Below are 72089 nucleotides of genomic sequence, written 5' to 3'. Positions count from 1 at the left end.
ACACCGACTTGAAACGTTATTGTTTAATTAAAAAAAGCTTTGTGGTCAACAGACGTTTTGTCTCGCTCCGAGATTCGTAGCAAACTGTAATCGCGGTCGGTACACAATTTTCGGTTTTATGATAAGGATAGTAAGTTTAAATCGAGATTATCTAACAAACTCATATGCGTGGCAACTATTTTTTGACTGTACAGTTCCTACCGTACACGAGCATAGAGGCCTGGATCTTAATTGTGCGTTAGTTTAAATGAATTGAACGTCATGAATACAAAATGCCGGGTAGTTTTGTGTACGATAAGCGACAATTTTCATCAGAAACGGCAGTTAAACGTCGGGGGAAAGTGGAAACACGGATTTCGTATAAAGTTAATTTTGTGAAACTCGTGGCAGCTTTGCTACCCTTCCGCCTGCCCCGGCCCTAATGAATCGCACACGTACGGTGGCGCTACGGCCGTAGGGAGAACGTTATGAACGTTTAGCAGTAGTCGGCGGGGGAGACAACAGTTATCGTCATTAATATAGCTATTATTAAATAAGTTAAGTAGAATAATAGTCAACCTAAACTTTGTACCAGAAACGTGCGTATATGCGTTCAGACCGTACGGCCACTACAGCTGGTTTTACTCGAAAAGCACCTCTTCTAATGGTACCGAATGCGATCCACCAGCTCGCCAGACTGGAATAGAACGTTTCCGAATCGCACCTGTTACACGACAATGAAATGAGGTGCATCCGAAAAACAGCGCGACACACAACGTTAATAATTTCAAGCGCGACACGGGCGGCTCTTCAACTTCTTTGGGCTATAAAAAGTTTACTCTTCTCACGTTTTCCGAATAACATTTACCAACCGTTATTCATCGTTATCGCTTTCTGTGTATATACGTGAGTCTTAAAGCGATGAGAACAACAAGCGTTGACTTTCCATTACTTTTGTAATGAATTCGAAACACAGGAAGGGACTTGAAAATGTATACAGTTTACGTATAGTTAAATAAGTTTTCCCAAAGTTAACCACTAATAATATAAATAAATTACACGCCAAAGAATATATAAAATTACTTTTATTCTGGCAGCGTTTTCATTCGGACGTTGTTAATTCTTCATCGTTGTATAAATCAAGTAAGGGGGCCACCGAACGGGGTAAGCGTTTTATTCCGCGTTTTATACCATTTGCATTCCTTTGGAAAAAACTATTAATTAATATTTTAATAAAACATCCGCAGGAAAGTTGTTATTATGAACTGATTGTTTAGATGAGACCTTTTGGCGATGTAGTATAAAACCCAGTTTTAAATTAAGTATAACTTCTACTACAGCGGATAAAAAACCTTTTTACTACAAAATAGTAGCATTTAAATTAATTTAAAAAGATTTCTATTTCAATTGAAAAATACTTCAATTTTAATTAACAAATTGCACTAAAATCTTTAGTTGTAGATAAATAGTATAATCAGAAAATCTGTATGCAACAATATATTAGATTCAGTAAATTTTTCCCATAAAAAACTCATGTCACGCTAGAATATTTTTCTACTTAAAAGCTATCTAAAGTACACAGCGGAAGATAAAAAAAAACTTAGGGAGGGTCCGACTACTTTTTAAAATTTTGAGTTTTAGATCTTGCTTAAGTTTCTTAAACACTAAAGTAAAATGGTCAAGCGATTTCGATGATATTAACTAATTACACTATCAGATAAACTGAATGTCTACACGATTGTTTTTTCTACATTTTCATTTTTTTAACAAACAATATACACATACTAGTAATGAGTCACTTTTTAATTAATTCATTTTTATCGTGTAATATCGCACTTTAATAAGAAACATGATTGAGATTATTCAAATTTGTTTTTCAAAATATGAATAATTTCTTAATACTTAAATATACAAATTAATATTTTTGTAGGTTTCCGTATAATTTATTGAATTTCAAATCATGTTATCAGAGTTTCCATCGAGGTAATATAAACTTTATTACATACAAATAACCGGTCGACTCATTTAGAAATGAATACACTTTTTTTTTTTTGGTAGAGTTTTTGCCGAATAAATCAACAAAAATTATTTTTGTTGTTTATAATGATTGACTTGAAAAACGAGGGATTTTTCGTCGTCGCGGTTTCTCCTATATTTTATATTATAATTTCATAAATACAATCATAACAACAATAATAACACTAAAATTTTACAAGAGAAAAAAAAGGAACTAAAGGAAACTTTCTTGAATAATACTACACTGTAAAAAGTAAAGATATTTGTCTCTTAACACAAAGTTATACCAATCCCGCGAGAGAAACAAAACAAGCGAATATATTTCCAGAGTTCATATTATCCATTTTAACTGTCTGCGAGTCACATTTGTATTATAAGATATTGCTTCTATGAAACAGATTAGCTTTACTACTGACACATTATAGAGCACGTCGTGGCCATAACATTTTTAACGTACTCGTTTGATCATTGATACATGAAACTTTATTAGTGTCGAGAATAAAAAACTTCTAAGTTACGATTTTGTTTTTCTATTCACAAAGATCACACNGTTTGATCATTGATACATGAAACTTTATTAGTGTCGAGAATAAAAAACTTCTAAGTTACGATTTTGTTTTTCTATTCACAAATATCACACACACACACACATACAAGCGCACAATATTGTAACATAAAACAATCGTGTTCTATATTTGCATGCATCTGAGCAGCAGGGAAAATAGGTCGGAAATTATAACGTGGGGCGCAATGTTTTAGTAGGGAAAAACACGATGCTTTAAGTTGCTTTACACGGCGGTCGGGGGATTGTTCTCTGTGTTATAAACTAAATAAACAAAATTGTAAGGCACAGCGGGTAACTGAACCGGAGGATGGCAACTACTAGATTACAATAAAAGAACATTATGCAGCCTTTAAACGGAATTTTTATGGGTTTTAAACATTCTCTCTTGGTTCTATTCGATTTATGATAATGTGAAAATGATTTACGGCCAAAATACCCGACATCATCACTAACAATTTAAAATCACTTTTACCCAATGTCGAATGTTTCATTAAAATTCCATCGTTCAAATCTTACGCGCCCTGTTACAGTTTGTCTAGAGGTGAGTGAAACAGCTGTGCGATTATCGTAATAGGATTTTAAAAAGTATCGCGTTCTCAATGGCCTGAAATATTATTTTAACATACAATTTAGCCATTGATGTACTTTTAATTATTAAACGGGGTCTGATGTAAAAATTACAAATAAATACACCAATAATGCTTTTTTTTTTTTTTAACTGAAAATTGAGGGTTTTAAAAAAATAAACAATGTCCTATTGTTCCAAAATTTTTAACAAGTTTAATAAATTTGAATTTATAAATTAATCCACTTTATTATTTATTCGGCTAAGAGCAAAAACCAGGTGCATAATACATTTATTTTGAAAGTCAAATGTAGATTTAGACGTCAACTGACACTTGTAGCAGTACTTTAATCTTTTGCATTTTCAACGTGCTTTCTGTGTAGGGCATAATAAACATGTCAACAAATATCCCTAATCAAATAAGTGTCATTATAAAGTTTGATTTAAAACATTATAAATAAAATTCATGAGTTAAACGTATACAATTCATGCAACCTAGATATTATTTGATTTTTTTGGTTACTCTAAAATATGAACAAAACCTAAGTATTTCATACCGACTTTTGTTCAGAGGTGATAATATGAATATAATATATGCTGATTAGGACACTCGTTATTTATATATAAAGGTTCTTTTTTCAAAATTTAGAAAGTGCCTCTCGGGAATTTTTTTCCGATGGGTTTAAAAAAAGTTTCTACAAAATTTGAGCTTTATATGAAATAGTTGGCACGTTTAAGCCGAGAGTCAAAAAAAAATGTAAAAATTTTGTAGTATATTTGATATTTTCTTAATTTTAATGAAAAAGGTTAGCTTAACACAATGTTATATATTTACACATTTTTTAGAGATGATAAATTGCAATAATTTTAGTAATTTACAATTGTATTTATATTTAATGTGTAAAAAAAGTTTATTACCAAAAACAATCAATTTCAACAAAATTAAACTTTTATCGGTTTGTTATATATTTTTACACAAAATTTTTCAGTGTACAAAAATATATTAATATAAGAATACCTTTGTTAGTAAATTTCTACAAATTATTTCCTGGTAACTTTTTTTGAAAAATCGTTATTTACCAAAATAACTACAAAATGTTCATTTTATCTAAACTTTAAGCTTAAAGTACGCTTCGTTAATCATGCTATGTAAGTCTTAAATTTTATAGATATCATTTTTAAAACCATAGAAAATTCCCGGGCGACACTTCTCAAATTTTGAGACTTCAAAAATAACGACATACTAATGCATATTATATAAGCTATGAGTATGGATTAGACTAATAATTTATTTGCATATTATAATTTGAATTCTCATATATATGGAAATAACAAGTAGAATACCTTTTTGACTCGATAGTGTCCAATGATAAGTGACACATTATTACATCAAAAAATTGATACGGATACAAATTTGGTCCATTTCAAAACTTACACCTAGTTATTTGTCAGTAGTGTGTTCATATTTTTTATAACCAATTTCTTATTGACAGTATACTTGATAAGAATAATAATAATATATACAATGTATAATTCTGTCAAACAAAAGAAATTTAAATTTTGTTTCGAAACTCGTATACTTTTTTTTTTTTTACAACCAACCACGCAGAAAAATACAAAAAGTAAAAAAAGCAATATACTGATATTGACACAAGTCTTTGTGTTTTTTCTTTCTTAGAATACCTTTTGCATCACATAGCTTTTTACACTTTTTAGAGTATTCCAGTCACGTTTTTCATGGAACGTCACTTAAGCTTCTGCTGCGCATAGGTTTTTTAGAATATTGTTCTAAGTACAGTATTCGAATAAATCTATAACTATAAAATGTGTAATTGTAATATAGTATCATATTTTACAAAAAAAATTATTAACTGAATTATTCGTGGCTTACTTATCAAATACCTATAAATGCACGACACCACTTTTATGTAAGAGGGAGGTGATATCCATTTCATTTTTAATATTCAGTTCTATCAATATAATTTTACTATAATGCATTAATTTAACTTGAATTTTGAATATATATATATTTTAAAACTAAATATAATATTAGAAGGCTTAAAACTAAAAATTTTAAAAGTAGAATTTAATAAAACAAAGAAATTTTATAAACATTTTAAGAAAGTTATTTTTGTCAACTAAATTTTCTATAGATAAAAAAGTGTTTTTGATTCTAATTCTTGTTCAACTGTAACTATTATTTTTTTATGAATTATATAATAAAAATGTGGAATTAGCTCAATTCTAAATGTTAAAAGTCTTTCATTTGATTTAATTATATAAAAGATGATAGCTTGTAAAAATTATTTTAATTGTAATAACTTTAGTCTTATAAATCATATTCTAACACTTTAGAATTCTTTTAAAAACATATTTTAACATAAAAATAATATAATTTTCAATAATACTTTGGTTTTGAAAATAAAAAAAATGTTTTTCATTATATTAAGTTAAATAAAGATTGTATGGGACAACACTATAGTAGAATCTATTATCGAAAGTACGAGGGATGTCCATAAAGTAATATTACAAGGGTTGAATAGAGCGTAAGGAGTTTCTATCTTCAAAGTTAGTATCAGTAAAATGTAGAAAAAGTTATAAAGATTAAAATGAACCATTAATCGTCAAAGTCGGTTAAAAAATGTCGTCACAACAATCAAACGCGTCAAACAATTTTTTTCCCGTTCGCTCCAAGTATCATAATTGTGAAGTTCATTCAGTCATTCTGTTCCTCACTTTGCGTAACGAAAATACAATCAGTATCCATAGCAAACTTATGGAAACCTACTGATCTGATGTAATTTCATGTCAACATGTTACTAAATGGGTTAAGATGTTTAAAGAAAACCGTACATACACTCGTGATAAAGAAGTAAGTGGGAGAATGGCTGTCATTAGGGAACTTTTGCAGTTGGTGGATACAAAAGTTCGCAATGATCGTTGTGTAACTCTTGACATCCGAAAAAATAATTTTCATACATTTTCCGAAAAATCCTAGTAAAATTTGTTTCAGAAAGACTTGGTTATAATAAATTGTGTACAAGATGGGTGCCGAAAATACTGACTTCGGATCATCAACAAAAACGTGTCTGTCAGCACCCGAATTCCTTAAGCATTATGTAAGGGAGGATGAAACCTTGTTCGACTCTTGTATGAGATATTGTTACTCACCAAACATATACTTCAGATTTAGCCCCTCTGAATATTATCTTTTTACTAAACTGAAGTCATTTTTGGGAGAATAGCCCTTTTCAAACGACGAAGAGGTTATGAAAGCAGTAGAAAAATGGCTTAAGGAGGTGGATCAAGAAGTGTACAATGAGGGTATGCTTAATTTGATAACAAAACTTCAAAAATTCATCGAACTCAATGGAAATTATGTGGAAAAATAATGACATATTAATAAATATGGTCTTAGATTTCATAATAATACATACATTTTTCAATAAATTACACGTTTCGTAATATTACTTTCTGGACGTCCATCGTATATCAAATAAAATAAATTTTTAGAAGAAATTGTATACATAATAAAACTTTACGTATCTTTTTGATTTCATGTGTATGTCTACTAGTTTAAGTTTCAAATAACATAATAAATAATAATTATTTTTAGAATTTTATATATTGATTTTTAGTAAAAATTTGAATAAAAAAAAAACAAAGTGCATAGTTTTCCCACTTTTAATTGTTCATCAATCGTACAAATTTATCCAAAATATTTATACATATTATTTATTTAAAATATAATTTTTAATATGCAACAATTTTTAGGTAACTTAGAATTATTTTATCTCTTTTAATATATAGAGTAATAGATTAAGGATAAGACACACATTTTGTTAAATGTTAACCAACTATTAAACATTTTAAACTTTCTTAAAGGAAATAATTGTTTTATTAAAAAAACCTAGAATACTATGTAGTTAAAAAATTTATTTTTCATCCCGTAAGAGTTTGAAACCTAAAATTTATTTATTTTTTTTAAATAGAAACCATTATTTTTGGTTTAAATATATGATTGAAAAAAATTTTGTTCTATTTTAGTTTTATCCAATAAATCTTTCTTCTGTTATTGCTCGTTAAAGTTTAGTAATTTTTGACCTAATATCATTTAATAATTAGCTGTTTAACATACAGTGATTATCATTTTTTCATGATGTCTTAAAACAGTTTATATAGAAAATTATTGATATCACATTTATCACTTACGATACTAAGAATAAATACTAGTAATGAATTATGGCTTCTCGAAACAAATAATTGTTGCCTTCGATATTATGAAAACCAACTTAATGATGGATTTCTATTTTAAATCCATCAGTTTACCGGATAAAAAAAATTATAAATACAATTTTTTTTTCTATTATATAATTGAACTAAAAATAAGCGTTCCCATTTAAGAAAATTGAAGTTTAAGTTTTCACTTCTAAAGGGAAGAAAAATAATTTTTTATTATATATTATATAATATTTTGAATCAAATCCTTTTTACTTTATAAAAATTGAAAACTTTTAATAGTTACTAAGAATATGTGAGTTTATTATACTTAATCGATAACCCGGAATAAAACCTAGTTGGTGTCTCAAATGTTTATTTAAAAATAACCTAGTAACTTTATACATTTTATGTGATGAGATTTATATTTTAACAATATGTAACTTCAATTTTTAGAAAAGTTCGTAAATATTAATCAAATTATTAAATATTTGTAGTTAACAAATTTAGTACAAAAAATAATTTAACTGAAAGAAAGCCGTTATATAGTTTGGCAATTTATTGGTAATTTCAGAGATATAATCTAAAAAATTAAAAAATCATTTACTAATTTGATGTGTAACTTGTTCAAAGTTAATATCTACTTAATAATCTATTTTTGACCAATTTTTTTTAAGGGTTTTCAAACAATTAGAAATTAAATAAACTCATGAAAACTTTAATACGCGAATAAAATATTAAACATCAACTTGGGCTACATTTTTTATTGAGTTTCTTACTGACTTTTATTACTGTATTCTATACGTATCTATTGTTAAATCCAATCCGTCAACATCAAAATATTCAATGTAAATTACTTTTGAAATTTCAGTGATATGATTTGTTTAAAATAAAACGAGACAATGAAATTATGATAAACGGGTAACACATTGAAGTCTTTTATTAAATACATTTACATTCGAATAGCTACAGCATACAAGCTATCTAAAGGTTTATACAAAAGCATTCATTTCCTACATGCGGTTTTTCATGTCAATGTTTATTACAGAATTTTGTTTGTAGATTAAGTTGTTTTAGAAAATACGACTTGGTAGCGTTCTTACTTAAGGATTGTATATCTTCGATAAAATCTCTAAGAAACAGGAACGCTGTTCTTTGACTGTTTACTGGTAACAGAACAAGTGTAGTTAAAATAATATAGTTTAAGAGAGTAAATATTTATTTCTGTTTTTGTGCCTAAGAAGTGAAGCGTTTGACAACGTAAATATATTAATGACAATTGAAAATCTGAGAATTTAATAATTGTCTATGTTTAAATAAAATACTGCTTACTGGAAACAAACGATTATATTAAATCTTTCAGGCTTAACATTACATAAAGTTTGAAAACATTGAATGTATTTAGAAGCAATAATCATCACCTTGAAATCACAATGGTTTCGTATTTCACGAGAACAACAATAGCTGCGCTACAATATTATCCTTAAGCCGTTGTATTAACAATCTACTCACGTTTGGTCCACTTCATAACCTAAAATGATGTTTGTACAACAGAATTTAGTATTACGACTGTAAATGAAAATATTCATTAAGTATAGTGATTTTTATTTTAACATGCTCAAATGTTAAAAGTAACTTGTGTTTTGAATATTTGAGAATTAATATGTATGCATATTGATAGTTGAGGAGAATCAAAATTATCATGATTTACAATTCATTACAACAAATAACATTTTTTTTTCAAATGAAATACTTTAAGTAGTTTAAAATGAAAAGTAGAGTAATGCGATACTTAATATTCATTAATAATTTAATTAAACGCATTTCAATAACATAATAATTTATAAGCAAATTAAAAAATCGTTTTTATAAAATATTGATTTATCTTCACTAAAAAAATAATTATTTACATATTCTACCTACAACTATTTGTTACACATTGTACCACACTTTGATAAAAAAACATTAATAAACGAAGTAAAAAATAATTGTCATTATCAAAAATAGCGCATTATTCTAACTGTTTAAAATAAAAAATTGCACTCTAACAATTACAATTTAATAATTTTCAACAATGATTAGTGTTCAATGTTTCTTTAACATTTCTATTATAGTAAAATAATCGGTTTAATTTTTAAAGATTTAAATTAAATACATGACTTACAGAATAAAAATTACTTTTATTTCAAGTAAGGACAATTCCATAGTAATAACAAAAAATGATAATTATTTCAATTCTTCTTCTTTTTGGGTATTAACGGCCACTAGGACCATCCCATCAAACAACCAATCCTCCAAGTCTCTCTGTCGGCTGCTTTTATTTTCCAATCTGAGCCTCCATTTAATGATTCTACGTCTCTATTTTCCACGTCTTCCCATCTTAAACGGGGTCGTCCAAGTGGCCTTTTCTCCTCTGGGTTCTCTGTCAATACCAGGTGCAGTAGTGGGTTCTGACTTAGCCAAGCATGACCAGCCCACTGAAACCTCCTGCTCTGGATTATATTTAATATGTCTGGATGATGAAAGAGCTCCTCTAATTCTTTGTTTTTTCTTATTCGCGAAAACTTATAAGTAACACTTAAAAGGACAATTCCGCGATAATTTTTGAATTCTTGATTATCTCCTTTTTTACAAACTGGACATAGTAATGCTATTTAATCTTCCGGTAACTTTTCGGTTGTTCATATTTGGTTAATCAATTTCCACAACCTGAGCGTCATTTCTTCTCCTCCTTTTTTGAGGAGTTCTGTATGAATTTGATTTTCTCCAGGTGATTTATGATTTTTTAAAGGTATTTATTTCATTTATATATCTCCTTCAATGATGGTTCTAGACATTCTTGTTCTCCTCCAGTTTCTAAATTAAGGCTAAACACTTCACTAGGTTGTTCACAGTTAAGCAGATTACAAAAATAATTTCCCCAATTTTAGGATAATTCTTCATTCGTGGTTATCAATGAACCATCGTCATCTTTTAGGAACCTTTCCCTCTTCTTGTGCTCACTTTTAAAATCGTTTATACGTTCGTACATATCTCTAGTCCTATGTGCTCTGTAGTCTATTTCCACGTTATTCATTATATTTCGTGTATATTTCCGCCTTTCACTTCTTAGAATATTGCTTGTTTCTCTTAAGCGAGTTTTGTACCTTGCGAATAGCTCTTCGTTACTCGTATCATTTAACCACTTTTGTCTTGCCAACTTTCTTCTCTGCAACGCTTCATCGCAAATTCTCTAGAACCAAGGCTTAGAATTTAGATTTTTTGTTCCTAAAGTTTTGTTAGCTGCGTTGCATATAACATCTTTAATTTGTTCTCAACCCTCATCAACATTTCCACCGACCATTACTTGCTTACTTTGTAGAGCGTCCTTGATACTGTTTTCAAATTCTTTGCCTATACCCTGTTTATCTAACTTGTCTATGTCAAGCCTCCTTGAGTTTACTGAATTGTATTTACTAAGTTTTTTAAGTTTCACTCTTATCCATATACCTATTTGTAAGTGATCAGAGCCTATGTCTGCTCCGTGCAATGTTCTTACATTCAATATGCTGTTTCTGAATCTAGAGTTCACTAGTACTATGATCTATTTTTGGTGTTTATACTTTCCGTTTGGAGATACCCATGTATATTTGTGTATATCCATCTTAGGCGACATAGTACTCTTTATCACCAAACCTTGTCCTACTGCAAACTTAATTAGTTTGCATCTTTGTCATTTGTATTTAAATGTAAGCTATGGTTTCCAATAACATTTCTATAAATTCTAGTTTAGCGTAAAAATCGCCTAGCACTATCTTCATTGTTCTAACTGAAGAAGCATTAGCAACAACATCTGCCAGTTTTGCATAGAACAATTCTTTTTCGTCTTCATCTTTCTGCTCTATTAGCGCATGTGAATTAATCAAAACTTCATCACATTTTTCGGTTGTTATTGCTATGGTCGAAATTTTTGGACTTGTATCTCTAAATTCTTTAAAATGTGTGGATTATTGACTCGTGTATTGCAAATCCGGTCTCTAATTTGTGAGGATGTGCACATTTACCATTAAATATGGTTGTTTGGGATACTTTAGTTGTTCCAGTATCTTCCCACCTAATTTCTTGTAAGACTACACATTTCATTTTATACTTCTCTTACTAATTCCAAAGTCGCTCCTCGTTTGTACAAAGATCTTACGGTCTATGTACCACATAATAATTAAAATTTTCTGTAAATTTTCTTTCTTTTTTCCGTAAAACCTATCCCGAGACTTATTGTTCTAGTCCTGAACATAACTTTTTTTATATGGCTGGGTTGTTGACCCAACGCTTAACCCCCAACCAGGAGGACCAGACTACTCCAATCAATTAAGATCAGGGTAGACCAACTGCAATGCACCTTAGTGCATTGGGCCATGGGAGTGTTACCTTCCCTCCGCGAATGACTGGGATCCGCGGTCTTGTCACACCCGTTACCACTTAGGTATACCATGCGGGATGTTATTTCAATAGAGTTTCAAATTCGATAAGGGAGGCAACAAACGCTATCACAAGTTCAAAATTGATAATTGAAAGGATGCTCAGGTTATCAATTAAAATTTCAAACTCCTAAATATTAAATAATTAAATATAGTTAATAAAAATATATAAGTCGGGAAACAATATGAAAACTGTCAATTGATCTTGTCAAATATAAATTCCATCATTTAGATTTTTCATCTATTCAAAAGTTTGATAGATTTTTAAATAAAAATAATATTGACTTTAAAAATATGTTAGTATGTAATTTAAAATAATAATTGAATTATTTCTTTCGACGTTGTAAGTATACTTCTGAGTACTCCCACAAAATATAACAATTATAACTAATAAATAAACTAATATTAAAGACAGGCTAAAAAAAAACATAACGGATTAAAATTAATGAGTTGATAATTTAACAAAGTTATGTTTTTCAATTTTAAAACAAATTTCACTAGCAAATTAAGGTTACATCAATGAAATATCTGTTATTATCATTTCTAGCAGAAGTTTTCATGAGTAGGATCTAGGAAAATTTAAAAAACATTCGGTTGTTTTTAGTTTAGTAAGATGGTGGTTTTCAAAAACTGTAAAATTCATTATTAAAACTTAAGTCTTGATGTCACTAGTGATATATATAAAAAAGTAATTTTCGGTCGTGGTATCCATATGTGTTTAGCGCTGATGATAGTAATAGTAATCTGGAAATAATTATAGTCAGGAATTTTAGTATTTTTGTGACTTATTGAGTCAAGAATTTTGTTTATGTTTTTTAGTTTACATTTATAACATTTTAAATATATATATATATATATATACAATTAACATTTTTTTCAAATTTTTATGCCTTCTTAAATTATATTAAAATCATATTTTTCATTATTTATAGTAAAAAGTAAAAATTTTTATTATAATAAAAAGTAAAATTGATTTTTTATAAAATTCTAAAATATAATCTATTTAACATTTTTCTTATAAACAATTTTGATGAGTCAATAATAATTTTAGAACAAGTACTCATTGAGTGACAAACAAAAAATTTACTGGTATGATAATAGAGACATTTTTAAATTTAGCTTTTGGTATCTGAAGAGAAAGTATAACAACGAACCTTCCTTAAAAATTGGGGCTATATATTTTATTTTGAATTAATGGAATTGTCTTTCGTAAAATATTCATTTAAATGTTTCATTGAGAATTTGCTAAATAAGATTATCTGAAAAACAGTATTCTTGATATGAACGGTTAGCTCTTCATCAAGTGTGATTATAACCTCATTCAACCAAAGTTTAATATTTGTATAACTAGATTATTTTTAAAAAAAAAAAAAAAACACATACAAAAATATTAATTTGAATATTTTTTTCAGGAGACAAAGTTTTTAGATTCAAAAAATATCACTTATTAATAATTAGTAATTGTAAATAAATAATAATCGTTGTGATTAGGTTATATTAGACATTAACTAAAATGTTAGAATTATATAAATGCGACATTTTATTGTTTCAAATAATTATTCTTGTTTTTGTTCTTCCTAAAAACTTTTATTTTCATTACGATTATCTACTTAACATAAAATTAACTATAAAATAAATTAGTTTTATTACTATTTTATTTTATATCTTTAAATATTTAACTTTCTTTTATAAATACCTATTTTAAAATTTCCGTAAACCTTCTTCTTAGTGAATTCAAATAATTTCAGTTCATAACGTATAAATGAAGCTAATAGTAATTTTGGTGATGAATTTTAACAGCTATCAATACATACATAGCAAACACAAAGAAAGAGAACAATTTCGTTTAACATCACAAAATTTCTGTGGTGCATTAGCGGAGGAAACAGTGTTTTTTACGTACAAAGCGAAAATTAAATTCACTCGAATGAATAACAATGAATAAATAGTCACGCTCACTTTTTTGTAGTGTAACATTAGTCATATATAACTCGTTATACAGTTTCCACGACATTTGCCACTTAGCCTATCGAACCTTTTTTGACAACATAAAGAGGGTTGATTAAACAGATAGGTTAGATTTAAATTGCCTTAGTTCCATTGAAGTTGGTTATTTAATTAAGTTACCTAAAATAATCATATCCAATAGTAATAAATAGGATTTAAAATTTAATGCACAAGATAATTTTTTAACTATAACTCACGCAATACGTATAAAAATATAAAATATTTTTATTTTTTGGAAATTTCTACATTTTAGAATTTAAAAAAAAAAGTTCCTTTTCGCCCTATATTCCTTTTAAATTTTATTAAGCTTAGTTTTTTAAATAGTAAAATATATATTTAAACAATTTACAAACTTAAAAATGAACTACCTAGGAAAATATATGAATAATATTATTATTCAAATTAATGAGTTAATACGAGACTGAAATAGGGACGCCGAAACGATTTTTTACATAGGGTGGCAAAACTTTGTTATTACTAAAACTCTGTTATTACTAAGCTAAAAAGCTAGTTGAGCTATTTTTGTTGGATTTTAGTGATCATATAAAAAAAAAATCTGGTAATTTATAAGTTTTACTCTTATTAATACTTATTATTAGCTTCGATGCAAAGCTGAGAAGATATTAATTTTACCATGATGTGTTTATTAATTTTTTTATTTTTGTGTCTATAACCACTTTTTCTCAGCTCTCCGACTCTAACTGCCCACAAGCGAGAATTCAAAATAGTAATTTTTGGCAAAATTCAACTTTTTCAATTTAATTTTGAAAATGTTTTGGAAGTACTGCGTCCTTTAAACATATGTTAAATACGTTATGATATACTATAAGATAAAAAAAAAATTTTCCGACAACCTATCTTTATGCAAATGGTTACCGTAGTTAAAAAACATTTTTGTGTTCAAATTTTATTTAATTTTTTGTTTATTTTAAAATACCTAATATGGGTTTGTCATAGTAATGAGTCCACCAATAAATATAAAATTATACTTATTTTGATTATTTTGCCTCGTCAAATTTAAGAAAAGTGTTTTTAATATTTTAAAAACTTGAAAATTTGTATAAAAAGTAGAGTATTTTCAACTGAACTTTTGAAAATGTTCCGAGAATACTACGTCTTTTAAATATATGTTAAAATAAAGCTTATTTTATGTAATAGAAGTTCAAAAAAAAAAAATTGCACCGATAACCTATTTTCCATGTGGAAATGGCAGTAGAATTAAAAAAAAAAACCCAGCACAGGGGGGTCGCGGCACAGTGGTGACGTGGTATAGATGGATTAAGTATAATGATATCTGACAGTGATTAAAATCACTATCAAAAAAAAACGCTTCGATGCAAATCTTTAGATAGTGTTTAATTTTAAAAAATTGGTGGACTATTCCAAAAGCTACATGATCTGCTAGTTCATTATTAATATCCTAATTAAGATAAAGTATGTAGAATGAAAAAGGGATTATTAAAAAATATTATTTCTCATAAAAAAATAATGTTGATCCATACACTTTTCAATATGTCATAGCATTATAAAGTTAAAAATGTAAAAAATAAAATCGAGAATTTTCACACAATAATAGCATTCGGTAGCCATTTTCACCGTGAAGATAAAATAAAGTCCGAAATTTTTTTTTCGCATAATAAAGTAAATTACATTAGCTTTAATTTAAGATATATATAAAAGTGTCAGACTTTCCGGAACACTTTCAAAATTTAAGTTGAAAAAGTTAATTTTTTGTGAAAAAGTTGTCATTTTGAATCCCCCCCTGTAGGCAGGTAAAAAGTCAGATTTATAAAAAAAATATACCAAATGATAGGTAAAGACATCATGCATCTACAAAAAAAAGAATTATATTGATCCATACATCTTTCGAGAAGTTATAGCATTATAAAGTTAAAAATATAAAAAAGAATTTTTTTACAAAAATCGTATTTTTTTTATTAAGTTTAATGTCTGTTTTCACCATGAAGATAAAATAAAGTCCGAAATTTTTTTTTACCATTATAAAGTATATTACATTAGCTTTAATTTAAGATATATATAAAAGTGTCAGACCTTCCGGAACATTTTCAAAATTTAAGTTAAAAAAATTAATTTTTTGTGAAAAAGTTGTCATTTTAAATCCCCCCTTGTGGGCAGGTTAAGGGTTAAATTTATGAAAAAAATATACCAAATGAAAGGTAATGATATTATGCATCTATATAAAAAAGAATTATATTGATATGTTTATTTTTGAAAAAGTTATGGCACTTTTAAGTAAAAAAAATTGAAAAAATTTCGAAAATTAGCGATTTTTAAATTTGTAATTTTTTTGGAGGTTTCCCCCTTTTACGGGGAACGAGGGAATTTTTTTCAATTTTTAAGGGTAATGTCTTCGACTAGATACGATTTGTGATCTTTTGACGTATCATTGAAAGAAATCGGTTCGGTGAGAGCTGAGAAAAAGTGGTAACAGACACAAAAAAAAAAAAAAAAAAAAAAAAAAAAAAAACACATCTTAGTAAAACCAATACCTTCTCAGCTTCGCATCGAAGCTAAAATAGGAAATAATTTTGCTTATGAAATAATCCACCAATTTCTTAATTTTAAACACTATCTACAGATTTGCATCAAAGCATTTCTTATGATAGTAATTTAAATCACTGTCAAATATCATCTGTACTTGTTCCAATTATGCCACGACTGTGCTACTGTTCTTTAAAATTCAACTGGAGTTAGATAAATTCATTTTAACACTTTTTAATTTTAAAATCTGAATAGCTAAATAATTATGTATTATAGTGTTATATGAATTTCCATATTTATTAAAAATTTTTTTGTTAGATTTTATTGGGGAGGGAGGCATAATGATACTTTTGCACCCCTCGTATTTTGAGCAAGTGTAAAAGTGTCCCCTCCCCGGTTCCGGCGCCACTGGACTGAAAGTGAAACGCTATTTATCTCTAGGCGTTTATGAACCGCACTATTGCTACCGCCTTATTATAAAAATGTTAATGTGTATTAAAAATTGTTAATGACAAATAATTTTCTTAGATAGATTCATTTCTGGTTTGTAATATATAACCATTTCAAATATTTATAATAAAAATTGATCACTATATAAAAATATTATTAATTTAAAAACTAAAAAATATTAAACTCAATAACCACAAAAAATTACTGAAAAGTCGCGGATACGTATTTCGGAAACAATGTTACCATTATCAACGCTAAACACATACTGACACCATGACTAGAAAAAACTCCCTTATATACCCCTAGTGATCTTATTACCTAGTGACCTTATCACCTAAAAAACCTTATCACCTAAAGACCTTATCACCTAATAACCTTATTACCTAGTGACGTCATCACTAAGTAATATTATATTAATAAAATTCATTAATATTCAAGTTAGTCCATTTGAGATGCTCAGATAATATAAAATTGGTGATCTAATTATTCTTTGTTCTCCACGTTAATGAGTGTACGGCTGTCCTCCTTTCTTTTTTCCACTTTTGTGTTCGGACTAATTTTGAAATTATGTTTTCGATATACCCATTAAATCTAGTTATTTCTTTTACTACCCCTAGTTCAAACTACCAGTTCAAAATCTATTTTGTTCATCGTAATATTAATTAATCTGTAAACCATACTATTAAAAGCTGCCAATTTGTATTCCCAGGTGTGGTTCGATGTATCAGAACGTGTGCGTGTTTTTCCGATAATTTTCAAAATTTAGTTCCCCTCTGTTCTTTTAACTAATAAATCCAAAAAAGTCAATTTTTCCTCTACTTCTTTTTCATATGTGAATTTAATCGATGGATAAAAAGAATTTAAATATTGTATGAAAATCTTCATATTAAAATCTTTACTTATAATTGCAAAAATATCATCTACATACCTAACCCAAATTTTTGGAGAATCACCATGAGTGTGTTTTAAATTTGTTTCAAACCTACTCATGAATAGACTACTTTTCATGATGGTAACATTGTTTCCGAAATTTGTATCCGCGACTTTTCAGTAATTTTTTGTGGCTTTTGAGTTTAATATTTTTAATATTTTTTTTAGTTTTTAAATTAATAATATTTTTAATATAGTGTTAATTTAACTCAAATATTTAAGTTGATAAAATTTTAATGTGAAAGGGGCATTGAGCGAAATTGTTTTCTTGAAGTGTAAACTTTGAAATTATAATACGCAAGATACTATTAACTTTCTGAAAAGAAGAAATCGTGTTATTATTTTTTTTAAGATATTTTGTGAGTCATAGTCAAACAAATACTCTATATATTCATGACGATTATCTCTAAGCACAAAATGTTGATTTATAGAAAAGAAAATTCAAATACAATTTTTAGTTTGACTTATGCGTTTTTTTTTTCTATTATTCTAGTATTTTTATCATTGCATAATTTTCAAAAGCATTTTTATGTAAAAGAACTTTTAAACAGAAAGATTTATTATACTTTGGATAAAAAATAGTGTCTCGCAAATATTAAAGATTATAATGGTCAACGTGTTTAATAGTATACTTGATTATTATTTAAAGTGTATGGCGAACTATACGAATCTAAATATCTTACAGTGTTGAGGCCTACTATTACCATTAGTTATATACTACTTATACCGCTCATTATTCAGTAGTCTATAAATTATTGTCTATTAGTCATCAAAATTAATATATATTATTCATGTCAATCTTTGAAACTATTCTGAGAAAAATGTATTGGAAATAATCTAATTTAATAACTATTAGAAATTCTTTGGTTATGACAACAAAACATCTGTATTAAGTAAAATAATATGTAATAACTAACACATTCTAATAATAAACAGTAATAGTAAAAGGTACTTGTTGCGCATACAGATGAATTAAATTTAATATAGAAGGTCACAAAAATTGTCACTCGGACTCATTACTCTTTGACTTTATGATTTTTCAACAATTGTTGTATTCGATAAATACATAGTAACTCAATTATTGTCATAGAATACCACCAACCAATGACTAATTTTATTTATCATTTTGAGATACCATATTAGTTGTAATCAATACGAGTATGCCACTCGTATTATCGATCTTTAGTTTTTTTGAAAATGATTGTAATAACATTATAATACATAGGTATTATAAAGCGAATGCCAATAATTTCAATAAAAATTTAACTTTAAGCTCACATTTTGAAGTATTTGCTAAATTGTTTAGGATATAATATTGGATGGAATACGATATAATATTATGGCTGCTCGTAAAGTGCTCATGGTGTACGAGTCGGTAGAGTAGAGGATAAAAGATTTTTCAATATGTATTTGAGTAGGTAGTACACACATTGTGACTTTCTTGGTATTGAGCAGTGCGAGGGTAGTTTTCAGCGTTAAATCGACGCATTAGGGGAACGGATTTATATTCGACGTTACAGTAACACACACACACACACACACACACACATATATAAGAATGGAATATGTATATATTATATCGACCAATAGTGGTAGAACACTGTATGGAAAGATTTAAGGAACAGCCGCCGGCACATCATCTAGACAGTAACGTCCCTCATGCACAGTTGTATATCTACTTCTGAACAATGCCAACAACTACCTACAGCGGCGTGTCTTCATCATTATCGTGACGAAGGCGAGGTGGTTTAACGTGTGTAAGCGGTCGTGCTGGACCAAAAATGAGATATAACTTAACTCTTCTCCGCACTAGCATTATCGTTAATACTGCACAAAACACCAGTGAAGCTTCTTCTCCCCGAGCACAATTTACCAAACGTCATGCCAACTGAAAGTTATTGTACGGAGTTCATTAACGGTCCGCCGCGACTTTCCCCGCCAATCGTTGCGCGGCGGGTGCAATAATAATATATAATATAATATAGTATTACCGCAGTAATACAGACGCCACGGGGTTCGTTAGCCGTTCACTGCCGTCACCGTTATTATAATATTAATATAAACGCGTTGTCCGCCGCCCTCAGTTTTAATGACTAGTCTCGTGGGACGACAACGGCGTTGCGGCGCGTTTCGTGTTGCGATTTTTTTTTCGTTAACGACCGTAGGAACGCCGGAGAAGTTGATTATTGGCGAGCGGCTTACCGTGAGACGTTTATTGTGTCACCTTATTACTATATAATATCAACTGACACGGAACGTAATCGCCCGGAGCTTCACCGACGATTACCTATATAGCTCTTTTGTTTGAATATTTCATGATCTCTCTTATTTATCATCAAAAGTCGCATCGGAACGTTACACACGGTGTACTTATTTTTTTTATGGGTTTATTTATCTGACAAGATATATTGTCAGTTTTTTTTCCTATCCGTTCCCTTTATGTACTCTGACAAAAGTATACATGTGCATTGTCGCTAAATGAAGTATCCTGGCGGTATCTGCCCATATTCCTATTACCAATAAATTTCACTTCGTTGTTTTGCATTAAAACCACTTTACTCTTATAAGCTTATTAAAAAACAAGCACATACACTGTCGCCGTAAAGTGTTATGGACAATGAGCGCATTTATGCCGGTGTCGAGTATTCTAAAATATTTTAAATATTTCAAAAATCGTGAAGACTATTTAGACGTGAAATGCAAAAATAAAATAATGCGACTAGCTTATAAAACAAAATTATTACTTAATAAAGGAGAAAAAATGGCAATAGCAGATTGTGCTAGTTTGTTGTAAAATAAGCAGTACACCAATTGTAATTGGAATCGATTTCGCTTCAACAATAGTGTGTTAATTATACTCTCTTCGAAATACATACAATTAGTATGCTCAACAAGATATTGTACATATACGTGAATGTGGAATCCAAACTTGTTCAAACTTATATCTGTTTGTTACATAACTTTTTATTATATATTTATAATTATTATAAATGATGCTTAAATAAAAATTATACATATTATAAGTTGTGGGGTATTTTTTAATTAGTAAGATATGAGATTCCATATATTTCCTCTGGTATTTTCGAATAAACTTTATAAAAAACTAAAAAATTTTGCGTTTATGTAATATAATACACATACATATTATTTACAAAGTATTAATAGTATTAAATATTAGGATAAAGGCTTTTAAAGAGTTAAAGGAAATGAGAATATTTCCTCTTTAGGCATTTTCTCTTATAACATTTTTTATTCATTTTTTTCCCCGTTGCAGTAGATATTACATAAAATATAGAACAAAACTTTATTTCCTTTATAAAAATTTAAATTGAAATATGTTATTAATAGTTGAACACCCGAAAAAGAACACTGTTCTGCGAGGCAAACAGTTATTTAATTATGAAAATTTTATTCTAAATTAATTTCATTGAGTCATTGGCATTCATTGATTAAATTATCATTATTAATAAAAATATTTTTCCAAATACTCAAACTTAAATGTATAGTGATATTAACTGATCACTAAATATAATTCCATAGATAAATCTCTCCCTTCAAATGTAAATACTGATTATTTTTTTACAATAATAAATATTTTATTTAGTACCGAGAGTTTGATTTAATGATTTTTTTTTCTTTTAATAATAATTGTTAAGAAAATAACTAACACATTTTAATTAGTAAAAATTTTTTCAATAAAAAAATTGCAAGTATTACGTTTAACCAAAACAATAATATTTTTGATTATTTTCGATTTTTGTGATGCAAAATTATAAAAAAAAATAACTATAATTATATACTGCGTCATTAATTGAAATACTACAGTTGAAAATTAAATTAAATTCCAACTCGATATTCAACACATTGTCCGAATAGACAATACTTGGTGATGGATACCCTACGCGTTAGTGTGACATCCGAAGGGTCCTTTCCGCCCGTACGCTATTATTCAACAATAATATCGAGTAAAAAAAGTCATTTTGTTTTTCATACAACGTATGTGTATATATTTATGAGTATTTTTTTTTTAACGCTAAATTTATGGACACTGTCTTTTTTTTACAAGCAAATGCACTTTTCAAACGTCCAATAAATTTAAATATTATAGTATTATAAAATACAATTTTCAAACTCCTAGTACACTATTTGTGGCCGTAAAAATTCATAGCTCATATGACTTGATAATACGTATACTTGCTGTATTTAATCGCCAAGCAAATTTATTTATAAAATAATTTAATCTTATCTTTTTATTTAGAGTAAAAATATTTTCTTTCTTTTTTAAAACCTTTTATTATTACAAACTATTGGTTTTATAAAAACCAATAGTTTCTAATATTGTACTAAATATTAGATTGTAAATACATATAATTCAATTAAATTTACAACAAGGCAAGTACGTCCATTCGATTTTCTTTCTCTTCATAATTGCAAAGTATATATATTTTCATACCACAGCTGATTATTAATAATAGCAAAGGTAAGTAAATGACCGACTACCAATCCTTGACAAAAAAGATAAGTTTACAAAACGATAATAATTTAATTTTTTCTTCTATCACGAGTCATTACCAAATGTGATTTTCAATTACTAAAATTTTTATCTCGCTCACTATTGTATGTTGAAATTATAGTAGCTGGTTACCATAATTTCAACATACCTAGAAGTTTTTATATTAAATAACAAAACTCTCCAAGCGAACGTTAACCTAAGATATTACTTGTTTATTCAATCCATTTGGGTTAGTGTAAAATGTAATACAATGAATACATCAATGTAATATTCGAAATTCCTTTAAATCATTAAGCTATTTGAAATACCGTTGGGCGCCTGTGTGAAATTTCAACTTGAAAGGGTTTCACTTAAATTTTATGAAAATTAACAAACGTTCATTTTACACAATGTGCTAAAGTTTTAACGTTAAACAAAAATAAATATTTTGATAAGTTTTATGTAAATAACAAATATTATGTATAATTTTTTAAACATTAAAATGAAAAATTGTTAAATACTCAAATACTAATTAAATTTGTAGTTCTTTTCTTTTTCTCGTAAAAATATAACGTTAACCAAAAGTCCTAAAGAATTATGCGATATAAAAAATTGGTATGTTAACTTTCCGGAAATCAAATTAATCATTCGACAAACGAAAAATAAAACTGTTTTAGTATGAACTCTAAACATAAAAAGTTATCTAATATTTCCCTTTGTGTTTCGCGATACCTCATTATTTTTCAATAAGAACGTGTGTTATTTACTATACACTAACAATTACTTTTAAGTGAGAACTATATTTGTTTTTATAGAAATATCACATAACGTTATTACGGCAACACCATCAAACTTCTATCTGATAATGTTACATTTTGATTTACTAATCTTACCTAGAAGTTTACAGATATTATTTTAGCTGTAGAGTTTCTCTTAGAGATTACTGATAAATTAAGCTTTATGAAAATAATTTGAATTAATATTCCAGTCAGTTTTATATATCTTGTGTGACTTATTAAGGTTGAACTTATGCAAGAATTATACTGTCTGATCCATTTGTTATTTTAATCGAAACAGAATACAAAATGTAAAATATCTAAAAATATACTGTCATAATACAAATACTATATAGATAAATTATTAATAATTGAAGTATTCAGTTTATTTTTCTGATCGATTATATTTTTGTAACGCTATTTATTTTTACCATAATATGAATCATAATATTAATCACAAAGCTAAAGTTTAATAAATTCTATTTTAGCTTCGATGCGAAGGTATTAATTTTACTGTGATGTGTTTTTTTTAAATTTTTTTTTTGTGTCTGATATCATTTTTTATCAGCTCTAGCCCAACCGATTTCTTTCAATGACTCGCCAAAAGATCACAAATCGTATCTAATCGAAGATATTATTCTCAAATATTGAAAAAATTTCACTCGTTCCCCGTAAATGGGGATAATTTCTAAAAACATTACAATTATAAAAATCGCTTATTTTCGACATTTTTAAAATTCTTTTTTGCTTAAAACTACTATAACTTTTTCAAAAATGACCAACTCAATATAATTAATTTTTATAAATACATTATATCTTTATCAATTATTTGATATATATTTTTATAAATCTGACCCTTTACCTGCCCAATGAGGGAATTCAAAATGACAATTTTTCACAAAAAATTAACTTTTTCAACTTAATTTTTGAAAGTTTTTCGGAAACTCTGACACTTTTATATATATCTTAAATTAATTCTTGTATAACATACTTTATTATGGAAAAAAAAAATTTCGAACTTTATTTTGTCTTCATTGTGAAAACGTACATTAAACTTAAAAAAAAAAATACGATATTCGTAGAAAAATTCTTTTTTATATTTTAACTTTATAAAGCTATAACTTTTTAACAAATATATGGTTCATTATATTTTTTTTAAGATAAGTACTATTTATATTTTTATAGTATTAGTATATATATATATATATTTATTTATTCATATATTACACTTGTAAAACATAAAACTTGTAATCAGAATATAAATAAGGCAATGGAAATAGGATATCATGTAGCTTTTAGAATAATCCATTAATTTTTAAAATTAAACATTATTTACAGATTTGCATCGAAGCGTTTTTTATGATAGTGATTTTAATCACTGTCAGATATCATCTATACTGGACCCAACTATGTCACGTCCCCATTGCGCTGGGGTTTTTTTTTATTCAATCACTATTAAATGCACTTTTTTTCGTATAAATAAATATGTATCAACGGAAAAATATTTCTTTTTGATAAAAACAATTGATAATAACAATAACATTTGAAAGTGAAAACATAAAGAAAAATAAGTCAATTATGATCAGATTATAACATAAATTCTTGTAAATATAAGTCATCTTATAGATATGTATTTAATAAAAAGTTAATTTATAATACTGTGATAAGTTAGCGTAGTAATGTATATAGTAAATGTGTAGTTTTTCTAACTTTTTTGATTACTTCTAAGAAGTTTATTTAAAGTAAAAATCGTTTAAAATAGTATAGTATAAAGGTCCCTCACGTAAACTTAAGTTATTGAGTTCCGTTGTACGGAAACTAAAAGGTTTTTCGAGTAAATTTTTGTCATACTTACAAATCTTAAATTAATTATTAATTTATTCGACAAATAATGAAAAAAGATTATAACTTAGTAATTTGAATATTAAGGAAATAATATAAGAAATTGATCTAATAGTGTTAGGAAGTAAAGTTTAAAATTAAGTGTTTATAACTTTACTTCCTGAGCCAACAAAACTTGTTATTTTAGCACAAACATATTGAAACTGTAAAACGAAAGCTTAATTTTTAATGAAAATTATTTAAAGAATTGTTTATAGTTATATTTCAAGCTTGGAAAACTTTTGTCATTAAAACTTTAAATATATTAAATGTTTTACTCTTTTAAATTACTTTTTTTTTAATCAGAAAATTAAAAAAATATTTGAATTTATTCATAGAACCATGCAACGCTCAGCTCAGTTTTTGTTCATTTTCATCCAGTTAATTTTTGTCGTATCACTGTGTACATTACATTATAACTTGTTTCTACGGTCGGATTGAACTAAAGGAAACCTGCCGGTGATGACGCGTCTACTTTTCAAAAGGTCGTTTGTAATAGCGTCCTCCATAAAACCGACTAACTACAAAAGCAAAACAAAAGGACATCAATCATATTACAAAATTTCGTTGAAGGCGACTACTAGTGTGTGGGTGCATCTGAGTGTGGAACAAGAGACACGGACACGGTCCGGTTATGTCTAGAATATTGATGAGAAAGACCTCTGCCAGACGTGGTAGAAGACATAAATTTGACGATACTCGTTTATCACCCTTGTATGATGGATTCAGTTTAGTACTACCTATCAAACCGTTTCCTACATATATATGAATGTTTATGTTGTTTTCTCATACCCAACACATATAAAATTATTTTAATGTAACCGTACAATCCATCACAATTATATCAATAATAATCATAAAAAATGAAATATCCTATCGATATGTCCGAAAAAATCCAAAATGGGTAAAATGTTAACAGAAATCAATGACAATATGCTAAAACGATTTTTTTTGGATTCTGGACAAAATTAAAAATAAAACAAATAGCTGAGTAATAAGACTAATAAATTGTTAAAAATTATTAAATAATCAAATTCATCAATAAGTTAGAAATGCCACCAGCTAACAATAATATTTGTACATCCGTGTAGTCACTTTGCCTATATAATGCACCGTCTCACTTTTTGCATATTTAAATCATATATTCAGAATGTAACTTACAATGATTGTAGAATATGACCAAACATTATTACTAATAATCAATAAATTTTCTTTGGATATTTTATGCACATTATAATTAAAGTCATTTAGTCCATGTATATGTAGAGGATATTTGAGTATTAACATTGCTAAAATATCATTGATATGTGTTTTATTCATTTTCAAAAATAAAAACATTATATTATACCACAATTTTATCGGTAAGTCTTTGAAATAATTCAGTGTACAAGTCAAAAAATCTGAAAACTGAATTACCGTAATTTTTAATCATCATTTTATTATGATTATTTCCTATGGTTAGGAGTTAGCTATAATAATTAACCATCAGGACCGATTAAAGAGGCGATACATGATAGACATAGTGTTATATGATAAGTGGGCTTTATATATAATTTCGTCACGTATGCTGTAGGTATATCAGAGAACACATAATAAACGACACAAATCCTACCACCAGACCCGGAAGATGTTTTGACGGGTGACAACGTTGAATGTCAAGCCTTTGTACGAAAACTGTGATAGACTCTTATCTCTTAACTTGTGTCTTACCCAACCAGACATCAACGACTCCCAAAGGCGTAATATTATTTCAATACGATCCACGTTTTTCGATCTGGTTTTATAGTAGAGCCCATTTTACGATATCCGCCAAACGTCCCCCGCGCAAATCGACTTGTGATGAGTTGTGTACAACAGTCGAAAGTTACCATTTAGATTCAAACACGTTCTACTTATGCACTTTCCTGTATTGTTTTTAATAAGCTGCGTACATATAACCATCTAGGGTGAACGAATATAATGAGAGCTTGTCGAAAAGCGGTTTAACTTAATTCCCTGCCGATTTAAATCGCTTGGTTTCATTAAATTCGAAATTACTTTTTATTGTCTTGTGTGGCCTTTTTGTAATTTTCGTAGTAGCCATGGAAATTTTACCAGCAACAATTGCAGCCTACAAAATTAATTATTTATACAGTATAAATGCTACTGTCGAGTTTTAATTTATAATATTATTAAACTTTTAGACTGCCGCATTGGTCGGCGTTGTCGTCACTCTCTGTAGTGTGTTGCTTACAAATAAACACAGCCGCGACCGTGACATTTTAAAACTTTACTTCAATTTACTATCTAAGTTGTCTGTTAGTTGACTGTCAGATAAAACTAGCAATAGTGGTATAATTTCAGGAACTTTATAAACTTTGAACTTGATATTAGTCGATGCCAGCCAACAATGTCAAGAACTAATATTAATTTAATAAAAAAATAGTTATTGGAAAACGCTTTTAAAGTAATCGTCAAGACTTATGAGGGAAATCCGATATAATTATAATAACTGTTGTAAAAGGATATTTTGTAAACCAAGTTGAGTTTGACACAGTCATTCTATTTCTTTAATTTTTTAATAATTGAACAACAATCATCACACTTCTCTCTAATTTGTTGTATATATTTTAATACGTTTATCAATAATTTGTATAACTTGAAATCGCAATCATTTTAAAGATAACTCATAACTTCAAACGAAATAATATAATAATTTTCTCAATAATATACTCATAAAACTCAAATTTAAATCAGTTTTTTTTTACTAAATTATGAGAATTTAAATAATTTTCACTGAAAATAATAATAATATATTAATCCATTGTTTAGAATCAACATGTTTAAACAGTAATTTAAACTAGAGATAATCGATAACATGTTAGGGAAAAACAATTGTTCAAAATAGGTAGTTAGTAAATCCTATTACATTAATTAATAAGTCGAACATCATATATAATTCGAGAGTGATAGTGAACTAATTTAAAAGTAGATTTCCTTAGTAGGTGTAAAAGAACCATTGATTGTTGTGCTACTAAATTACCAATTTCGTTTATTACGAACTTAGATCTATTAATAGAAAATACGGATGGTATAAAACTCCATTAGTCTATTTCTGCCTGAAGGCTTTTAGAAACGAGGTTTTTTTACACTATATTAAAGTGATAGTTTTTACAGTAAAAAATATTTTATATTATTGTTCATGTTGAACTTGCCAATCCTAACTTTGAAAAAGTATTGTTGTCAAACAATTTTTGAGACTGAGACTCTTATTATTTTAAGTACTATAACTTTTAAAGAAATTAATAAAAACTAGTTAAATATTGGCCTTCACCTTGTAGAAAATGTCAATCGAAATTAAAAAATGTCCAAGTAATAAAACATTCTATTCTCTTTGTCGTTAAAATGTCAGTTAATGTTAAATAATTTGTTATTTTCTTTTATTTAGAAACTTTTCAATTTGACGTAAGACACTTTTTGAGGAAACTTCTCAAATTAAAATGATTAATATACCAAGTGAACAGATCTAACTGACAACTCGCATAACATTTAATTCAATTAACATTTCGCTTTAATTTTTCAAAAATAATTTATGCATTTTTAGACTGCGTTAAAGTTTTGTATTTCATTATTTGTTTTAAATCATAAAAAAAATATAAAGTTACGAGAATTTTAGTACTTAGATTAGGTAAGTACTGTGGATAGACTATGCATCATAAGTATACACTAGTATGAGTTGTACCCACCTCCGCTACATACTAAAATTCGTGTAACTCAATAAGTATTGGTCCAAAATTTTTCATAAAAAAAAGCTCAAATCTCGGTTAATAACCAACAGATTTCAAAGAAATGTTCATGGTATCTTTGGAATGTCTATAGGCAGGCCTGGTAAAAATTCCAAGTTTTTAATAGGAAAACACTAACGGCAATGAGTTATTTTAAACGTTCACGGAGTGATAAAAACTTTTTCTTCATTTTCGCGAATAATTTTCCCAAAACAACGTATTTGTATCATTTAAAAAATTGTACATCGTTAAGTAATTTTTCAGCATTAGCTAATTTTCCAATGTTTTACTATGTAATATAATAGTTCATTATTTATAACTATATATTAGAAAATATAGATTATTCAGAATTATTTCTTTTTTGAGTGTCTCAAGTAACAATTTTTTGTACTATGAAAATATCGAAAAACGTCTTTTAAAGCATTTTTTTTTTATATATATAGTGTAGTATTTAACATTTCTAACAATAATTGTTGTAAAGTATGTTAAGGTTAACTTTGGATTAAAAAAATACTAAAATATAAATCTAGTTTTCATAACTATTTGTGAAATCACATTTTATTGAATAGGTTTATTGACGAAATAGTCCTAAGAAACATTATTTTAAATCAACGTAGATATTTTTTCACATTTTCAAGTAATGTTATTTTTTCTACTTATATCGAATGAAGTCTTATTTTTAAGACAAATGTAATATTTATATGTTTAAATGTGACCCTAGAGATATCTATTCCGTACTCTTTGGGATGGAAAACAATTTATCGTTGCATAAAACGGTATTCAATCACCGTAAAACACATCACGCCCATTTTGTTATAAACGCAAGAATGAGCTCTATCGGCGGCAATTTGTTTACAATGACACGTGTTTTGACTCTTAATAAGGGCTATGACTGTTATTTATTTTCATATATTTTTTTATAACTGTAAACAATGCAATACTTATGTGCTAGGCACATGGGAATAACATTAGTAGTAGCCGATGGGGTTTCAGGTGCCGAACCCGCATCGTTACATTGGAACGAAAGGTGGATCGTTTGTCTACTCAAACACATATTCGTCAAGCAAGATAAATACAGTTGTGTCTCGCATTTATACGTATACGTATATAAATTCACCACAAAGGATAATCTCACACACGAAAGGATTTCCCTTTCGGTTTGTTTTGTTGGGCTACTGTAATTGCAGCAGACGACAGACATGATTATGTGAAAGATGTGAGCTTTCTCCGCCCATCCCTGTCGTGTAAGAACATTGCACACTGAATGTATATTATGCATAATATACAAGATGAGTTCATAAACAGTGATTGTCATGGTGATGTTCGTTCTTTTGAGAGAACGAATCAGAGAAGATTTCATTAAAACCAACTGCGAAAGGAGGATGGCTGGTTTCGATGTTGTCGATTCGATCATCATCATTGTGCGGTTTTGTAATCACTCTTGGGATTCACTAAGTTCAAAAGTTTTCACATGTGCCGGTGATACAATGAAGTGCACACGTAAGTGGATGAGAACCAAAGTTACCTGTAAAGTTTTTAGTCGAGTTGTAAACAAAATATTTTTTGTGTTTTCCTAGAAGCTCACGTCCTGTTAAATGATAAACGTTTTTTTTGAACACAAAAAAGTGTCCAATGTTTGAAAAAAGAAAAGAAAACATTGATTTTTCAGATTTAAATTTATGCGTAGTTTTAGTGTGTTTAGAAATTATATTTCCTGATTATTATTAAGCATTGTCAAGTTGAAATGTAATCTCGCTGAAAAAATAACTTTAAAACCAACCTCTGTTATTAATACAAACTAAGACTAAAAAATGATAATGAAAATTTTAATTAACTACAATAAACTATTATAATAATTATACAGAAAAATTCCAACCTATCAAAAATATTAACAATGATTTATAAAGATTCACTTGTTTACTGTGTTTTATACATTTTACATGTTTATAAATGTATTATAAATATAAGAAGTTCTATTGTTATCGTATGTTTTCAAAGTGGTCACGTGTAACGAGTCTACCGCACTTTCTCAAATCATTTATTTATAACCCCATAATGATTTAAATTATATCATTAAATCCTCTTAAGCCTACATTCTATCATACTATTTATGATGGGTAAACTCGGTTGTCATGTCATTAAATAATAACCAATACACTAATATAATGGTGAAATATCAGAAAAAACTATATTTAATGTATAATATAAAGACCATATTAATGAAATGAATTTTGTGTTGTATTGTTTCTTTGCCACTTGTTTTTATATTTAGTTGAATCTGAACAAAATATTAACATTATTGGAATGTTGTTTGCCACCAGAAAGATAGTATATTTCAATAAAGAAACAAATGATGGTTTTTTTTTACTTTTGTATTTTATTTATACAAAAAAAAGTTATAAAAGAGCGATTTTATGACCATAAAATTTGGATGGAGGGAAAACCGGTGTGCTGTGCCAAGAGAAGTCGCGTGTCGTGCTTAGTTTACTGACGACTAAGCGTTTATATAGTTTTCCGATACTCGTTTACGATAAGAGCAGAAGAATCGAACAAATATCTAAAAGACTTAATGGTTTACTTGGCAATGATAGTTTTGTCCCGCCAAAAAAAAATTACAAAATGACTTTGTATCATGTTTCTATGTGTTTGTACTTTGTTGTTTGGGTTTTTCCAGTTTCATTGTATAACTTTAAAACAAAGCCATTAAAAGTTGTAGATGTAACTTCATTATACACAAACTAAGATATTTGTTTAAAGCATTCCATAAGTTAGTTTTCCTGGACACCTTATTATTTTTATATTCAACAGTCATTTAATAATAGTTCCCACTTATTAAGTTTACGGCTCTTATTTTTCACTTTACAGAGTAACTTTTAGTAAGATGAGAAAATAAAGTATTTATGATGAATATAATTTTATTAAAATGGAAGTTTTTAGAACAAAATATCAATCGGTTTCTATCAAACAAAATCAATTTTGCGACTATCATTTAAAATTATTACTCATTACGATTTCTTTTAAAAATTGCACACACTTTTTGTGATAGCAATACTTTTTCTCAGTGGATTAGAGTTTAATCAGAAAATATTATTATTGTTGAACACTAGACGATTGTACTGCGTTAAGGGTTATTCTTTCGATTGGTTATCTTGGAGTTGGTTTTATGAGCAATTATAATGATAAAGAAAATCTCACGAGTACGTTTTATTACTATTTTGATACTAACACGCTAAATAAAATTTGTTGAATCTTGAAAACATTTTCCTTTGTAGATAAATAGATATTTTATTAAAAAGTTTTCGCATTTTCTTTTTATTTATGGCTTCTGGTTGATTGTATGATATTTATTTCATTAGATGATAGTTTAATAAAATAAAAAATACAAATAAATAATTTCTACGTCTACCTGAAAATTTCATGAATCTTAAATTCATTACCAAGTTATTTAAAAATTGATACATTTTTTTCATATGTTATAAATACCTATGTTTCATTTTTAAATATAGACAGGGTAAGAAACTTTGTTTATGCTAAATTTTCCATTCCATTTCTCAACTTCTGCCGACATTTTATTTTATATTTCGTGCTTTACCCCGTGTTCATTAAAATATATGCCCAAGTGAACGGTATTTTGCAAATTATAGATTTTCCACTTACAACTTTCACAATATCTTCCTATGATGTATACTTGAGTTAAAGACACAATAAGTCTGTCCTGCGCCACTTAGGATGAGGAACTTGTTACAGGACTCGCACTTCCTCGAATCATTTCTATTTATATAAAACATTCAACCATTTTTAATTTAAGATAATTCTGCTTATAATTAATTTATTTAAAATTAAGTTTACTAAAACAAAACTTATTAACTTAAAAAATGTATATAATAATTAGATTTTTCTCCAAAATTACATGGTTATTTGTGTATTCAAAAAGAGAATTCTCTTTTGGTGAACTTATACATTCATACAATGTGATATACATAATCAAGTGGATAACATAATATTACATAAGGTTTAAAAGTTGTATAATGAATTTTTTAATTCATTTATCGAAAAAAATATCAATTGTATTCTTCTTTATAAGGTGACCTAGTATCTATATATATAGATATATATGACTTATTAAAAGTAATGAGACCGGCAGCACTTCTGGATTTATAATAATAAAAACTTAAATTGGAAGCTAAAAGTGCCGTTTAATGTCAAAAGACTGAGAATTTAAGTAAAAGTTTAAATGAAAGTGTTACATACGTATAGTATGTTTGAAAAATATTAATGGATTTATTTTTCACTTAAATATAACATCTCGTATTTGTCGATATATTTAGCTAATAAATATTACGCTTATAAGTTTGACTCGCGTATGTTTCGTACAAGTGAAGTTTTCTCCCAACGCCAAAGAGAAATTCTTACTTTGGGTTATATTTTCATACTACTATAGTCATTATAATAGTAATGATATAAACTAATTTTTTTCTATACATAATATATATACATAAATTAAATTAAATCTTAATAGAAATAGAAATTTCATATCGAAAAAATTTTTTTTTTAATTTGATTTAAAAAATGCATATTAATTTTTAAGTCGTTTATTGAAAAACACTAAAAAAAAACTGTAATCATTTCTTATATTTATAATAGAAGATTTTAATGTATACAATACAAAAGAAAATGTTCATAAATAATAATAATAACAATTGTATATTTGTGTACGAATTTTCAATAATTTATGTTAAAATTACACTACTTAAGTGTAAATTAATGTGTATATTAAAAATATCATACTGTCTATGATAATTTTGGATTATTTCTTACAGTGATATTAAAATAATAATATATTGAAAAGAAAAAAAATCATTTCTCTCGGTAATAAATGAACCGTCAAATTTGGTTTCAATTTAAAAAAAACTTTATCCGACGACTTTTGTTTTCATTATTAAGAAAATCAGTGTTTGATACATAATAATCCTTTTAATTAGACCAATTTCTTGATTACAAACTGAAATTCAACCATTTTCTCTAAAAAAATTAAGTATTTAGTGGGGTGAAGTATTTAAATTTTATGATTAACATATGCTTGAATAATGGATGTAAATATGGAGACGTTTTGATTAGATAATGCTACCAAACATATTCCTATAATTTTGCTATATTAATTACTGAAAAATTATGTAAGATTTTAAATTATTGTTCGTCATACTGTCTGAAATGAAATTATTTCAGGCACTTAACACATAGCGCAGCAAGGAAATTAGATTTTGTATTTAGAACTTAAACAACTCCAAGTTTGAAACAATATTTGCAATTATGGTTTGAAAAATTATGCAGTTTCAATTTTCACTATTCAAATTATGAAAATTAGATTAAAATGATAAAGAAAACCCTATTAGTCAATTTATTTAATTTTATTTCTACTAAATTAACATATTTAATTTAAATTTTATGTTTAGTTAGAGAGAATTATATAGTTAATCATTCTTCAAGCCCACTTATTACATTGTAAAATAAAGGTCAATGTATTTTTATAGAAAACTTATTTTTCTATTCAACTTATAAAAAATGTTTACATAAATCCAATTTTTATAACTTTCAGCTATTGGATTTAAGCTAAATATCATTACTCGCCAACCTTATATTTCCTTAAGAATACAAAAATGTCAACTATACCTACTAAAAATTGTATTCTGATATTTGATTGAAACACTTTTAAAATATATCTAAAATATTGTTTTGTTTATAAATACATTCAATTAATTAAGGTTTAACACTTGTTTGAAAAACTAATATAATTAAACTATATAGAAACGGCATATTTTAATCATCTCTTAACTTTTCATATTTAGTTGCATGACACAAAATAAATTTTTTGTAATAGATAACTAAATGATAGACTAAACAAATTATTTTTAAATATATCTATTTTTTAACTATAATCTTTAAATTTTGTATTTTTGAATTTTGAAAAAAATATTTACATTACTGTCGTTGCTTACATCATTTTGCAACTTTTGTTCTTGGAATCGCTGTTCTTACTTTTAATTTATAATCGTAAAAATACACGATTATAAAAATTTTTAAATAAAAAAAAAATGTATGGGTAGACAATAGTGTACTAAAGGTCTACAAAAATTAATTTATATTACAAAAAATTCTATAAAATTCTAATTGTTAAAATAATGAGATATTCAAAAGATAATTAAAGCACTTAATTTTTTTTTAATGTCCTTCGTGGTAATGAATGATAGTTCTAAGTTTCCTATCAATTATTAATAAATTTTATCATAGTTTACAAAAAACAAAAATGATATTCTGACTTTTAAGTTATTATCCAACTTTTTGATTTAAAATAATACAAAATCTTTACATTATAACGGTCCAAGTAAAATTTTACACTCAAAAGTAAGAAAACAATGTACCTCCTCGACTCTAATTTCTGCTACAGTATATATATACAGGGTAGCGCACCACTCACTGACAACTTAAATAACTTTTGATCCAGTTAATATTTTTAGTTGATTTTTTTTTTAAATAATAGTTATACGTTAGGTCTATAGCTATATCTCAATAATTAATTTTTTTACATTTTATTAAAAATATTAATTATTTTAAAATTTTAAATAAAATGTAAAAAAAAAATCTAAGATAGCTATTTTGTAGAGTAGAATTTAAGAAAAATTTTAGTAAAAAAATATCTTATTAATATTCAGTAGTAAATATTCTGTAGCGTTTTGAAGTTTGTAAAAATTTGAATTTTCATGTACTATTTTACGGTTATAAACATTGAAATACGTATTGAGAAAAGGACAGAAGAAAACGCTATCTTTTCATGATTACTGTGTATACATATGATGATAGTGTGTATACATTACAAACTTGGCATAAATACCATGATAAGAAATTAGATAAGGCAATTATTACTTATCACTCTCATTCAAAAGTATATTGAAAAGATAGCGTTTTCTTCTGTCCTTTTCTCAATACGTATTTCAATGTTTATAACCGTAAAATAGTACATGAAAATTCAAATTTTTACAAACTTCAAAACGCTACAGAATATTTACTACTGAATATTAATAAGATATTTTTTTACTAAAATTTTTCTTAAATTCTACTCTACAAAATAGCTATCTTAGATTTTTTTTTTACATTTTATTTAAAATTTTAAAATAATTAATATTTTTAATAAAATGTAAAAAAATTAATTATTGAGATATAGCTATAGACCTAACGTATAACTATTATTTAAAAAAAAAATCAACTAAAAATATTAACTGGATCAAAAGTTATTTAAGTTGTCAGTGAGTGGTGCGCTATCCTGTATATATATACTGTAGCAGAAATTAGAGTCGAGGAGGTACATTGTTTTCTTACTTTTGAGTGTAAAATTCCTAAATTCCTTGTTATAAAAGGATGAACACTTTGCAGTTTTTATTTGAATAATATAAAACCTCACACGAAATGAGAGAACTTTGAAGGCAATTTTTTCACATTAATGATAGGAAAATAACGTCCATAAAAATTCAAAAGATTTTAACGTCGAAAACCTGAGACTTCAGCGTTAATGATTGTATCTTGAATCCTAGTCGCGTGATGCGACTTATAATAAGATTTCGACAGTTTTTATGTATTCAACAATCATCTAAAGTGCTGATAGAATATTTTAGATGAATTTTCAAGCATTAATTATCGTTTTTCACTTAAATTATAAGACTACATACTACACATAGTATATTCTTGCAAAATCATCAAACAAATCTTAAAATTATATACTAATTAACCAAAAAAGTTAATCTTAAGATTTTATACAAATTTTTATTTTCACTTAGTTAAGAATATTTAAAATGATGTCAGAAAAACAGGAAATGAAAAATAATTATTTTCTATATTCTCAAAATTATAACACAAAAAAATATTAAATAATGTAATATTCCGTGATATTATTCTTGCGTGTTAGTTTATGTCAAAAAAAAAGGGAAGTATAACATCAAACATTTTCCGTAATAGTAATAATTAAATATGGGCGTAACTATAACTAAATTTTTAGGCTATTAATTTATCATTAATTTTTTCGCATCTTGAAAATATTTTTATATATTAATGTATATATTTCTAAATTTCTGGGAAGCTAATTTTTCAACTGGAAGATCTAAGCCGACTGACTACACCTAGTTAAGCCTATATTCACAATCAACATGGTGTTATTTAATTTGTGCAATATGCTTCTTCTAAACTACATTTTAAAAATATCAAAGTTACAAAATTATTATTGTTAGAAATAATTTAACTTCCACAAACAGGGATTCAAACCGGTATTAACCGGTTCTTGGAAATTTAGGTTAATAAAGGTTTTAAATAACTTTTTATTTAAAAAAATAATAATCTTATTGTCATATAAAAAAAATCTGCAGTAATGAGATATCAAAAAAAAAATTTATTGTTAATTTAAGACTTAAAGTAACATATAAAATGTTCAGTAAATAAGGAAGCGGGTTTCTATTGTTTTTATTCTTTGTAATAATTAACCTGTTTACTTACTGACTGAACACTCTGTATAGTTTGTAGTAGTAATAGTTATTACATGGCTACCGTTGAAACCACATTAGTTTTTTTGTTAATCAAAGATGTTTATTAATTAGCGTTTTTTTTTATGTTATTAAAAAGTTATTGATTCAAGACTGAAACATTTTTTATCAAAGTAAACATATTTTTAGAAGTGGGATTACTAAATCTCATGCTCTCAAAGAAAGAAAGTGCGTTCCGTGTTATGCTGAATTTAACACAGACTATAAGTATATTTGATGGCGAAGGCGACTGTGATAAATTAGCATCTGATTGATTGACTAATATTAATGGAACCAGGATTCTTCATAGTTAGCCAAAATAATTTAAGTTACAACTTGCCAGACAATAATTAGTTGGGCTTGCTAAGAACTGGTATTTGGATAATTTGACACCAATTACTACTTGAGCTGAGTTTAAAAGGCCTTTCAAGAATACTTTTGTGTGCTGCAGTTAGCCTAACACAGAGGTTTGTTTTTATACAGCAATGTGTACAATCTAAAATGGAAATTATGACTGCATATTTCCATAGAAAAGTAAAATTGTAATGCTATTGGATTAAAGTTTGAAGATACCCGTGAAAAATTTTTAATGAGACTAGTATCAGATGAATGATACTACTCAAACAAAATGAACTGTTTGGTATAAGTCATAGTAATAAAATGTTATCAAATTATCAAAAAACAAAGGTGAGATGTACTTAAACATTCTAGGAAAAATAATTGGATCAAAAACATAAGAACTTCCTAGTAAAGAAAATTATCGCCTTAAATGTATAACTAATTTTGAAATTTGAAAGAATGAGAAATCATAAAATCAAAATTTTGGACATTAGGTGACTAAATTTTGCCAAGATAGTACATATTAACACACATAAGTACTGAAATACCTAAATACCAGTTAAAAACTCCAAATTATGTTAGAAAACATAGTAATATTGCCTACTACTTAGAAAACAGCAAAAGGGTATGTTCAGAGTATGTAAAACTATGTCTGAAGCTACACTATTAATAAGCGATAAAAATATCATAAATTGTATTTTTAAAGTGAATTGTCAAGGATATTTGCCACCATCTCAACAAGGTAAACATTCTAATCATGATCACATTATTGAAGATATGAAATTAGATGTATTGAAACATATTGACTCATTTCCAAGAATTCTCTCACACTGTCTTCAAAATCAAACTAAGAGAGAGTATATTGATGGGTTCTTAAACATTTCTGATTTACAGGATGTATGTCATTAAATAAAATGAAGAAAACAAACTTACTGCCAGTAAACAAATCTATTCTAAATTTCGGAATTAAAAAGAAATATAGGGTTTTTTTGAACCCAAGAAAGATCAATGTACATTATGTGAGACTTGAAAATTTATTAGTAATTAATCACAAAGAATTAATGAAAATTGAGTGTGAAATCTATATTAAGAATAATCCTTTGAGTAGGAAGGAAAAGATAAAGATGTTGCAATGGTTTGAATAAATCAAGTATGTTGCTATGAATTCGAGGCAGTTTTACAGACACTATGTGGTGATGTGAATATGTTTTACTATAAAAGAATATTAGGAGTTTATAATTTCAAAATTTATGAAATAGCATCAAAAAATGGATATTGTTATACATGAAACAAAGAAAAAGCAAAAAGAGGAGCCAATGAAATTGCTTCATGCATATTAGCTTATTAAAATAAAATTACTAAATAAACTGTTAAACTTAAATAAACTATTAAATACGTCGTCTATTACACTTAATTCTGAGAACTGCGCTAGGTAGAACAAAAACAAATGTATTTCTTGTTTCTATTTATTTATTTGTTTGTATGAAATTAAAAAAAATATATATAAAAAAAAACATAAAAATTTTTAATTTGTGGCCATACTCAAAATGATGTTGCATTATCAAATCATTATGTGACTCGATTGGACATAATTTTACTATAAATACCAACAATCAAAAAGTAATTTGATTATTGGTATTATAAGAGTGTTCAAAGTAAGAGAAAATGACCCCTTTAAAAATCTTTATAAATATACAATGGATGAGATGGATTTTTATTCAATACATGTACATGTCTAAAGGTAGAAAATTAAAACCTAATATTGAAGATATTTCACCAACTACAGCATATTATAGTCTTCCTAGAGTGTCAATTTTGAGAAAAAAAAATCTAGTCTTTGTAAATCCAATTTTATACCAAATAGTAGTTTTACTAAGACCTAAAAACTAATAGTAAGTTGAAGATTAACTTAAAAATCTAATGAAATAATTTATCGACTTATAACTTTAGGATTTACTTTTTAACAAAATTATTAATTTTAAATATATTATTTTATTTTATTATGATATTATACTTGTAATTTTTTTTTTTTTAATTCCATAAATTCAGTTACATTGTAATAAAAAGTTGTAAATTACATTATTCCATACACAATATTTGTTAACTTTTTATATTATAATTATATATTAGCTATACTTATAGAATTATTCAAGTACAATTTTCTTAGTTGCAACAATAAAATATTGTTTTTATTTATGATAAATTAAAGTATTGTGATTGCCCATAATATATATATATATTGAAGTATTGGAATAACTAGAGTATCCATTAGAATAAAAAATAAGTAATTCAGTTCTGTTGTAGTCTCTGTTCACAAATTAAATTTATTTTATTTTAAAAAATTCGTCTCATATTTTCTACCTTTTTACGCAGTTAAGGTAAGTTTTTATAAAATCTTATTTTAAAAATCCTGATTTTTCTCATTTTTGTAAATTTGTTTCAATGTTTTTGAAGTAAAGTTTTAAGAATTAAATTATTAGGATTTTAAGCTTTACTTCGCAGAGACATTGAAAAACTTTGAGTTTATAAAAAGTGTATAATGTTCTAAATATTAGAGTAGTATATATATGTGAAGTTATTATCGATGTCAAAATTATTTGTAACTAAGTCATAAAATCTTAGGTTACAGTAAATCAATGATCACAGGTGCGCAATCAAGGTTTAACTTTTCATTCCTGAAAACTTACTTTTTATTTTTAAAAATTGTAATAGTTCTATACCTATAGTTTTAAGATTTCATGTAACTGGATAAGTTTTTTTTTATATACAATTGCCCAACTAATAATCGAAAGTATATAAGTGTAATAATGCCTCAACCACTCTGCAACACACTCTTTATTTTAGTTTTCGATTCGATAAAGGTACTTACATTTTACTGTAATAATATTATTTGTCACTTTTATTGTAGCGGTAAATGACAATACACCGTTTATAACATAAAGACAATAATAGTTTTGATATAGTTAGGTTTCGTTTCTATAATAATAAAAATATATTGTACGTAAAAACTTTATACTTCCAAATCATCAAAATTTATATTGAATTCTTGTAAATTAAAAACTGTTCACTAAAAATTTTACACTTGATTTCCAGATCACATTTAAGCACCTCAGTTTTCATATCAGAAAAGTTTATGTTGATTTTACGGTTAAACTTTCCAATAAGCTTATCGATGCACTTACTTATAGCGTTTGATGTACTGATAGTTTATTACATACTTAGTGTTTTACACAATATTTGAGCACAAAAGCGTTATGATTAAATAGTTTCAGAATACCTCAGAATTATCAGTAAAAAATATAGCTGACTTTATGAGAATAAGTGGCCATTTGTCTATCAATCAGAAAGGCATACAACCGAAAATTCAATAGTATTTTTAAGTAAACATGCCTCAGGCTAAATAACGTTTTGCCAATAAAAATGAGATCAACACCTTTATGAAGTTTTCGATCTACTCGTAGGAATTGACAATTCAATCCTGGCTAAGTAAATAAAAGGTTTTGTTAAAAAAGGAGATATAAAGTAAATAAAAATAGCAACAGAAAACAAACGACATTAAAATCTGTGAGAAAAGGAAAAGAAGAGCAGTGTCATTGTGCGCGTTTCGTTTATCATCGTTTATGTGATAGCTAATGTTCTCTTTTATTTTCTCACTATACCCTTTGGACTCGCTTCCCATCCCTTTACTACCGTTAGTCTTTCAATGTGGTTAGAAAAGTCAATATTTTATATTTCATCGAAGAAAAGAGACTTTCAAGCTACCAGAACGGGAAATACAACTTTATATACCCACATGTACTGCCTTATTCATATTTACGCACTTACTCGCAGGTTTTATCCTGCACATAGTCAAAAATAGAAATTACAATGGTATATAACGCGATCTCCATATCACAAATATAAATTACAGATACATTTGAATGTACTGGTAGATATGTGTATTCTAATAGTTGAAACTTATAACCCTTTGCTTTGTAACATCACCTTTTCATAGGAATATTTCATGTATGAAGCAAAACTCTTGTGATAAATTGTTAAATCTACCGAAGTGATCAAATAAAAGTAGATACACCTAGATAGATAAATATACACCTAGTTGGTGAATTTTTCATAAAAAAATTTATGTTAGTTAATATAACTTATTAATAACTTAGGTTATTAATATAATAACCTAAGTTATAAGTATACTCTAGCTAAAGAAACGAAATTAATTATAGGATAATTTTTTAACTAGTAACGATTAATAGCATCAATTTTGAAGTTGGTATTCACAAGATAATAATCCAACTGTGTTATAGATCTATAATAGACAATGAATAAGTTTAAAATTTACTGAACAAATAAGGTATTGGATAATTAATAATATTAGTTATAAAATTATTTTTACTTAAAAATTAACGCAACAATAGAATAACAATTTAAATTTATTTTTATTTTTCTATAATTTACAATATACATTATTTTTTAATTAATTAACTTTATTCGACAAGTATTCTATATTAATTATAAAAACAAAATAACTTACTAACAATAACGAATTTATTTTAAAAAAAAACTATTCTTAAGTTATCAATATATTTACAATGCCATTTATACATGACAAAATATAAAACTTTCTGGATGCACAAAACTTTGTCAAGAATATATTTTACATGTTTAATGATTCGATAAAGTTTTATTCATTCAGGTTTTACTTAGATCACAAATTTAATCTGGTAACTATTTATTATAAATAAAATTAGTATAGACTAAATTTATTGACGAATAAACAAAAATTTTATTTTTTAAACAATGAAATTTCTATTGATAAAATGTAAAAATAATATTGAGCAATTTCAATCATTAAAAATATACGTTTTTTAAAACATAGAATGTTACAGCTAAAACATTATATATTTACTGTTATCAATTTTTATATAATAATAAAATGTATTATATACTTTGATATTAGTAAATAATTTAAATTACAAGATTAAATAATGTCAGTCTTTATGTACTTTTTCAATGTCGCACTACCCATGGGTCTTTTTTTATTTTACAAATAATACATATGACCATGATCATAAATGTTGACCAACAAAAAATTGATAAGAATCCGTTATAAACAGGTTTGGCATCAATACTCCATCCTTTGCCAGTAATTGCAAGTAAAGCTCTAACTGGCGCAGTTACTGGAAAAATTGGACCGTAAGTTTTGAGGAAATAGTGGGCACCTTCAAGCGGCCAAACCATTCCTAATAATCAATTAAAAATAATTTTTTAAACAGAACTATTTTACCGAGTATAATAATTTATTGATATTATACATTCAGATAATATTTTAAGTAGCGTACGCTATTTTATTGTATATTGAAAAAATAACTTAATAATTAAATTTCACATAATGCATTCTTACCACAAGTGAAAACTAAAGCGAGATTAGTACCCGTTCCTACATACGCTGCAAGTATGAAATCTTTACTAATCGCACCAATCAAAAATCCTAAAAAAAAATTTTTAATCAATTTAATTTACAACGATTACTATTGAAAATAATTAAAAACAAAATTAGTGGGTAAATATTTACCGTATATCATGCCTTCCATTCCAATAAGTAATAGTAGTGAAATCGTTACAAAATGACCGCCAAGATATGGATTATCAAAATAAATGTACATGACATACATTGCAATTAATGTTTGAATTGTGTGAATAATCATTTGCATAATTGCTGTTGATACTAATATTTCAGAAAATTGTATACCTTTAAAGTAATAATTACCATTAAATATTAATTAAACAGTCATAACCTTTAATGAACTACTTGCTTAATCATTCAATAATTATTTTTATTTAAAATATTAATTATAGGTTAATAAAAAAAAATATTAGTCCCTACTGTAGTCACTATTTACTTTTATTTAATGACTTCTTACAATTATTATAATAATTGTGTAACAAACAGTACACTAAAATTGAAATACTTACCAGACACCATCATTCTTTCCATCATGCCTTCTTTCTTTTCCGTTAAGAGCAGACCAGCAGTCAATAATGTTGGCAAAAAAAAACAACATCTAAAATTTATTTAGAGTAATATTATTTTATTAGACTTTAGGCATTAAAATAAAAAATAACCAATAATTAATAAATATACTTACAAACATAAAACAGCAGCTGAAGAATAATGAATAAAAGAACTATCCATTGACCCATACACAGGTTTGTTAAACTAAAAAAATATTCTTTTTAAAAATGTATTCTAACTTAACAAAAATACTTATTAAACTTATAAGTATTAAGTCGAAAAGTAAAAATACATTCATATGGATAACTTAATATTAACTAGCTTATTTATATATTAAAAAACTAGGGGATAAATCATACATTTAACGTTATATTATAAATATTTTAAATAATAATATAAAGTAACAAAGTGAGTAACCACGTGAAATATTAAATTCACATACTTAAATATATAAAATTAAACTAATAAAATATACTTTACGATAAATATTCAACATTTTTGTTGTTGTTTTCTAAGTTAAAAAAACTGCCTCAACTTTCCCAGAACAAAAAAATGTATACACAATTTTTTTTTTTTTTAAGATGTTAAACATATTTTAAGAAAATGGTTTTGAATAAATTATTATTATTCACAAATTATTTTATAAATATAGTACTTAAATTTCAATCTAGTAAGAAAATTTATAAATAATCATTGTACTACAGTTATACTGTCTTACCCTTAAAGGTATACTTCCAACTTTTTCGTTAACATTGCACCGACGCAACAAATCATGCATGAAATCTTGAGTACCCAGTAATACGTTTGCTCTCATCAGGTTTCCAATTATTAAATCTATTGAATAAATTATATTACAAATTTTTTAAAATAGTTCCTAAGCTATATTGTTCAGTTTTTATGAGAAATTCATTTATTATGTATGGTCATTGATTTAACTGTCAACAGGGCTGATTTTGTCAAAATTCTTTGAACATTAGAAGGAAAGAAAGGTAATAGAGTAACAATGAAAATATATTCAACGTATGAATATTTCGTCTAAGTAAATATAAGTATTCTAAAACATTGACTCTTATTAATTTTTAGTTGATTTTGGTAACATCAATTAATAACCTAGTACGTTTCAAAATAAATATTTAAAAAATAAGTACCAGCTAGATCTACCCAAACATCTATTGTACTTTGTTCTACGTCGATCGTTAATGTTCTAGTGCCATTAATGACTCTTCTTGATAAAGCTTGTGTATAATCAGAAGGAAAATTTAGAAGAGTCCATATTTTGTTACTTTTTACGGCCTCTGTTCCAATATCAACCTCATGATAGTACTCCTAGAAAAAAAAACTTCAATATTTCATAATAGTTAATGTAATAATTTAATGACTATATTAACACATTATAGAACTAATACTTGAAGAAATCAATATTTTATTGGTAATTATAATTTATTATATTACAGCGTATTAAACATTTAAATACATAAAAACGAGTCAAATATCTAAATTTTTTTTTTTATTTATATCAAGAAGTTTCATTATTTTTCATAATAAGTTACAATTAAAATGATACGAGCAATATTTAAAATTCCATGTAGGTATTTTTTCAAAAATATTAAGTGTGAATTTTTATACAAAAATATATAAATTATATTTTTTTATCTTAATTATATTTATTAGGAAATAAACAGACAGAAAACTATAGGCTATATATAATATATACATTTGATTAACTAAAATCAATTTAAAAATATATCAAGGAAGAAAATAAATTTAAAAGTAATTAAAATTAATGTTTAAAAAGTTATAATTTCCCAATTTAAAAGAATTACCATCATATAAAAACTTACATATTACACTACGAAGAGTTATACTTACAATTTGTAAAGATCTCTTTTTCAGGTGCTCTTCAAATGCACAACTTACTGTTAAGTTATCAGGATTATTGAGAAAACAGCCATTAAACAATTCAGGACTACATTTTGAAAAACCTTTGAGTGCTAATTCATTGTTTATAATTCCAATTTTTAATCCTTTAGGATCGTGTCCAATACAAAGATTGAAAAAGTATGTCTGTATCAATGGAAGTAAAATAATAAAACCCAAAAATCTGTAAAAATAATGAAATCATAAAAAAATTATTTTTAGTTGAATATTTTCAATAATGTTAAGTAATAATCTGGTCATTGATCCATCAAATTATCATGTGAAGTAATAAATTGAAAACTAATTTTAATGAATAAAAAAAAATAGTTTTTAAAGAAAATTATAGAATAAGTAATTCTTGTACTATCTTATACAAGTATATCATTTATCACATAAAAATTTAATATGCGCATTGTTCGGAAATAGTTGATTGATCAGCTTGTATATTTTATACTCGACATAGAATTGTATTATTCTTATTAATTTTATGAACGTATTTTAGTTTATTCATATTAGTATTAACAACACATAAATATTAAATATTGTTTTATTGATCTGAACACTAATGAAATTTAAATATCATGAATTATGCATTTTAGCATTAAAATAAGGGAACACAGGGTAATAAGATACACTTCAATATATTGTAAACTAGTGGTTTTTAGGCTTAGTTTATAAGAAAAAATATATATCATTTGACATAGTTATTACGTACACAAAAATTACAGTATAAATGTTTTATTATTAACAAGCAAAATAGTAAAAACAGGAGCAAGCAGTAAAATATTTAAAGTTTCTCAAAAAATTCAATGTCAAAATCTAAAAGTCATGATTTTTACATATATTTATTAATTAATATTGTTATCTTTAATTTAAATATATATTTGACTAATATAAAAGTTATAGAAATGAACGTTGAAAGAAGAAGAAGTAAAGGAAGATAAAAAAAGAGATGGAGGGATGTTATTAAAGACGATATGAGGACGGCTGTTATGAGCTTAGATGATATGAGAGATCGTGTCAAGTGAAAGTTTAAAATAAGGGTGGTCGACCTGAAGTAATTGGGATTAAGGTAAGGAAAAAGAAGATTTGATTAGTATAATATACTCAAAAATTTATAGCAGAATATATTTTCCAAAAAAGCCATTTGGGGTAATACTACGACGTTTAATACATATCTATAAGATAATTTATATTTTCAAATATGTGTTATCATCTGTTCATAATTGACTTATTTTTCTTTATGTTTACACTTTCAAATGTTATTGTTATTATCAATTGTTTTTATGAAAAAGAAATATTTTTCCGTTGATACATATTTATTTATACTTTTAATATATTTTTTATACGAAAAAAAGTTAATTTAAAAGTGATTGAATAAAAAAAAAACCCCAGCACAATGGGGACGTGGCATAGTTGGGTCCAGTATAGATGATGTCTGACAATGATTAAAATCACTATCATTAAAAACGCTTCGATGCAAATCTGTAAATAATGTTTAATTAAAAAAAATTAATGGATTAATCTAAAAGCTATATGCTCTCCTATTTCCATTTCCTTATTTATTATCCGATTACAAGTTTTATGATTTACAAGTGTAATATATGAATAAATAAATTAATATATATATATATATATTAATAATATAAAAATATATAATGACCCATACATTTTTAAAAAATTATAGCATTATAAAGTTAAAATATAAAAAAGAATTTTTCTACAAATATCGTAATTTTTGTATTAAGTTTAATGTTCGTTTTCACCATAAAGACAAAATAAAGTCCGAAATTTTTTTTTTCATAATAAAGTATATTACATAAGATTTAATTTAAGATATATATAAAAGTGTCAGAGTTTCCGAAACACTTTCAAAAGTTAAATGAAAAAGTTGTCATTTTGAATCCTCTCCTGTGGGCAGGCAAAGGGTCAGATTTATAAAAAAAATATATCAAATGATTGATAAAGATATCATGTATTTATAAAAATTAATTATATTGATTTGGTCATTTTTGAAAAAGTTATAGTAGTTTTATTTTAAAAAAATTTTAAAAATTTCGAAAATAAGCGATTTTTAAAATTGTAATGTTTTTAGAAATTATCCCCATTTACGGGGAACGAGTGAAATTTTTTCAATATTTGAGGATAATGTCTTCGAATAGATACGATTTGTGATCTTTTGGCGAGTCATTGAAAGAAATCGGTTCGGCGAGAACTGATAAAAAATGATACCAGACACAAAAAAAAAATTACAAAAATTAAAATAAAAACACATTACAGTAAAATTAATACCTTCGCATCGAAGCTAAAATAGAATTTATGAAACTTTAGCTTTATGATTAAAATTATGATTCATATTATGGTAAAAATAATTGGCATTACGAAAATATAATCGATCAGAAAAAATATCTGAATACATAATAGTAAAATGAATATCTTCTCAGCTTCGCATTGAAGCTAAAAATTGATGGACATCATTACTGAATACGTAATAATACATACATTCTTTCACCGAAAAAACATTTCAACTAACTATTTGTAAATTTTACAGAGGATTACCAAAAAGTAAGTAATTACATAAATTTAGGCTTGGAAACTGTATGAATAAATATCAGCTTACAATATTAGTTTTCCTTAAGAGCATGCCATCCTCTGCGTTCCCCTTATGTACCATAAAAATGTCTTTAACTAGATATTCATTTGAACTACTTACGTTTTTTGTTGCCACAAAAGACTTAAATTTTTGTACATAAGGCATAACATTCGATTATTACGATAAAATCCATCATTTAAATTTGGTTGAACAGCTATTTTTTTTTCGTTAACATATTTTTTGTTCTTATCTTCAACCTGCATTACACAATTGTTTTTAATTACATCAAGAATAATTCATAGTCATGTTTTTTTTAATTATTTACCAAAATATTCGTAGACATTTCTTGTTTACGACTTAAGATCAAAAATGCTTCTTCCAATGTGTTAGCGTTGCAACGTGCCATTAGCACATCAGGCGAATCTTCTGCTAATATTACTCCTTCTCTCATCAAACCTATCTATTATCAATAATAAAAAATTAATTAGTATTTTGAACTATTTTCAATATACTAACTGTATGTGCTTGTTTCGCTTCTTCTATGTAATGCGTAGTTATAATAATGGTCTTTCCATTTTGTGCAAAAGATATTAAATGCTGCCAAATACTGAAAAATACATTTAAAATACATGTTTCAATCAGAAATAATTTATGTTTCTAACTGTGTAATTTAAATAATTCAAACCTGGCACTTAATACTGGATCTAATCCTACGGTAGGCTCATCTAATATCAAAATTTTTGGATTGTGTAAAAGAGCAACACCTAACGACACTCTTCTTTGTTGTCCTCCACTAAAACAAAAATACATATATTTGCATTAACTGGAAAGTGTATGTTATATTTTTAATGAAGGTCAAGTAAAAAGTTTAATATGTATAACCAGCATAAGAATAATTCATGAAGTTGATTAAATATTTTAAAAAATAACATGATAATTATTATAATTAGTTCTAAGATAAAAAATAATTTCCTTATAAAATTAAAAATATAAAATAATAGTCACCTTAATGAATCAACTAATCTATCATTAGGAGGTAGTTCTAGTAATATTGAAAGTTCTTTGGCTCTTTCTATAATTTTATCATCAGTCATGTTCAACATTTTGCCATAAAATTTAAAAGTTTGAAGTATGGATAGGAATTGATGTAGATTTAAATCCTGAAAATAAATTATAATATTTATGAAAACATTTTTTATTGTTCTTAATTAATTGAGAGGGTATTCTTAAGAAAATATTCACTACCTTTGAACATCTAAACAAATTATATCTTTACTAAGTATTTATTTTTATCCTGAGGATGTTATCCTTAAATGTAGTTACATCAGTAGTAATAAAACAATTATTAAATACGACATATTACTTGTGGCATGTATCCAACATCTTCCCTTTTTGATGCTTTCATGTGAATTTCGCCAGAATCAATTTGACATCTACCGACTATACTGTTTAGAAGTGTTGTTTTTCCACAGCCACTTGGTCCAAGTAGTCCATAACTAAAAATATAGTTTTATATTTTTTATATTATTCTAATTATAAATGTTTAGATCTCATACGATGTGAAATTTATATTTAATAAAAAATAATTACTTTTAAATGTACAATGTGTTATCAACTATTTACAAAACAATAATATTTTAGTTGAAAATAATACAAAATTATTAAATTTTACACTACAAAAATTTCAAAAAATCTTACTCCCTTATATATAGTAAAACTAACTTAATTCATTCTATTATATATAATATAGATAATTAAATAATAAACTGACACTTACATTTCACCTTTTCTTACAGTCATATTTAATTCTCTTAAAATAATGTTTGGTGGGTACAATTTTACTGCATTCTTGACTTCAATTGCAATTTCCTTTTCACCCTGAACTTGATTTGGAGATATTACTTCATTGGTACCCGAATCTAAAACTATGTCTTCCATACTTTCTGTAATCAAACATAAAAATATCTGAATTTACTGTAAATCATAATTATATGTAACATGACTGTTATTAAACATTAAAAAGTGTAAAAACGCAATAATAAAATACTAATTTTATAGTCGCATAACACGCGCTATAGAATAAACAAGTTCGTCTAAGAGTGGGAAGAAGAACAAGATCAAGTCAATATATACAGACACTTTAACGTGACAGACAATAACAAGGTATAATGTAATTTTAGAGGTCATCCGGTAAAATTTTATTTCCTATAGGACAAAATTGTTTTACTTAAATCTATAAAACATTTTTTTATGTTAATTAAAAGTTAATTTTATATTAAGTGTTTTAAATTTAATTAAAAATAAATTAACACACCACAGTAAATTATGTTCTATTATCAATACATGTTTGACGAAAACCAGTGATCGTATTTATAAAAATAATTACACATAATAGACAAACATTTTACTAGAATTTAAAACATTGAACATTTATTTAGTCTATTTTCATTTAGTTTCAATTACCGTGTATCGTCAATGAATTATACCCAATCAGTTTTTAATTAAAATAAAATTAATCCGTTTTTTTGTAAACATTGTTTTACATAATGTTAGGTACTGAAGAACTAAAGGCGTATCGGATATTTCACAATTTATGGGAAAGATCTTGAGGCTTTCATGGTATCGCGGCCACTAAGGTATATTATGAAATGTTTTATTATATAACTAAAAAAATGTTATGAAACGATACATTAATATTTAGAATTATTAACAGAAAGATACAGTAAAATTAGTTTATTATTAAAGCTTTGATAACCACATTAAATTATAGACCTTTTTTTTACTCAAGTTTGGCGGCAAGCATAAAACATTTTTTTTTTCAACAATCAATAAAAAGTCAAATCTAAACAATTTTTACACATGTATTAATCAATTTATTATTATTTATCACAGTATTAGTGTACTGAATATTAAAAAACTAATAACTGTAGAGGTATGACTTAAAAATTTATTTTAAGGTGATTCTGGCGTGTGGTGTGTGTGTGTATAATAGTCTTACAAATATAGATTTTTTAGTCTTCAATCAACAGTTTTATTAAAACTTTTTATATATATATATATAGATTCAGAAATTAAAATTAAAAATGTTCGTTTAATTTTTTTTTTTTTTTAATCGTCTCTGAATGAATACACTGTAAATTTTTTATTACAAATTATTACAGGAAAAGTATAGAATAACGAGATAATAACTTTAACATTAAACTTACTATAAATTCTCAGTAACGTGTTATGCCTTATTTACTTATTCACTCTTATAAATAAATTAATAGTGTCAGAANATGAGGACGGCTGTTATGAGCTTAGATGATATGAGAGATCGTGTCAAGTGGAAGTTTAAAACAATTATCCTGTGATAAAATCAGCAACAATAAATGAAGCTGTTAAAATATGTAGTCAATTTGAATTAGCTGAATTATTTTTAAATATTGTGTTTATTTATTATTATTATAAATTATATATATTTTATAAGGAGAAAGGTTAAAAAAAAAATTTTAAATATATTAAATTTTAAATTGTATTGGACAAAAAACATAATTAAACAATTCACTAAAATTTTGAATACAACTTTTTTACAAATCTATATTTTCAAAGTGGAAGATATTTTTGAATTACTAATATGATATGCTTTTATTTACACTATATTTAACTTCAGGTAATACAAAATATTATTACTTTTTATAGTGGACATTCAATTAAATTAGAAATATTTGATGCGATGCGTAGCTTAATATTTTAACTCAAGTTTGTTATTAGGTGAAGCGTATATTATCAAACTTCATAAGCTAATGCCATAACACAAGATTTTGAGTTATTTTCATACAAATATACATTAATTACTTTATTTTTTTTTTAATTATATTCTTATAAGATTCTTTAGTCTTAGATAGTTTTAGTATAATTGAAATTCTACTTCAGTTATTTGATGTTATTAAAGTGATAGTGTCCGCAGTTAATTATTTTATTAATAATATTAAATTAATTGATATCAAAAGTCTATAACAAGTCATCTATAAACACAAAGAATTACATAGGAATTATTAATATTTATTTTGAAATGATTTATTACGTTAAAAAGTAATTAAAAACACAAAAAATTGTTTGATTTTTAATATTTTAAAAATAATCAGTGCAAAATATAACTTTACCCTATTTTTTTTGGTATTTTAAAGTTCATTTTTTGAAAGTTTATAATACAAAAAAGTTAAATTTTTTACCATAACTTTAAGCTCAACTTTCAAGTTTGAAATTTACATTATTCAATAGACAAATTTTATGAGAATAAAAAAATAGTATTGTTAACATTAATATGCAGTCAGGGAATTGTATAATTACTATTTACCGTAAACTTATCAGAAAAGCTCAATATTTTTTTTTTCATTTTTATTGTAATAGATCACTTAAATAGAAATCATAGTAATCGTTTCTAAGTAATTTTTGGTGATTAAAAATATTCTACAATTGAAATATTAAAATTATTTCATTTTAATGATTTACTGTAACTAATAAAACCAATAAAAATGTTGTTAAAAATATCTAATCAATTAAGTGTATTAATTGTAATTATTTGATGTATTGTTAAAAAAAGTTGGTCGAGTGACAGCTGAGAAAATATATGAGAGGCATAAAAAAAAAATCACATAGTAAAAAAACTTTAATATGAATAAGAAATTTCTTCAAACGAGGGAGGACTACAATGATAGGGTCCTTGATATTTATTAAAGTTATTGAATCTAAATGATATAAAAATCAAATGATTTAGAAATTTTTTTCTAACTGAAAAACTTTTGTAAGGTATTTTAAAATAAAATAAAATACAAAATCAAAAATTTTAACACAAAAATAGCATACAGTGGACATTTTCACGATGAAGTTCAACATTTTTTTTTCATACTAAAGTATATTACATTAGCTTTAATTATATATATATATATATATATATAAGTGTTAGTATTTCCGGAACATTTTCAAAAATTGAGATGATGATGAAAAAGTTAATTTCTTGTGAAAAAATTGTCATTTTAAATCCCCTCCTGTGTACAGGCAAAGAGTCTTTATTTATAAAAAAAATTATTCAATTTTTGAGGGTAATGTCTTCGACTAGATACGATTTGTGACCTCTTGACGTATCGTTGAAAGACATCGGTTGGATGAGAGCTAAGAAAAAGTGATAACAGACATAAAAAAAACAGACATCATAATAAAATTAATACCTTGTCAGCTTCGCATCGAAGCTAAAATAGAATTTATGAAACTTTAGCTTTATGATAAAAATTAATATTAAGCTAATAAAGATCTTCAAATAAACTTAATAATTTTGATAGCTAAACAAATTAGTTTTAAAGGAGCAGCAAATTATTTTTAAATAAAAGTGACAAAAAACTTCAGAACAGCCTTGTATCAGGTAAATTTGAATTTTTAGTAAAAATATAATTTTAATTAATATAAATTTGTAAATCATACAGATATTGGATAACACATTTAATGAACTAGATGTTTTAAATTAAAATCAAGATTTAAAATATTAAGAAATATTAATAGTATGTTAAAAGTTATAGACTACAGTTGTATTTATTAAATATAAATAAATAAAAAATAATTATTATAATTCAATTTGTTTACAAATCATATAAGATTATAAACATGATGTTAAACGTTTAATGTATTATTTTAGTGTCAGATATGAAGTTTTCTAAAACTTAATCCATAATATACATTGTAATATTAATCTCAAAAAAAGTTGTAAAATATATTTTAAGATTTTGGTTTGATTTCTGATAAAATATTCTTTTCGTTGAATTTATACAGATTGAGATTAATATTTAAAAATACAATCAATACAAATCATAATTGATACTTCTTTATTTTTGATATTATTAAATTTATGCTAATTTTTTATCGTAGATTTTATTTTTTAAATTACTGTGCAATATTTCAAAATTTACTGGATAAGTTTATTAATAAACTTACAATTTTGTTTACAATTTACCAGTAACCAGTTTTTAAATTTCTATTTTAATATAAACATTAGTACAACTATTTTGTTTGAACGACATTGTAAACTCAACCATATAATAAAAATTAAAAATCTACATTTATTAATTTATCACTATAAAAAAGTAATTACTATTCTAAAATACTGCTACAAAGAAATATCTTAACTTAATAAAATTGAAGATATTTATACATGATTATTTTTATATTAAAAAAAAACAACATTAAAATCTTAATTGATTCATACTAAACTAAAATAAATTATCACATTTTATTTTAGTTACAGTAAGCTGAGCTAAATTGTGATACCTCAGCTCAGCTATATTTTTAAAGATATTGCAATACAAAGGTCACCTGGAAATCGTTTTGCATATAATGGGAAATTCCAATCGTAAATTTAATGTAATGACCTGCAAGTATGTACAGCTGCATAATTGTGTAATGCTCAATGTCCGGTATAAGAGTTATTTACATATTATTTTGAACGACGATACTGTAAAAGTTTAATCTACTCGTAAACCCAAAGATATTATTAATTATTATTTGAAAATTGTAAAAAATGTATAATTTTCATAAAAAATATATTACTAATTTTATTTATTAACATTATTTAATTTATGTGTTTCAAGTTTATATATAATATATTGTAAGTTCATAATAGATATTCTTGCGAGATATTAATACTTTAAAGTTAACAAAAAATGTTATTAAATTTGATAATAATGTTTTATTTAATCTCATAATATATATATTTCAGGGTTAATGACTTTTAAGACTAGAATTGCCTTATGTAAAACTATCCTATTAATAATGTCTAATTGATGTCCAATTCGCCAAATAAGATCATAATTACTATTGTACGTTATTTTAACGTATAATTTCGATAAATATTTAAGTGAATAGTGTCTAATTATATAACTTTAGTAACTATTCATTAATATATAATGTTCAATAAGTAAGAAAACTGGTATTTATTGATCTCATTGTTTATAACAACTGACCTGTTTCCTTACTTACTGAACACCCTGTATAACATGATTTTGACTAATAATATACATATTGACATTTAACATGTAAATAAATAATAATAATATAATAAACAAAATTAATTAATTGCTAAGATGGTTGAATACCATGGATTGTCATTATTTTAACTAACTAATGTAATTTATCTTTTATTCAATAATGTATTTGTACATAAAACATTTTTTTCGCGTTTCATTAAAAAAATTATTATTATTATTATTAGAAATATACTTGTTGGGTAGAATAATTGGATATATATCTTCTCTAATATATAAAATTCTCGCGTCGCGGTGTTTTTTGCCTAACTCCTCCGAAATGGCTTGACCGATTTTCATGAAATTTTGTGTGCATATCGGGTAGGTCTGAGAATCGGTCTTTTTTTCATGCACCTAAAGTTAAGGGTGGTCCACTCCTTATTTTTTTTTTTTATATTTTAGACAAAATTTTTTGTTTTAATTTTTTTTTGATACAGCATTCAAAAATACATACAACCCTAAATTTTTCACCCTTCTACGATCAATCTCTATTTTTCCATTGCGATTTTTATTTTATTTACAGATCCAAAATAGAGTTGCAAGATGGCAATCGAATATAATAATTGTAATACGATCAATTCTTATCAGAGTTCATAACTTCAATTTCCTTTAATTATGTTTTGACATCAAGAATATTGTACACTCTATTGCACTGAGAGAATAATCTTTATTTTTTCAATTGTCTTAATTAATAGTAAAAATATGAATAATTATTTTTGATGTTTAGTTAGCTATCAAGAATTGTAATTAAAAATATATTCGTTACTTTAATAAAAAATAATTTGTTAACCTAAATAAAACATACTTTCATTGTCTATAACGCTTTCGATTATTAGCACATCCCACACACTTATAGTAAGTTAGTTATTTTTATTGAACTAAAAAATTATTTCCTAGAAATAATTTATATGTCAAAACAACGTTAGCCGGGTCAGCTAGTATACAGGGTGTTCAGTAAATAAGGAAATGAATTTCTATTGTACTCATTGTTTGTAACAATTTAACTGTTTCCTAAATTACTGAATACTCTGTATATATATATTAGGGTGTCCCTTATTTTGAAAATTTTGAAAATTCTTCGGGCTCACCCCCCAAATTTGTGTGTATACATATAAAAAGTGGCTACAAAAAATTTCAGGCCAATCAGATAAGTTTAACCCGTGCCGACTTAGGGTTGAAAATCGGCCAAAAGGGGTACTTTTTTAGTTTTTAGCAATTAACTCGTAAATTAGCACTCTCACAAAAAAAAATATTAAAACTAAATTGTAGATCTAATTGTTTTGTATAAATTAAGTCCTTACAGTTTTTCTTTTAAATCCATTAGTTTTCTAGAAAAATGTCAAAATACACAATATTTCGTAAAATTGCCGAAATTAGCATATTTACGAATATTTTATCATATATGACGAACCATATGTGATACGACCTAATGTTTCATACAAAAATTGTTTAAAATTAAATTTTACGAAATAAAAGTATTAAGTACAAATTTCATTGAACCGATCGTTTTATTGCTATAGCTGAATTAACTCGATCATATTACGATTTTTACTAAATATATGAATTTTAATGCTAGATTCTGTTAGTTATCATCTGGTTCATTACAACACTTATCGTACAAGTACGGCGATAATACTATGGTATGACTGAATTAATGTATTGTTATTATTTTTAAATTATAAATAACTCTGGAAATCGTAAATTTATTACAAATCGCAGCAATAGATATAGTGAACTTATACTTATACCACTTTAGTCGCTCACATCGCGTATTAAGTTGAACTGCTTCCTATTGTGTTTTTCTTTTAGTGTACGTAAAAATGTCCGTAGTATTAAGAAATGACAATAAAATATTTTTAATAGGGTCTTCGACTACTCAAATTTTAGGTTCAAAACTTCCATCCATTGGACAATTTCTATANATTTTAGGTTCAAAACTTCCATCCATTGGACAAGTTCTAAAAGTTTTTTTTTATAACCTAAGAATTGTTAATCTTACTATAAGAGCAAAAGCAGTATTGACTATTCGCGAGTGTAATATTTTCTGGGAAATGGACGATTCCATTTCAACCGAAATAAAAAAATTAATGGTTGTATCCCTTAATAATGAGTCAATAATAAACCCTAGTAAACGTTTTATTCTTTCATCGGTTCATATTGACAAATCATTTTCATGTATAATAATTTTTGATATCTTTATTTTTTGATGACTATTGAGTGATTGATATTTTTTTTTAGAAAAAACTGTAGCTTCTTTTTTGTCAAAAAGCAGTATGAAATTTTTTAAACGATTCGATATCAATACTAATTTTTTAAATTTGGATCCAAGTAATTGGAATACTGATAATTTTTATTTACACGGAAAAGAAATTGTATGTTCACTTAAAGTAGTAAATGACTCTGCAGATAAAGCGGTTAAGGTAATGGAAGATTTTCATGAAAGTTTAACTGTAAACGATGAAAAAGCTGAGTTACTTTTACACTGTGTGTTCAAGAGCATAGAATATTATATCCTAATTGCAACAAAAAAACATTAAAACATAGTTTTTAATGTATATTTTTGTTATAATTTATGAATTATTTTGAAATTAACATTTTGTATTTTATATAGTAACTTTTTTTTAATTTATACAATAATATTGAGAAGTAAGTATCATTATGAGTTTAAGTCAAACAAATACATCACTTTACAATATAAAGGAAATATATTTAAATTAAGCAATAAAATTCATATATTTAGTAAAAATCGTAATATGATCGAGTTAATTCAGCTATAGCAATAAAACGATCGGTTCAATGAAATTTGTACTTAATACTTTTATTTCGTAAAATTTAATTTTAAACAATTTTTGTATGAAACATTAGGTCGTATCACATATGGTTCGTCATATATGATAAAATATTCGAAAATATGCTAATTTCGGCAATTTTACGAAATATTATGTATTTTGACATTTTTCTAGAAAACTAATGGATTTAAAAGAAAAACTGTAAGGACTTAATTTATACAAAACAATTAGATCTACAATTTAGTTTTAATATTTTTTTTTGTGAGAGTGCTAATTTACGAGTTAATTGCTAAAAACTAAAAAAGTACCCCTTTTGGCCGATTTTCAACCCCAAGTCGGCACGGGTTAAACTTATCTGATTGGCCTGAAATTTTTTGTAGCCACTTTTTATATGTATACACACAAATTTGGGGGGTGAGCCCGAAGAATTTTCAAAATTTTCAAAATAAGGGACACCCTAATATATATATATATATATACAATTTATAAATATTATCATCATTTAATAATGCTAAAACTATCTCTTTATTGTCAAATATTTAATTAACTACATTATTTATAGTAATGCTTATTATTTATTAAAATTCTTTAATAGAATCTTTTAAAATATTCCATATGACATAATTTATAATAAATGAGAAATTTTAAGATGATATGCCAAATTTATTTTTGAATATAAAGATGGTAATTTTAAATCCGAATTTTTAATTCAAAATTTACTGAATTGTAATATTGATTATTATTTTTAATATTATGAATAAATTAAACTATAAACATGTGATATTAATAGATTATTTTTGTTTATATATAAAAAAAAATTATTTTATGTTTTTTTTATGGATTTAGTTAAATCAAATATCACATTTGAATTTAAAAAGACATTTTATATAATATAGCTAGGCTTTGACCTTTTAGTACATTATGTTGCAAATACTAGTATTCCTTGTAGACTCGTTTGTTGTGTCTAGAAAGATATCACCAATACTTCATTACTCATACAAGTATTGCGGAACTAAACATTACAAATTGAACATGCAGTCGTACTATATGCGTCATCTTACCGTTTCTTAATAATGACTAGCTAAGATTCGCAAACATAGCCAAAAAAAACAATTCATCAAAATGATTTTTAAGTTCATTAAAATTCATATTTTATGCTTGTAATCAAATCAATCAATCAACTTCAAAACTTAAATTCAATAAGTATATAAATCAATACATTGATATATGTAAACATCAGTTACGTGACAAACTTTATCAAAAAGATTCTTGTCTATCATTTCCGATTTTAAACTTATTCCTATACTTACATTAAGTTTAAGTTTTAAGTTTTATAGAATTTCACAAAACTAACCAGATTTTTATGCATAATTATAAATGTTGTTGCAAAAAAATTGACGTTGTCTACTATATAAAGTTAATTTTAGGGATCAGAGAAGATAAACTAAACAAATTGTTGAAATATCAAAGATATTTGATTACATTTTAGAATTTGTTTAGTATTACTTGTAAATACAAGAATCGTTTATAAAAACAATAAAAATGAAATAGTTTTAAGCTCTCAATATAACCATTTTATGGTTAAAAATAATATAAAATCCTATAGAGAAAATCAATAAAATACTTATATATATATATCTACATTTTTATGCTGTTGATACAAATTTAAAATATGATATAAAACAATTTTTTGGCTAATGATTGCACTACTTTTTCTTTCAACCGTTAACATCAGCTCGTAATATAATACACTATATTATCAACGTATAATAAAATTTAAATAGTATAATTTTGGTGAATTCAAATCATATCAAGACAATCTTGAAAATATAATTGTTAAGAAAATATCTGAAAATGAACCATCTAGGCTTTTGTTTTAGAAAAGAAATTTTACTTAAAGTCTAGAAAAATATATTTTTTACTTTAATTAATTTAAATTTACTTAAAAGTATCATTTATATTATTAACTGACAAGTGTTGTGTGTGTTAAGCATCCAATTGAATAAACGTTGATGTGTTAAAATAAAGTAAATTTAAACATTATAATAATTTGAAATCATAAATCGTACCTCAAATAATCCACGGAACTACAGTACTAGTTTGCAGCTGTCTACTTGTCCTTGGAGTATATTAATTTTATTCGAACAATGTTCATAGGAGATAATAAATTTTTATTGTTTATATGTCACAAGCGTTTCAAACACACGTGTATTATATACGTTATAACTATAATAACTGTCGCACTTTATTCAGCCAACTCGAATGTTTTACAGATCCTTAGACGATAACGCTTACGAACTGACTGCGTGATGCATTCAACAGTCCATGAGCTTGGCCGCTACATTACGGAGGATAGTAGTTGTCCTTAAGAACAATTCAAGATAGATGTACTTTTGAACCAAACTGGTTTGCGTACCGGTTTGACCCCTGTGCAATTAGTTCCTCTATATGACTTACGAAAATAAAGCAGGAAACAAGCTGTACGTTCTAGTAACTTCTCTGATTTAAGGATTTTAGAATATTTCGAACGAATTTCAGGTATTTACATAAATTTTGCAAAAATGAAATTAAAATAATTTAACATAATATTAACGTACTCTAAAATATCATGTTAATCCAATTAACAAATGTCAATATACAAACAACAAATTCTTAAAATTTGTTTAAGTCTAATGTCTCGAACTCTACCTTGTATATATATTTTACTATGTTTTTATTACTAAATTATAATTTCTTAACATGAAAATCAGAATTGTTGAATTATTTGTGTGCTTTTGTACTTAACAAGTAGTTTACTTATAAATAATCCTTAAAAAAAAAAACCCGTGTAAAGATACACTCAGAGAAAAACCTCGATCTATATAATAAATTCATTGTTCAATTTGATAAATATATCATTATTGAATCTATGATATATTTATCAATATGATGATTTTTTTTTGTCTTGAACAATAATTATTCATAAGAATAATTATTTTGTTCGTATTAATAAAACATTATCATAAACCCTTGATAAAATTTCTCTATCAAAATTGATTGAGGTTTTTCTTTGGGTGTAAGCATTAAAATAAAATATGTAGATTCAGCGTGTTTAATTAAGTTTATTCAAGGTAATTTAATTATCTTAATGTTATAATTACTAAAATTATTTAAAAATCTAGTATTACTCATAATAAATATCATTAAATTTAATTGTAATAAGCCTTTTATTTAGATGTATAATAAAAAACCACAATATCATTATACTTAAGATTGTGGTTGCACTATTGGTAATACGGACGGATATTAGGTCACAGTATAATGACAAAAAGCTTGAGTCATTTGTTTAATTGCATCATTAATTTTACACTAGGAGTCATTAAGTGAACATTTTTACTTCTAACATCACAATGTTTTTGTATCTCATAGGTAACAAAAATGTACAAAGTTCATTCAATTTACATACAAGCGTTAAAGTCTATACGCATTGATCGGTTTAGACTTTTAATTTTTAAACAACTTGACAAAATTCATTTGTATTTGTTAAAGCTAAGTGTACATAGTTGCACTAAATAATATAATAAATACACCAATGAAATTTAATTTGTTATAATAGTTAAACGGTAAAAATTTATTATTAATAATTTATTAATTTGAAACTTTACAAGCATATTTACTTTACATTAAAATTATTTTGATAATACAAATCTGTTTAACATTGAAAATCGTTTTGTTCGGGCTTTTACGAAATAATGATTATATTTTTCATTCTTAAAATTTTATTTTCATATTCCAACAAGTAGAATATCAACATGAATAAAAATATTAAACTAACGAAGCATTTCACTACACAACGTGACCGCTCTTATGTGTATACTGGTCGAGAGCACATGTTAAGGTCACTTCTACATCCAAGTAATAGCAACTGTAGCCATTCATCAGGTGATCACTTTCTAATCTTTTAATTTAGCACTGTTCCGGCGAGTAATCAGTGACTACCTAAATATTTGATGTTGCAATACGAACATAGTATTGTATTTTGTTCTTTGTCTACATGTTTTTAATTGAATTTTCTTATTTTTATTATATATTTTCATCAATGTAACTTAATAAATTTAAAACTACAATCTTATTAGATTGTAATAATATACTTGAATCACAAACCTTGTTCCTTGACCGATGTGCTACATCCATAACAATTCAACTCCAGTAGCGTTCAATATTATGTAACGTACATTATCACAAAACATACTTGTATCTATCGACAATGCAAGGAACTTCATATAATATTGTGACATTGGGTTTGTTATAGTAATTAACATTTTATTTAAATGGACATAACGATGAATAAATAAATATAGACGTGTTTATTTATATTATCTATATGTTTTAGTGGAATAAATATTAGTAATATTTTAAGTATAATACCAGATCTCAAGTGAGTACACTATTTTTGTATATCTTGTAATTAATTTATATATATGTTTATATTATTCTATTACATTTAATGACTGCAAGTTTTTTGCGAAAACGGACTACTTAATAAGTTAAAAATGAAAATTGTTATTTTTTTTATTAATAATAACACTAATTCCAATATTTTGAAACATTTCTATCATAATACTTGCTAAGAGTACTATCATAAACAAATATTTTTTGTTTTCAATTTGTACTATGTGAATGACCTCATATTTATCATGAAGTCATAATCATAATCGAAATATATAAGAAGGAATTCCCAGCTAATAAATATAGTAATTTCACTACAACATAAAAAAATTTTACACGAGGTCATGTATGTTATAAGAGTTCAACTAATTATTAATTTTAAAGATGTGTGTCGACTATTTTATCACTTAAAATATTTCCTGCCAATATATAATTATATTTTTTTTCTTATCATATTCCTTGATTTACTTCTTCTTATTAAGTTTTGTTCATTATTTACTATGTATTGGGAAAAACTCATTTTAAATATTTAAGTTTTAATTTCGTATACAATATGTGTACAATTATTTATTTATATAAAAAAAAAAAAATGAACTCCTTTATGTAAAATTTGTTATATTCGACTAAAGATCTATAAAAAAAAACATTACCGGTAAGCCACTCATTTTTAACATCATCAAATGATACTGGAAAAATTAAAAAAATATATATTTTTCAATTATGCATTTCATAATGATTGAATTTTGGTTTAACTAATAATTAATAATTATCTCAAATGTTTGATTTAATGTAAAAAATCAGAAGCTAGATTGGGAATCAGTGTCAAATTACTTTTTTTTTTTTTTGTAAAATTCACCTAAATATTGTATAAAACAGATTTTTTTTATTATTAGTTGTTTTTTGTAATTGTTATCGCATAAGAATATGATTTTAATAATCATTAAAACTTTAGGTTTATTCATTGTAATATTCTATTTTCAAGACACAATTTATAGTTAAATTATCGTTGACTACATTATATTGTGCAATCATTTTATTTTTTTTTTTGTAGTATTATAAAATTCACCTTCATAAAAAAATTCTTGATCTGTTACTAGTGGGATGTGATTAGTATTACACAACGTTGACCAAATAAATTTTAATAATTTATTTTGGGCCTACATGAAAAAAACCCAACAAATTTCTTATCAAAAAATAATAACTAAAATCTATGTTAAGCAAGTTAAAAATAAATAGTTGAGAAAATAGTCGTACCATTGCAAAATAATGTATATAACAAAAATGTTTTAGACACACTTCGTTTTGCAGTCAAACGTATAAGGTATGGAATGTATTAATGTATGTTTAGAATCGCCAACGGCCCGAAGAAGGTCAATGTGTTCTCGAGAAACACATATTTTTAGGTATTATTTAAAACATTTATAATCTACCATCGTGCTGTGCTAATAAATACACTCATTATAATTATCCTAATTATTTCTATACTTACTACTTACACATAAGCTATGACAGTACAAAGACATTATAGAAATATAAACTACACGACAAAAAAACAAAACTAATCTGACCATATTTTCACCATTTGTTATTACCTTAACAAGTATACCCGTTGATGAGTAATCTGAATAAACAGATAACTGATAATGTCTAAAACTAATATAAAATACGTCACCATGACCTTGAAAAATGTGGTTAATTTTTGGCAAGGCTGTCATTTTGCCAAAACCTTTTCCGCGTGTAAATTTGCAAATTGAAATAAATTGATTACCTTTAATAAATAAAAAATCATATCATCATTAATGCGACTTTAGTTTTGACATTATTCAAAATCTAAAATATTAGATAGCATATCAAAATATTCGTTAATATTATTATTTAACTTTATAAAAAAAACACTATAGTTATTTGTTAGTAAAAATGTTGAAAAAATAGGTGATAAATAAATGGAATATGTATAATTTATTTATTCACTAATCAGCGTTTTGCTAAGTAATTAAAAGGTTCATATTTTAATTTTAAATTTGTTTTATACAAAGCGATTCTTTTATCATTAACTACTTAATAAATCGAAAAATTAGGATAATGTTTTTATTACTCTCTTTGATTTCAATGTTTTTCTCAGTTTATCATTCAAGAAGTATTTTTTATGTTCATCCTTATAACTTAAAGATGTCAACTTAAGTTTATTTAATTGTAATATATATAATAAAATAACTTAGATAATGACAATGATAATTATAGATAATTAAGAAAATGACTGGTTGATAACAACTATTTGATCAATATTTCGGAAATTATTAACGTTGTTATATATAGACGTGAGGAGGAGTGAGGCTGATAAAAGTCTAGTGATAAAAATAGCAGCACTCTTCACCTCCAGTCATTACTTTAAATTGTTAATTATGCTGTGTATACACCGTAACATTTTTAATTATTGAATTCAAAAATAAAAAATATAATAATAAATTTTAAGACAAACACAAACAGTTTAGTTATAAAAAAACATCATAACCCAAGCTCAACTAAATTATGATGTCAAAAAGAATTATTAATAATAAAAATGTGATGAATTTTTATTATTTTTAATTTTAGCTACGATACTAAGCTGAGAAGATATTAATTTTACTATGATGTGTTTTTTTTTCTATTTATTTATTTTTAGTCTGTTACTATTTTTTCTCAGCTCTCACCAAACCGATTTCTTTCAACAATACGTCAAAAGATCACAAATTGTAGCTAATCGAAGACATTACCTTAAAAAATTGAAAAAATTTCCCTCGTTCCCCGTAAATGGGGGAAATCTCCAAAAACATTACAAATTTAAAGATCGCTAATTCTCGAATCTTTTTCAATTTTTTTTACTTAAAACTGTCATAACTTTTTCAAAAATGAACAAATCAATATAATTTTTTTTATAGATGCATGATGTTTTTACCTATCATTTGATATATTTTTTTTATAAATTTGACCCTTTACCGGCCCATAGGGAGAGATTCAAAATGACAACTTTTTCAACTTAACTTTTGAAAGTTTTTCGGAAACTCTGACACTTTTATATATATCTTAAATTAAGGCTAATGTAATATACTTTATTATGGAAAAAAAAATGTCGTTCTTCATTTTGTCTTCATGGTAAAAATGACTACCGTATGCTATTTTTGTGTTAAAAATCTCGATTTTATATTTCATATTTTTAACTTTATAATGCTATGACTTATTGAAAAGTGTATGGACCAACACAGTTTTTTTATGAGAAATAATATTTATGTCCCTTTTTCATTCGACATACTTTATCTTAATCAGGATATAAATAAGGAAATAGCAGATCATGTAGCTTTTGGAATAATCCACCAATTTTTGTAAATTAAACACTATCTAAAGATTTCCATCGAACCGTTTTTTATGATAGTGATTTTAATCACTGTCAGATATCATTATACTTGATCGAACTATGCCACGTCACCACTGTGCCACGACCCCCCTGTGCTGGGTTTTTTTGTTTTATAACTACACAAAATTCAATATATTTTTAATATTACTAATTATACAACTTTTATATAATGATATAAAATAATAAGAATTTTAGTCATTTTTATTAAATATGTAAATAAAAGCCTAAGAACATTGGGGTCGTGGCAAAATTGGGACAAGTGTAATAGATATTCGACATTGATTATCATAACCATCACATAAAAAGCTTCTGTACAAAACTTAAATTTTACAATAATTCCTAAGGTTGTATTTTTTTTTTAACAATCGTGGTATGCTAAAAATGAAATTTTTTTCCTGAAATCTTACAATTTTTGGCTTTAAAATCTATGATTAATCAAAATAGACCATAAAAAAACAATTACGGTAACATTTATATTTTTTACATCATAAAGTGCTCTGGAAAAGCTTTATTTTGATATAGGTTTGAAGAAATGGAATATTTTCAAAAATAGAAAATAATGTAATTTTCTGGTATTAATTTTGAATTTTTTTACTTTGATGGCTTATTTTTATTGTAGAACAATTGTGGGAAGTTATTTTTTAAGTAATTTAATACACTAAAAGATCATTCATTTTATATAGTTAAAAATAGGATTGTAGTATATTTTATTAAGATTTCATTTGTACAAAATTAAGAAAAAATGTTATAGCAGTTTTAAAATGCAGAAAAAAATACTAAAAATGTCATTTTTGTAAAATTTATTAAATTGAGGCGATGATAGATTTTACTAACTTTGAGTTTTTTTGATTCAGTGATCATTAAAATCGGTCAAATGAGAGCTGAGAAAAAACACATTGTAAAAACACATCAAAACATTGTAACTCGCCGAAATTTTATCTAACTAGATTATTGAAAAAATATGCATTTGCTTAAAAATTCGGACCTTAATAATAACTATAGCAGTGTTTTACATAAACTCATTATAATGTTATTATAATATTTTTAAAAAATGTCTGAATACAGTACAAGTAGTTCATTGGATAAATACTAGATAAAATTACTAGCTAAAATTAGAAACATCAATAATAGACATCGTAATTTTAAAAACTTGTTATTAAATGAATAGTATAATTTTTTACTGAGATTTACTAATTAAATGGGCAACATTTAAACAAAAATTGTATAACTAATTTCTCTCTCCCAATAATTATTTTTTTATAATATTTATAGTTTTTTTGATATAAAGACCATCATCAGCCAAAATAATTGTTTTTAATTGATTAGAACTTAGTAATATGTTGTTATTAAAGTTACAGTATTGGGGGAATTAGGGGTCCATTCCCCCTAAAACTAAAAATATTTCTACGCCACTTATTCTATGGCGGTATTGCACAAATTTGGGGCATTTCATAGTAGTTTAAACAATAATGCGTGGCCTAATTTTAATAAAAACAAATCTTTTATATAAAAAATTGTGTGAATTGAAAAATTTTAGGGACACAAATAAATTTTAGTGAATAAGTAAACAAAACTAATTAAGTTTAGATCAATTATCTCAAAATTTATTGAGTCAGTGTATCGTTTTACAAACCTTATCGCTGTTTGCAATCTAAAGCATTATACAAATATTAGATAAATACACTAAAAAAATCAAATAGGCCTGTTATTTTTACATAACACAAAATGATAAAATGAACTAGTTAGTTAGTTATTATGATATACTTGAACAAGTTATATAATTAGCTATTATCAATTTATTGTAATCAGTGGTGGTTCATAGCTTGGACGACGGGATGATCGCACTCCTACTAAAATTAATTAAAAGAAGAAAATTAATTGTATATTCTTATTTTTTATATTTTTATTAAAAATGCAATTATAAAATAGTTAAATAGTTGTAATACATTTGTCGTGTGTGAACATTAAAGTTGTTTCCCTCAGTAAACGCGGTATGCATTCATACACGAACAGTGTTAGGACGACCGACAGCGTCGTCCATACGGTAAAATATTATTACATTACTATATGAGTAATTTATTTTTAGAATTAACTGCGTATACGCTCGTCGTTATCCGGTTGCTATAATAGTATAATCACAATTATTATTATTTTCATTTCTATTTTCTACTGCGACCTTCAAAATAATATTATGTGTATTGTGTTTTATTTTATTATATATAATTTGAAAACTTTTTATACCTATAACTAGCGGTATTATATTTAAAGTAGCACCCCCACCACCACTNTACCTATAACTAGCGGTATTATATTTAAAGTAGCACCCCCACCACCACTACTCACAAACCATCACTGATTGTAATGATTATTTTTTTGTGGGAATACTTAAGTTTATAGCGAAATTTACGTAGGTATGCCTGCAATGTTTTGAGTGTAATATCGTNATGCTTGCAATGTTTTGAGTGTAATATCGTAACACCTACGAGGTAGCTTATTAAGTAACCTAAAGACGGAGGTGCTTAATATTATACCAATAATTAAATTAAACATTAAATATAACCTACCCACAGCAGTACGTAGTTATCAAATTCCATAATACACACTAGGCAACTGTTGTAAAATGGTTCATAATATTTTTTTATGCAAAATTTATGCATAATTGAACTTGTGTTAATCTACAGTATAATCATTTTATTAATAAAAGGATAAAAATATATTGATAGTTATATTTTTAGTTTATTTTAGGTATGTTTATTTCTCAATTTATAAACCATAATACATTTTTTTATGTTCATCGCTTATACTTTTTCAAATAGCAACATACATAATTAACTAATTTATTTAATAGATAATAATTTAATTAAAAAAGTTACTGGTCGATAACAACTATTGAACCAATATTTCGGAAGTTATTGACTAGGTAAGATGAGTAGTGCGATCGTGAAATTACTAATGATTAAAATAAAAAAAAAATCTATGTTTCAGCTCCAGTTTTCACTATAACTGTCAATAATTTCCAAAACACTAATCCAAAAGTTGTTATCGAATTGTAATTTGAATTTTATGTAGTCTATCACAAGACTTAAAATATTACTAGTTAAAAAAATATATAAACTTGAATATAAAAGTCGTTTTTATAATAATAGTAAGATTAAAAAATTAATTTAGAAATTTAAAATATTTAAGTTTCATCAAATCCAAAAATTACTTCAAATAGGTTAGGTGTAGGTAATAAGGTCTAGTTAAGCTTAACTTAGCACCTAACTTATATCTTAGTAACATCAATTTTCAGAGAGATATCAACTCTAAAAGTTAATATTTATTTTCAAATACCAATGCTAAACTCACAATGATGTACAATGTGTTGCCATTTTATTCATATCACGGAGTTCTTTTTACTTAGATCAATATTTAAGTTATCTTTGAATTCCAATATTATATTTACAAAAAAAAATCTATTACAAAAAAAAAAAAACGTTAAAAATTACTTCTTTATTATTTCTATGAATAGTAATAAATATTTCTTGAAAATAAGAATATAATACATTAAAACCTATAATATTTTTTAAGAAAATCATAAATGTATTACTAGATTTCAAGTATTAATATTATTCATTTAGTGATAATTAAAAGTACGTGGAAAATTATTTTGAAATTTTAATATAAAAATAAAAAATTTTCATACACATAATTTTATTACCAAAGAAGCGTTGTTTACGCTTGAATATAATTTCACTGTGTAAAATACAATGATTGTACTCAGTGGCATATCCACAAATATTTAATAAGCCCCGATTTTTTGAATGGGCCTAATAATATGCAAAAGTAAATTACTAGTGATTTTTTTATGGAGGATTTAATCATTCTCTACTCATTACTTTATTCAAAAAGTTTAGTATAAAGGGTTACAAATATTGTTTAAAAAATCACAAAAACAATCTTAAAGAAAATATTTTCAAAATTAAAGATTTTTTTTTGTCTTTCTTTTATAAGTTGATGTTCTTTGTTACCACATAGGATTTTTTTTTCATAATGACTACTTGAAATGTAATTATACTACAAACAAAATTTTTGAAAGTATTTTTTTTATTATAATGAACACCAGACAAGTTATAAGCTCACATCAATTGAATAAAGTGTTAAAATACTAAATCATTGAAAGCAATAAATTTGTTATTATTTTTTTTTTTATGGATTGGATTCTGGATACTTTATAAAATAAACATTTTAAACAAAATTTTCTATAAAATTACTACTTATTGGGTTATCCAGATTTTTTGTTTTAATCGTCCTAACAGAATTACGGTTATTAAATATGCTAAAGTATAAGCGAAAATGATTGTAGTACCAAAAATAATTTCTGGATGTGTTATTGTCCAACCTTTTAACGCGATATTATTCATTGTTTTTCCAGCTATATTTAGTGGTAATAATTTAGAAATACATTTCAAATAAATAGGTTGTCCTTCTATCGGCCAAACTCCACCTAAAAATACAAACATAGGTTATATTTTTGATTTTAGGAAAAATAAATAATAAATTGATGAACAAATGTATAAATTTATAAGCCTAATGATATCAAAAGTTAGTTTGAATTAATATAAATACATAAAAATTACTGAATTTATTTTACCTGAAAGAGTAAATTGCATAAACGACCAACCTATTACTAAATAAAAGGCACCAATCCTTTCTGTCATTATTCCAGCGGCAATTAATCCTTTATACAAAATACACAACAAATATTCAAATATATTTTTAATAAAATTTAGAATAGCACGTGTGACAACTCACCAAAAAAGAAGCCTATGCACCCTAAAAGAATTACTATAATAAAATACATCCATAAACCAGATGTAATTTGTAATGGATTTAGAAAAATCCCGTAGATGATAAACATCATTATACATAATAAAATTGAAATGTACACTGTATTCATAAAAAACAAAGAAGATAACATTTCAAATTGCGTGACACCTGAAAGACTTTTAATGTTAATCAAATTCTTGTACTTAGAATTGTACATAAAATTAAAGTATAACCTGCAAAAGTTGAACGATATAATATTCCTTCAATTTTTTGTGACAATAAAAAACTTGATGAAAAAATGCAGCTAAAATGATGCACACTCCTAAAAAATAAATTGTGCTTATCTATTTGCTTAACAAAATAAATAATTACATTAATATTTGTGATTAATATTTATATTATATAACATTAGATTTAAGATTTTAACTTTTGAGACTCTTATTTTATTTTTGTTTAATCAAAAATACATAACGTATATGTAGTGACGAAATTAAAATAATAATTTTGAGGGTGCTATTAAAATAAAAAATTCAATTTTTCTTTATCATGATAAATATTTGTATATAACTTTATTAATAAATTTCTAAAATTTTGGGAATGCTGAAATAGCTTCCTAATAAGCAATTAAAAGTTTATTTATTTCCTAATGAAAAATTTTTTTTTATACTTAATTTTTAAATTATTAATTATTTTGTATAATATTTATTGTTTTGAAAATCATTCGAATGATTATTTTTGAATATTCATAAATTAATTACAACTTAAAATTTTTATTGAAAAATGATTAAATAATATGTAGATCCCTGAATAAATTAAAAAGATGGACCCAAATTTAATTACCTAACAACCTAATGACATTTATTTTGTGAAAAATAATTTTGTGTAGGGAATTTACCCTATTGGCCCGGTTGTAAGTAATGAAACCAATAATTGAATGAAATATAAATTTTAATTTAAAATTTCCGAATAATATACAGTAGAGTTTTGATTCTTTTTGTTCTACATTATCTAGAAGAAGAAAAAGGAAGACTTTCCCTATTTGTTGACACGCATTTTGCTACAAGTAAATGTTCTACGAGAAAATTAAAAAAATGAGAAATTTCCTTTAGTCAACAATACAAGATATATTAAAAGGTTTATTTGTCTTCATTAATTTGATGATTGAAATAAAAACCGTGAAATTCCATAAACAGATGATTTTTTTATACCTATTATAGAAGGTCATTTAATGTAAAGATGACCTTATAAAATTAATATAATTATATTAATATTTTGCAATATAATTTGTCAATATGATTGTAATATTGAATATTTAACATAACATTATAACTCAATAACAAATTTTTTATTGACTTTCTTGAATACTTATAACAAATATTAAAATGACTTACAAAACAATAAAAAAAACAACCAGACTGTTGATAAGATATTTTACATCCTTCCCGAACAATACATTGATTTCCTAGAATAATCAAAATAAACATAGTTAATAGCATGCGATGAAAAAAAGGTACTTTATTATATTATTTATAGAATATAATAAGTTTAATTTACAAGGTCGAAAGGATTACAATTCTAATAAAAATAACTTACTACTG

The 72089-nt window shown here is 25.6% G+C and overlaps 2 protein-coding genes across 6 annotated transcripts in view; both read right to left on the bottom strand.

Moving 5' to 3' along the window:
• Nucleotides 1-42013: 42013 nt before the first annotated feature.
• LOC126906256 (ABC transporter G family member 20-like) lies at nt 42014-60226 on the bottom strand. Its single transcript, XM_050686674.1, has 16 exons — nt 59933-60226; nt 49800-49965; nt 49386-49518; nt 49028-49182; nt 48708-48815; nt 48539-48629; nt 48348-48482; nt 48143-48279; nt 45382-45613; nt 44661-44838; nt 44231-44346; nt 43646-43716; nt 43473-43561; nt 43072-43248; nt 42901-42987; nt 42014-42739 (listed from the first exon to the last, which is right to left on the bottom strand). The coding sequence occupies exons 2-16, from the start codon at nt 49958-49960 to the stop codon at nt 42507-42509; spliced, it is 2103 nt and encodes a 700-aa protein (XP_050542631.1). The 5' UTR covers nt 49961-49965; nt 59933-60226; the 3' UTR covers nt 42014-42506.
• A 7241-nt stretch (nt 60227-67467) lies between these two features.
• Nucleotides 67468-72089, bottom strand: part of LOC126906261 (ABC transporter G family member 20-like) — a 10604-nt gene continuing 5982 nt past the window's right edge. For 2 of the 5 annotated variants that reach the window (XM_050686686.1, XM_050686685.1), the window contains exons 11-16: nt 72085-72089; nt 71883-71953; nt 70725-70813; nt 70477-70659; nt 70316-70402; nt 69763-70168 (exon numbers count right to left, since the gene is read on the bottom strand). The exon at nt 72085-72089 is cut by the window's right edge and continues 108 nt beyond it. In XM_050686686.1, the coding sequence (XP_050542643.1) occupies nt 69939-70168; nt 70316-70402; nt 70477-70659; nt 70725-70813; nt 71883-71953; nt 72085-72089 (665 nt within the window). In that variant the 3' untranslated portion in view covers nt 69763-69938. Of the gene's footprint in view, nt 67533-68835; nt 69138-69762; nt 70169-70315; nt 70403-70476; nt 70660-70724; nt 70814-71882; nt 71954-72084 lie in introns of those variants that run through there. The other 3 variants (XM_050686687.1, XM_050686689.1, XM_050686688.1) reach the window with 3 other exon arrangements.

This window comes from Daktulosphaira vitifoliae, unplaced genomic scaffold (assembly GCF_025091365.1).
Source record: "Daktulosphaira vitifoliae isolate Bord-2020 unplaced genomic scaffold, ASM2509136v1 Scaffold_4, whole genome shotgun sequence".
Lineage (NCBI taxonomy): Eukaryota > Metazoa > Arthropoda > Insecta > Hemiptera > Phylloxeridae > Daktulosphaira > Daktulosphaira vitifoliae.
This window is presented reverse-complemented; position numbering and strand designations above follow the sequence as displayed.

Excerpts from the sequence above, each read along its gene's own strand:
- LOC126906256 (XM_050686674.1), bottom strand. The coding sequence starts at position 49,960 with ATGGAAGACATAGTTTTAGATTCGGGTACCAATGAAGTAATATCTCCA. Across the intron at positions 43,562-43,645 it reads TCAGCTGCTGTTTTATGTTT|ATGTTGTTTTTTTTTGCCAA; the intron begins GTAAGTATATTT and ends AATAAATTTTAG. Across the intron at positions 42,988-43,071 it reads AATGGAAGGCATGATATACG|GATTTTTGATTGGTGCGATT; the intron begins GTAAATATTTAC and ends ATTTTTTTTTAG.